This window comes from Coregonus clupeaformis, chromosome 1 (assembly GCF_020615455.1).
Source record: "Coregonus clupeaformis isolate EN_2021a chromosome 1, ASM2061545v1, whole genome shotgun sequence".
In the NCBI taxonomy this organism is placed as follows: Eukaryota; Metazoa; Chordata; class Actinopteri; order Salmoniformes; family Salmonidae; genus Coregonus; species Coregonus clupeaformis.
In genome coordinates this window covers 52,945,271-53,017,359 of record NC_059192.1, presented here as the reverse complement: position 1 = coordinate 53,017,359, position 72,089 = coordinate 52,945,271, and the positions used below count along the sequence as shown (strand labels likewise).

General features: G+C 43.7%; 1 protein-coding gene across 1 annotated transcript; it reads right to left on the bottom strand.

The window, feature by feature from the left end:
- Positions 1–14,926: 14,926 nt before the first annotated feature.
- Positions 14,927–33,263, bottom strand: LOC121586672 (serine/threonine-protein kinase VRK1-like). The gene is made up of 10 exons (XM_041903978.1): positions 33,129–33,263; positions 32,889–32,898; positions 32,458–32,513; positions 32,020–32,093; positions 29,296–29,376; positions 29,045–29,153; positions 28,850–28,942; positions 28,544–28,676; positions 20,074–20,160; positions 14,927–14,943 (listed from the first exon to the last, which is right to left on the bottom strand). Exons 1-10 carry the CDS (start codon positions 33,261–33,263, stop codon positions 14,927–14,929), a joined length of 795 nt encoding a protein of 264 aa, XP_041759912.1.
- Between the last annotated feature and the right edge of the window lie 38,826 nt (positions 33,264–72,089).

The following is a 72,089-nucleotide window of genomic DNA, read 5'->3' as shown; positions in this document are numbered from 1 at the left end:
ACATGAGACACCCAATGATGCTGCCAGCTCGGAGCAGACCATAGTAGATATAATACTGGATACTTAGTGTGTGTTTATTAGTTTTCTTTAAATGTTGTACAACTTATTTCTGACTTATAGTTATTATTAGTCTTTACAACACTACTCCTCTTACACCGTTTAAACTAGAAATGCCATTCAAACTTTAAAACGTGCACACTTGTCTGGAATAGTGTGCTTGTAAAAAACCTTTTGATACTATTTATACTTTTTAAACTATTACAATTTTATTACACATATTAAATGTCGTCCACTTTCATGTGATTTCTTTAACATTCTAAAGCTTCCTTTGTGACATCAAGGCATCCAAAATTCCATTCACTGTGAATGCAACAATGCGACTTTTGACATAAATCTGCTAATTCGACCACTTTCCCAGCACTTTAGACAACAACTTAGAAGGGTCTGACATATTGGTCTACTTCTCTGCTATTCAAATCTGGAATCAGAACCAAATGATCTGCTACCAATCAAAAGTTCAGCTGTTTGTCGGAGTTTAGAGTGACGAAAAGAAGCTAGCTAACGCCAGCTAACAGCTTTTTTGCCATTCAATGCATTTGAATGGCAAAAAAAGAAGAGCCGGTTGACCGATAGAGTCGGCCGATATTAGCCTTTCACAGAAATATTTATATCGGTCTTTATTCCACAGATAAAGCGCCAATATTATATACTTAAGCAATAAGGCCCGAGTGTGTGTTGTACAGTGCCTTGCAAAAGTATTCATCCCCCTTGGCATTTTTTCCTATTTTGTTGCATTACAACCTGTAATTTAAATTGATTTTTATTTGGATTTCATGTAATGGACATACACAAAATAGTCCAAATTGGTGAAGTGAAATGAAAAAAATTACTTTTTTCAAAATATTCTAAAAAATAAATAACGGAAAAGTGGTGCGTGCATATGTATTCACCCCCTTTGCTATGAAGCCCCTAAATAAGATCTGGTGCAACCAATTACCTTCAGAAGTCACATAATTAGTTAAATAAAGTCCACCTGTGTGCAATCTAAGTGTCACATGATCTGTCACATGATCTCAGTATATATACACCTGAAATAGCCCAGAATCTGCAACACCACTAGGCAAGGGGCACCACCATGCAAGCGACACCACTTCCTCCGAAGCTGCCTCCGCTCCTTGTTCGGGCAGGCTTCTGCGTTCGTCGTCACCGGCCTTCTAGCCACTGCCGCTGATCATCTCATCACTCCATTTGTTTTGTCTTGTTTATTACACACACCTGGTTCATATCCCCTCATCAGTACATGTATAAGTATTCCCTCTGCTCCCCTTCTCTTTGTGTGTGATTGTTACTTTGTGTAGGTATCGCTAGCTCGGTTGAGCATTTTGTTATTTTTATCGCCGGGAATATTTACCTGTGTATGTTTGGTTTCCCAGTACGCATTTAAGTCGCACTGGGATCGTGTTTACACATTGCTGCGGACTACCTTATTGAACTGAATAAAGCATATTCCTTCTTCACACTCCTGCGCCTGACTACGTCCATCCCCTTGCCCCACAGAATCACACACCCAGCAGCATGGAGTCAGCAGAAAACGGGAATATGCCTGGAGTCGTGGAGCGGGTCCGGGAGCATTCCAACATGCTAGCCAGCTTGGCGAAGCGATGGATCGGGTTCTCCAGGTCGTCCAACGCCTGGAGAGGAGAGGACCCAACCCTTCGGGACCAGCTGAGCGACCGGATCCAGCCACCAACACCCCAGCACCCAGAGGGATTCACCTATCCTGACCGAGGGAGTACGACGGGACAGCGGCCCACTGCCAGGGATTCCTCCTGCAGCTGGACCTCTATTTTTCCACCATCAGCCCGGCTCCCTCAGAGCGGGAGAAGGTGTCCGCCCTCGTCTCCTGCCTCAAGGGGAAGGCCCTGGAGTGGGCCAACGCGGTCTGGAGTGAAGGAGGAGACACGTTGGACAACTACGGGGCATTCGCTCGCCTCTTCCGGGCAGTCTTTGCCCTGGAGTTTAGAACTCTAGCGGAGTGGTCCGGGTGGAACGAGCGGGCCCTCATTGACCACTTCCGGTGCAGCCTGTGAGAGGACGTCCAAAGGGAGCTAGCCTGCCGGGATACCACGTTGACTTTCAACCAGCTGGTGGACATGGCCATCCAGTTGGACAACCTGCTGGCTTCCAGAGGACGTCCTGGTAGGGGCCTGCCCGTTTCACCCCCCTGCAACCCGGATTACGTGCCGATGGAGCTGGGTGGTGCAGAAATCCGGGAGAACGGAGGACGACAGATCTAGTCACTCTTGTGACAAGAGAGGACATTCTGCTGCACGCTGTCGTCAGCGTTCTTCTGGGTCTGGAGGCAGCAGGCAGGGCACTCTCGCGTCACCCCAGGTAGCGCAAACCCACACTCGTTCAGAGCCCTCTGCTGTGCACTTCACTATACACATCCACTTCCCTGAGCACACGGTAGTTCCCCAGTGTAAGGCGCTGGTCAATTCAGGCGCAGCTGGGAACTTTATGCAGCTAATAGGTTATGTATCACATTGGTTTCCCCTACCCATTCCATTTCCCATCAAGGCACTTGACAGTCAACCATTAGGGTCAGGTTTTGTTAGGGAGGTTACAGCACCAGTCACGATGATTATGCAGGAGACCCATATGGAGCAAATCACTTTTTATATTAGCCCCCTGATTTCCCTGTTGTGTTGGGTCTTCCCTGGCTCGCACTACATGACCCCACCTTTTCAGGGCCGCAGAGGGTTCTCACGGGGTGGTCGCGAGAGTTTCAGGGTAGGTGTCTAGCTGTTTCCGTTGGTGCAACCACGGTGGAAAGTCCAGACACTACCTCAACCGTGTGCATTCCCCCCGAATACCTCAACTTGGTGCACACGTTTTCCAAAACGCAGGCGACCAAATTGCCACCTCATTGGGCGGGGGATTGCGAGATAAACCTCTGGTTAGACGCTGTGCCTCCCAGGAGTCATGTCTATCCCCTGTCGCAGGCTGAAACGGAGGCTATGGAGACATACATCTCTGAGTCCCTGCGCCAGGGGTTTATAAGTCCCTCCACTTCGCCCGCCTCCTCAAGTTTCTTTTTCATGAAGAAGAAGGACGGAGGTCTGCACCCTTGCATTGATTACCGGGCACTTAATAAAACTACCATTCGCTATAGTGTTCCCTCTACCCCTCATCTCCTCTGTTATAGAATCAATGCATGGGGCGCGCTTCTTCACAATATTAGATCTCCGGAGTGCGTACAACCTGGTGCGTGTGGACGAGTGGAAAACAGCATTCAGCACAACCACGGGGCATTAAGAAATACCTGGTGATGCCGTACGGCAGGGTTCTTCAATTCCGGTCCTGGAGGGCCAAAACACCTCTGTTTTTCATCCTCTCCTTCTAATCAGGGGCTAATTCAGACCTGGGACACCAGGTGAGTGCAATTAACTACCAGGTAGAAATAAAAAACAGAAGTTTTTCGGCCCTCCAGGACCGGAATTGAAGAACCCTGCCGTACGGGTTGATGAATGCTCCATCCGTCTTCCAGTCCTTTGTGAACGAGGTGTTTTTGGACATGCTTGGTCGCGGTGTGGTGGTCTACATCAATGACATTCTGGTGTATTCCGCTATGCGCACCGAGCATGTGTCCCTGGTCCGCAGAGTGCTGGGCCGACTGTTGGAACTTGACCTTTATGCCAAGGCAGAAAAGTGTCTGTCTTACAGTAGTCCGTCTTCTTCCTCGGGTTACCACATCACCACCTCAGGTGTGGAGATGGAGGAAGACTGCCGAATTGGCCGACCCCAACCACGGTGAAGGAGGTGCAGCGCTTCATTGGCTTTGCCAATTACTATCGGAGGTTTATCAGGGGTTTGGCAAGGTCGCAGCTCCCATCACCTCTCTGATGAAGGGTGGGCCATCCCGGCTCCGCTGGTCTGCTGAGGCTGACAGGGTTTTTAGTAACCTGAGGGCTCTGTTCACCTCAGTCCCGGTACTGGCCCATCCCGATCCATCATTGCCGTTTATAGTGGAAGTGGATGCGTCCAAGGTAAGGGTAGGCGCAGTCCTATCCCAATGCTCGGGCATGCCACTCAAGCTCCACCCCTGTGCCTTCTTCTCGAAGAAGCTCAGCCCGCCGGAGCAGAACTACGACGTTGGTGATTGGGAGCTGTTGGCTGTTGTCAGAGCCCTGACCGCGTGGAGGCACTGGCTCGAGGGGGCGAAACACCCTTTCCTCATCTGGACTGACCAGCGTAACCTGGAGTACATCCGGGCAGCGAGAAGGCTGAACCCTCTCCAGGCCAGGTGGGCCATGTTCTTCACCCGGTTTGATTTCACGTTGTCATACATACCAGGTACTAAGAACGTGAAGGCAGATGCACTGTCACAGCTGTACGACACAGAGGAGAGGCCCATAGACAACACCCCCATACTCCCGGCCTCCTGCATTGTGGCGCCGGTAGTGTGGGCGGTGGACGCGGACAGAGACATCTCCACCTCAGTGCCCAGCTGGGCTGCGGTACGTGCTGTCTCTTGTCCGTGATCGTCTGATCTGTTGGGCACACACATCCCCCTCCTATGGTCACCCAGGTATTGGCCGTACAGTGCGCTTCCTGACCGGGAAGTACTGGTGGCCTACTTTGGCTAAAGACGTGAGGGTGTATGTCCTCCTGCACCTAGGCACCTCCCAGCGGGTAAGTTACATCCCTTACCAGTTCCACAATGGCCATGGTCCCACTTGTCAATTACTTTTCTCACTGATCTTCCCCTCTCTCAGGGAAACACCACCATCCTGGTCGTTGTGCACCGCTTTTCTAAAGTCTGCCGCCTCCTTCCTCTGCCCGGTCTCCCCACGGCCCTGCAAACGGTGGAAATCCTGTTTACTCACTATGTCTTCTGGCACTACGGGGTGCCAGAGGACATTGTGTCTGACCGGGGTCCCCAGTTTACATCCAGGGTCTGGAAGGCGTTCATGGAATGTCTGGGGGTCTCAGTCAGCCTGACCTCTGGGTTTCACCCCGAGTCTAATGGGCAGGTGGAAAGGGTAAATCAGGATATGGGTAGGTTCCTGCAGTCCTACTGCCAGGACCGGCCGGGCGACACACGGCGCACTGGAGGTTACACGGATTGTGGGGCCGTTCAAAGTCCTGAGGAGAATAAATGAGGTTACACATAGGTTACCCTCCTGATTACTGTATTAACCCCCTTATTAACTACCTTATTGAGCTGAATAAAGCATATTCCTTCTTCACACTCCTGTGCCTGACTCCCTCCATCCCCTCACCCCACAGGAGCTCTCCAAACAGATCAGGGTTGGGTTATAAAAAAATATCAGAAAATTTGAACATCCCACGGAGCACCATTAAATCCATTATAAAAAAATTGAAAGATAAATGGCACCACAACAAACCTGCCAAGAGAGGGCCGCCAACCAAAACTCACGGACCAGGCAAGGAGGGCATTAATCAGAGCGGCAACAAAGAGACCAAAGATAACCCTGAAGGAGCTGCAAAGCTCCACAGCGGAGGTTGGAGTATCTGTCCATAGGACCACTTTAAGCCGTACACTCCACAGAGCTGGGCTTTATGGAAGAGTGGCCAGAAAAAAGCCATTGCTTAAAGAAAAAAATAAGCAAACACGTTTGGTGTTCGCCAAAAGGCATGTGGGAGACTCCGCAAACATGTGGAAGAAGGTACTCTGGTTAGATGAGACTAAAATTGAGCTTTTTTGCCATCAAGGAAAACGCTATGTCTGGCGCAAACCCAGCACCTCTCATCACCCCGAGAACACCATCCACACAGTGAAGCATGGTGGTGGCAGCATCATGCTGTGGGGATATTTTTCATCAGCAGGGACTGGGAAACTGGTCAGAATTGAAGGAATGATGGATGGCGCTAAATATAGGGAAATTCTTGAGGGAAACTTTTCTCAGTCTTCCAGAGATTTGAGACTGGGACGGAGGTTCACCTTTCAGCAGGACAATGACCCTAAGCATACTGCTAAAGCAACAATGGAGTGGTTTAAGGGGAAACATTTAAATGTCTTGTTATAGCCTAGTCAAAGCCCAGACCTCAATCCAATTGAGAATCTGTGGTATGACTTAAAGATTGCTGTTCACTAGCGGAACCCATCCAACTTGAAGGAGCTGGAGCAGTTATGCCTTGAAGAATGGGCAAAAATCCCAGTGGCTAGATGTGCCAAGCTTATAGAGACATACCCCAAGAGACTTGCAGCTGTAATTGCTGCAAAAGGTGGCTCTACAAAGTATTGACTTTGGGGGGGATGAATAGTTATGCACGCTCAAGTTTTTTTGTCTTATTTCTTGTTTGTTTCACAAATACAAATATTTTACATCTTCAAAGTAGTAGGCATGTTGTGTAAATCAAATTATACAAACCCCCCAAAAATCTATTTTAATTCCAGGTTGTAAGGCAACAAAATAGGAAAAATGCCAAGGGGGTGTATACTTTTGCAAGCCACTGTATGTGGCCAACATACCACGGCTAAGGGCTGTTCTTATGCACGACGCGACGCGGAGTGTCTGGATACAGCCCTTAGCCGTGGTATATTGGCCATATACCACAAACCCACGACATACCTTATTGCTATTATAAACTGGTTACAAACGTAATTAAGAGCAGTAAAAATAAATGTTTTGTCATACCCGTGGTATATGATGGAACCCTCTGTATTGTCATTTCTTGTGGTGGCAGTATCATGTTCTGGGTATGCTTGTCACTGGCAGGGACTGGGGAGTTTGTCAGGATCAAAACAAGTATGAAAGGAGTCTTCTGAATACCTAACGTTGGGATAGAGTTGTATTTCTTACCGGAACAAATACACACATTTTAAAGCCAAATACAGAACAGAATGGCTTTTCAAGAGGTGTTGAGAGTTCCTGAGTGGCCCAGTCCTGACTTAAATCTGCCTGAAAATCAGAGACAAGGTTTAAATATTTCTGTCCATCAATGGCTGCCAACCAAATTTACTGTACAAAACATTAGGAACACCTTCCGAATATTGAGTTGAACCCCCTTTTGCCCTCAGAACAGCCTCAGTTCATTGGGGCATGGACTCAACAAGCTGTCGAAAGTATTCCACAGAGATTCTTGCCCATGTTGACTCCAATGCTGCCCACAGTTGTGTCACGTTGGCTGGTAGTGAATCTCTACTCCGAATAGCTCGTTCCATCTCATCCCACAGATGCTCAATTGGATTGAGATCTGGTCACTCGGCAGGCCACTGCAGTAAGTTGAATTCACTGTCATGTTTGTGGAACCATTCCTGGGCAATCCAAGCTTTGTGGCATTATCCTGCTGAAAAAATCAATTCGCAGATGGATACACTGCTGCCATGAAGGGATTCACCTGATTGGCAATGATGTTCAGCTCACAGGAGGCTGTTGAGGGGAGAACGGCTCATAATAATGGCCGGAACAGAGCAAATGGAATGGCATCAAACACTTGGAAACCATTTGTTTCATGTATTTGTTACCATACCACTAATTGTGCTCCAGTCATTACCACGAGCCCGTTCTCCCCAATTAAGGTGCCACCAAACTCCTGTGGTTCAGATATCCTGTGGCATTCAAACGTTGCTCCACTTTTATCAAGGGGCCAATGTGTGCCATGAAAGCACACCCCACACCATCACACAGCCACCACCAGCCTGTAATGTTGGCACGCGGCATGATGGATCCAAGTACTCATGTGGTTTTCTCCATACCCTAGTCCTCCCATCAGTGTGAAACAGCAGGAATCAGGATTCATCAGACCAGGCAGTTTTTCAAATTCTCCAGTGTTTTCATTCCTTGGCCCACTGCAACCGAAATTTCTTGTTTTCTGCTGAAAGAAGTAGAACTCTAAGGTCGTCGGATGCCATACCCCATTCATGTCAAGGTAAGACGAGTTGTGCATTATTTTATGGGTCTTTGGGCACCAATGTTGTACTGGAATGTCAGTTGAATAACTGTAGCCCGTCTGTTGCTCTGAACAATGTGGAATGTGTACCCTGTATTGAATGACAGCACACTTGCCGTGCTTCAATATCTTTTAAAGGCATCCTCCTTCCCACATTCAGTCTATTAACTGATCTGACTCAATTTGATAAGCAAACACAGAGTATTGAGGAAACTTGGCTTCCACCTACCATATTCTGTCATATCTGTGATCACAGACAAAGGAAATATGTACAGTGCCTTCAGAAAGTATTCACACCCCTTGACCTTTTCCACATTTTGTCGTGTTACAGCCTGAATTTAAACATTAAATGTAGATGTTTTTGTCACTGGCATACACACAATACCCAATTAACATCAAACTGGAATTATGTTTTTCGCATTTTGCACAAATTAATTAAAAATGAAAAGCTGAAATGTCTTGATTCAATAAGTATTCAACCCTTTTCTTATGGCAAGCCTAAAAAAGTTCAGGAGTAGAAATGTGCTTAACAAGTCACATAATAAGTTGCATGGACTCAATCTGTGTGCAATAATAGTGTTTAACATGATTTTTGAATGACTACCTCCTCTCTTTACCCCACATATACAATTAGCTATAAGGTCCCTCAGTCGAGCAGTGAATTTCAAACACAGATTAAAATACAAAGACCAGGGAGGTTTTCCAATGCCTCACAAAGAGGGGCACCTATTGGTAGATGGGCAACAAAAAAAAGCAGACATTTAATATCCCTTTGAGAATGGTGAAGTTATAAATTACACTTTGGATGGCGTATCAATACACCCAGGCACTACAAAGATACAGGCATCCTTCCTAACTCCTTTACCGGAGAGGAAGGAAACCACTCTGGGATTTCACCATGAGGCCAATGGTGACTTTAAAACTGTTACAGAGGTTCAAGGCTGTGATAGGAGAGAACCGATGATGGATCAACAACATTGTAGTTACTCCATAATACTAACCTAATAGTGCCTGTACAGAATACAAATATTCCAAAACATACATTCTGTTTGCAATAAGGCACTAAAGTCAAACTGCAAAAAATTTTGCAAAGAAATTAACTTTGTCCTGAATAAAAAGTGTTACGTTTGGGGCAAATCCAACACAACATCCCTGAGTACCACTCTTCATATTTAAGCATGGCGGTGGCTGCGTCATGTTATGGGTATGCTTGTCATCAGCAAGGGAGTTTATGATAAAAAATAAACTGAATAGAGCTAAGCACATGCAAAATCCCAGAGGAAAACCTGGTTCAGTTTGCTTTCCAACATACAGTGGGGGACATTCACCTTTCAACAGGACAATAACCTAAAACACAAGGCCAAATATACACTGGAGTTGCTTACCAAGACGACATTGATGTTCCTGAGTGGCCTAGTTACAGTTTTGACTTAAATCGACTTGAAAATCTATGGCAAGACTTGAAAATGGATGTCTAGCAATGATCAACAACCAACTTGACCGAGCTTGAAGAATTTAATAAAGAATAATGTGCAAATATTGTACAATCCAGGTGTCCAAAGCTCTTAGAGACTTACCCAGAATACAAATGTTTGAATTTCTCTCCTACTTTGACATGAGTATTTTCTGTAGACTTTAGGAAAGGAAAGATGGATTATTTTTTGGGGAACATTATTTGTCCTTTTGAATGTGGACTACCCAACATAAACATTTTACAACATATTGATTTGGTAAGTTTGCGAGGACCAACCAACGTTGAGTTTGTTTTATTTAAGTCCCAACAATTGTTGCCAATTGTTTCTTTAAATCCAAGGTCATGCTTGGCCAACTGTGCCACATAAAACTCATTGTTGGTTTGCCTAGCAATGCTACTCAAATATATTAAAACACACACTCTCATGTCGCCAAGACTGAAGCAGGCAGTGACCCTCAAATAGAAAGGGTCACGCAGAAATATTGCTTTTTGCATTTAAGAATAGCAAATGATGGCTGTACACAAAGACAAGGCTGATGGGGTGGAACAGACAAGAGCAGAGCGGTTGTCGAAGTTATTCAAATATTTCCTCTTTGCCTGACTCTCTGTTGTCAAATATGAATAGCTGTTTGAAAGAGCCTGTGTGTTGCATCCAGGAAAACCCTTGACATCACTAGAAACAAATTAGATTTGGGGTGATGTTTTCTAAAATGCAAAAAAAAGGACTGTATTACACAACACTAGCAGGGGGATTTATCTCTAAACCTATCTTTTTACAATGCCCATTTGGAATTCACCAATTAATTGTGTGGATTATTTTCCCTTGCAGTTGTAACACCTTTGAGGAACAATCTCAATGCCAACATGCATTTAAGGTAAGTTAGGTAGTCAAACATGTATTTATTGGTATTATCTTATGTTACATGTTCCATACAATGGTATTTCCTGATTTATAGTGTTGGAAACATTCCACATGAACCAAGTCTCCTTATAATCGTGATGTCCTTGGTCTTCAACATTTCCGAGCAGGGAGAGAAATATAGGACATATTGGTCATAATTGTAAACTCATGTTCCCCCTGTCTCTCCCTCATTTGCATGTCTTTAATTAGTGTGTGAAGGAGCTGTTTCTTGTGTCTTTCAGGAGCCCGGACTGCATCATCTTGCAGAACCTCCGTGATGTTTTGGGGATAGAATTCCCGTCACCTGCCACCCATGAAAAATCTGAACTGAGAACCAAGTCTGAACATGAGCCAAGTCTCCTATGCCATATAATCGTGATAGTCTTGGTATTCAACATTTCCGAGCAGGGTTGAGAAATATAGGACATATTGGTCAAAATTGTAAACTCCTCTTCCCCCTGTCTCTCCCTCATTTGCATGTATTTAATTAGTGTGTGAAGGAGCTGTTTCTCGTGTCTTTCAGGAGCCCGGACTGCAGCGTCTTGCAGAACCTTCGTGATGTTTTGGAGATAGAATTCCCGTCACCTGCCACCCACGAAAAATCTGTATGTTGTATTTCCCTGTTTCAAACACCAAGCCCTCACAATTACCTCTACCGAGCAATCGTGTGTGTGGTGGACAGATATGTATTTTTCTGTCTGTTATTCTTTTTTATGTTTGCTGGAGGTGGGTGTGCATCCCCTTTAATTGGGTTGTTTACAGATAAAATCATTTGAATAACAAAGATGGCAGAATCCTTGCCACTATCAAGATTGCTTTAATCACACATTTATCCATTTATTTTTTTATTTTTTATTTTTTACTTGCCAGCGGATGGGTTGAAAGGGTGCCGTGTTTATCCGCTGTCACCACGGTGATTAATGCCTCAGCATCATTAACATTCCAAAGAGTGAAAAGTTTACTTGACTAGATGTTGACATTTTACCTGCCATCCTCTTTTTAATGGATCGCTTAGAGTATAAAAAAGGGTTTCTCATTACACGAAAAGCAATATGCAAAAAGAGAGAGAGTGTAGGGGAGGTGGAAAGACTGGTAGAAAGAGAAAGGGTGGTGTAGTGGGATAGAGGAAGCGAAGAGGGGTGATAGAGAGAGAGAGAAAAGGAGAGACAGGAGAGAGTGGGCAAGTACTGTGGATTTTGGGTCTTCATCAGTGACTCTGTTGTGTATATTGTAGAGTTTCAGTGTGGAGTGTGGGATCTGTTACTCCTACCGTCTGGTGTCGGCCATTACTGATCAGGTGTGCAACGACCATCACTGCGGCCAACCGTTCCACCAGGCATGTCTGTACGAGGTTAGGGACACACACCCACGACTCTCCAACCCGATCAGTAGGCCTGTCTATATGACAAAACGATCACTACACACACAATATCCCAAATGAGACATATTACATTTTAAATAAATTCATACAAAAGTCAAAGGATGCAAAAGTCAAATAGTGTAAATATAAAGTCATTTCAAGTGTTTCCTCTTTGCATTGCTCAAATCTTGCCACTACAGGCACAAGGTAAATGGGCAACTTCAGTTTCAAACCAGTGTTAAGTTTGACTAGTTCTTGTTCGGTCTCCCTAAATATTTGCCAATAACAATATAGTCCATGTTAAAAACGACACTATTTGTTATTTTTATTGTTTGCAGCACATCACAGTGAAGATGTCCACCCAGAAACCCTGAGAGCTGACTGGAGCCAGGCCCTGGACATAGAGCTCTATGGTTTCACATGAGCCTCAGCAAAACGACTCACTCCATCAAATGTACTGTCTCACTCATGTCATGACACTAGAGCAAACTGTAAAAAAATATATATATATATATTTTGTCACATACACCGGATACAGTGGGGGAAAAAAGTATTTAGTCAGACACCAATTGTGCAAGTTCTCCCACTTAAAAAGATGAGAGAGGCCTGTAATTTTCATCATAGGTACACGTCAACTATGACAGACAAAATGAGAAAAAAAAATCCAGAAAATCACATGTAGGATTTTTTATGAATTTATTTGCAAATTATGGTGGAAAATAAGTATTTGGTCAATAACAAAAGTTTCTCAATACTTTGTTATATACCCTTTGTTGGCAATGACACAGGTCAAACGTTTTCTGTATGTCTTCACAAGGTTTTCACACACTGTTGCTGGTATTTTGGCCCATTCCTCCATGCAGATCTCCTCTAGAGCAGTGATGTTTTGGGGCTGTCGCTGGGCAACATGGACTTTTAACTCACTCCAAAGATTTTCAATGGGGTTGAGATCTGGAGACTGGCTAGGTTACTCCAGGACCTTGAAATGCTTCTTACGAAGCCACTCCTTCGTTGCCCGGGCGGTGTGTTTGGGATCATTGTCATGCTGAAAGACCCAGCCACGTTTCATCTTCAATGCCCTTACTGATGGAAGGAGGATTTCACTCAAAATCTCACGATACATGGCCCCATTCATTCTTTCCTTTACACGGATCAGTCGTCCTGGTCCCTTTGCAGAAAAACAGCCCCAAAGCATGATGTTTCCACCCCCATGCTTCACAGTAGGTATGGTGTTCTTTGGATGCAACTCAGCATTCTTTGTCCTCCAAACACGACGAGTTGAGTTTTTACCAAAAAGTTATATTTTGGTTTCTTCTGACCATATGACATTCTCCCAATCCTCTTCTGGATCATCCAAATGCACTCTAGCAAACTTCAGACGGGCCTGGACATGTACTGGCTTAAGCAGGGGGACACGTCTCGCACTGCAGGATTTGAGTCCCTGGCGGCATAGTATGTTACTGATGGGAGGCTTTGTTACTTTGGTCCCAGCTCTCTGCAGGTCATTCACTAGGTCCCCCCGTGTGGTTCTGGGATTTTTGCTCACCGTTCTTGTGATCATTTTGACCCCACAGGGTGAGATCTTGCGTGGAGCCCCAGATCGAGGGAGATTATCAGTGGTCTTGTATGTCTTCCATTTCCTAATAATTGCTCCTACAGTTGATTTCTTCAAACCAAGCTGCTTACCTATTGCAGATTCAGTCTTCCCAGCCTGGTGCAGGTCTACAACTTTGTTTCTGGTGTCCTTTGACAGCTCTTTGGTCTTGGCCATAGTGGAGTTTGGAGTGTGACTGTTTAAGGTTGTGGACAGGTGTCTTTTATACTGATAACAAGTTCAAACAGGTGCCATTAATACAGGTAACGAGTGGAGGACAGAGGAGCCTCTTAAAGAAGAAGTTACATGTCTGTGAAAGCCAGAAATCTTGCTTGTTTGTAGGTGACCAAATACTTATTTTCCACCATAATTTGCAAATAAATTCATTAAAAATCCTACAATGTGATTTTCTGGATATTTTTTTCTCAATTTGTCTGTCATAGTTGACGTGTACCTATGATGAAAATTACAGGCCTCTCTCATCTTTTTAAGTGGGAGAACTTGCACAGTTGGTGGCTGACTAAATACTTTTTTTCCCCACTTTGTATGTGCAATGAAATGTGTTGTTTAATGGTACTGCGCCCCTGCAGCAAATTATGACAAGTCCCTTGCTCAAGGGCACATCAACAGATTTTTCACCTTGTCTGCTCGGGTATTCGAACCAGCGACCTTTAGGTTATTACTGTAACCTCTAGGCTACCTGCTGCCTACCTACTTGCCAAAATAGGCATGATGGGTAAGAAACGTAAAGAAAAAGTGTCAGAGAGTACCAGGGAAACGGAGCACCAAGTCATCAATTAGGACCGCCAGTCAGTGAATAGAAAGGCCAGGGACAGGAATAGGAAGAGAACTAAGGCACTGCAGTAGTGTGACATCCCAGCCATCCTTCTGTTTAGAATAAGGCTCTGCTCTTTGGTCGTGGTCTTTGTGGCCGTATTCCTCCCACTCACCACGGTCATATATGTGGTTGGGATTTCCCAGTGGTCAGATTCTGGGGGACCGTGCTTCTGACTCTTACCCCAACACTGGTCATTACGGTCGTGGTTGAAGTTCTCCAAACCATCAACCTCATTGTACAGATGTTTTTCCCAGTGTGTCCGACTGTGGACCTCCCAATGGTCATTATGTGTTTGACCCAGTTTGGTTTTTGTACGGGTTCTACTTTCTCTCGGGTAGGACGGTCTATGATTGACTTGTGGTCTTGTTGAGGTCACAGCAACGCCATCGTCAACAACCATTTTCCTCATGCGCCGTTTGGTTTGTGTTGATGTTTTCTGTTAGGGGATAATTCAAACATTTGCTCCAGTTTCTGCCATTGACCTGAACTCTTGTAGCAGTGGTTGAAATATGTTTTTTATATGGCAATAGAAATATATTATTGTGATATTTCTTTGCAGTTTGACTTTTCTTTGAACTTGACATTTCTTTGATACAACTCCAATATTCATTACCACTTGGGAGTCACAGTAAATTTGCTGGTCATTTTGTCCATTCTCGTAAAACCAGTTTGTAACAGCATTATAGTAAAATGTAGTGAATCCTGTCAATATTACAATACAAGCAGGATTTAGTGCCTTGACCTCATCACAAGTCCTGGCTGGGGCTTGGAAATGGGTGGTCCTCTGATGTATTGAGACGGCATTGGTCTGGGTCTCTCCTCCTCATCCTCCACAGCCTCTAGCTCAGCCCGCTTTCTGTAGGGAAAAGATACGGGAAGACCATGTTGAGACATTACATGTGAAACTAGCATGCACTAGTGTATGACAATAAGGTAATCCTTGCTCTATAGCTGCTTTTATACCAGGAGTAGGCTGAATCTGGATCGGAGAAAGCCACCTACTATGTTGAACACTAGCAATGTTCACTGAATTATTAATTTCAGTCTTTGAATGATGAAGAGAAATGATGATACAGAGGAGTGGGACTGATACACTGAAGGAAGACTTTCCATGAACACTATTACTTCGACTGACATTTACGCTCTCTTTTTCCAAACCTCCAAAAATGTACACTTCTGTTTGACTACGGATCAAACTGCCAGGCAGTTCAGTGTGGAGAGGAGAGAGAAATAGAGAGGGGTAAAAAGGAGTATAATTGTGGCTGCTGATACTCTGCCCCTGTAAAGTGTGTGTCATCAATCGCCTCAAATTGGGCGTCTGTGGGTCAAGTTAGCTGCCATTGTGATTCCGGTAAATTCCAGAAAATCACAACCCTCTCCACTCCAGTCCCTCTTGAGGGGGACGAGGTGTCCCGCCGTTGGGGTCAGGGACAACTTTACCTCCTTTACTGCGGTCAAGATTCCCCGCCAGGCATTTGGAGAAGAAAATGTGATTCTCCTCTCTACACCGCTATGCAAAAGGCCAGAGCAAGAGAGATTTGACAGATTTGGTACAGGTAAATGTCCAATTGAAATGCAACTATTTCACTAGAAATACTTTTTACAGTGTGTGTGTGTAACTGTGTATGCATGCATATTGTAAATAAAGACTTGTAATTGGATAGGGTCTGTGGCTGAGGCTGTCATCAGTGTGTAAATCTCCCACACTGCACTGCGGCTCATGACAGACACACACACAGAAGCCTCACTCCTCTCCCAGACAGATGCAAATCAGAGTATACACAATGAACACTTCCATTGAAGTTAGTCAGGCCATCTGGTCTCCATTACACTCCCCTGAGCAGCATTCTACCCTCTACAGAAATATTAGATACACTTCAGTATATATATATATATATATATATATATATATATATATATATATATATATATATATATATATATATATATATATATATATATATACACAGTGAGGGAATAAAGTATTTAATGCCCTGTTGATTTTGTGTGTTTGCCCACTGACAAAGAAATGATCAGTCTATAATTTTAATGGTAGGTTTATTTGAACAGTGAGAGACAGAATAACAACAACAAAATCCAGAAAAACGCATGTCAAAAATGTTATAAATTGATTTGCATTTTAATGAGGGAAATAAGTATTTGACCCCCTCTCAATCAGAAAGATTTCTGGCTCCCAGGTGTGTTTTATACAGGTAACAAGCTGAGATTACGAGCACACTCTTAAAGGGAGTGCTCCTAATATAAGCTTGTTATCTGCATAAAAGACACCTGTCCACAGAAGCAATCAATCAGATTCCAAACTCTCCACCATGGCCAAGACCGAAGAGCTCTCCAAGGATGTCAGGGACAAGATTGTAGACCTACACAAGGCTGGAATGGGCTACAAGACCATCGCCAAGCAGCTTGGTGAGAAGGTGACAACAGTTGGTGCGATTATTCGCAAATGGAAGAAACACAAAAGACCTGTCAATCTCCCTCGGCCTGGGGCTCCATACAAGATCTCACCTCATGGAGTTGCAATGATCATGAGAACGGTGAGGAATCAGCACAGAACTACACGGGAGGATCTTGTCAATGATCTCAAGGCAGCTGGGACCATAGTCACCAAGAAAACAATTGGTAACAAACTACGCCGTGAAGGACTGAAATCCTGCAGCGCACGCAAGGTCCCCCTGCTCACGAAAGCACATATACAGGGCCGTCTGAAGTTTGCCAATGAACATCTGAATGATTCAGAGGAGAACTGGGTGAAAGTGTTGTGGTCAGATGAGACCAAAATCGTCAGGAAGTCCAGGACCCAGTTGCACAGGGCGGGGTTCAGACCCAGGGCCTCGAGCTTAATGATGAGCTTGGAGGGTACTATGGTGTTGAATGCTGAGCTATAGTCAATGAACAGAATTCTTACATAGGTATTCCTCTTGTCCAGATGGGATAGGGCAGTGTGCAGTGTGATGGCGATTGCATCGTCTGTGGATCTATTGGGGCGGTAAGCAAATTTAAGTGGGTCTAGGGTGACAGGTAAGGTAGAGGTGATATTATCCTTGACTAGTCTCTCAAAGCACTTCATGATGACAGAGGTAAGTGCTACAGGGCGATAGTCATTTAGTTCAGTTACCTTTGCTTTCTTGGGTACAGGAACAATGGTAGCCATCTTGAAGCATGTGGGAACAGCAGACTGGGAAAAGGAGAGATTGAATATGTCCATAAACACACCAGCCAGCTGGTCTGCGCATGCTCTGAGGACTCGGATAGGGATGCCGTCTGGGCCGGCAGCCTTGCGGGGGTTAACATGCTTAAATGTCTTAATCACGTCGGCCACGGGGAAGGAGAGGCCACAGTCCTTGGTAGAGGGCCTCGTCAGTGGCACTGTGTTATCCTCAAAGCAGGCAAAGAAGGTGTTTAGCTTGTCTGGAAGCGAGACGTCGGTGTCGGTGACGTGGCTGGTTTTCCTTTTGTAGTCCGTGATTGTCTGTACACCCTGCCACATACGTCTTGTGTCTGAGCCGTTGAATTGCGACTCCACTTTCTCTCTATACTGATGTTTTGCCAGTTTTATTGCCTTGTGGAGTGAGTAGCTACACTGTTTGTATTCTGCCATATTCCCAGTCACCTTGCCATGGTTGAATGCGGTGGTTCGCGCTTTCAGATTTGCGCGAATGCTGCCATCTATCCACGGTTTCTGGTTAGGGTAGGTTTTAATAGTCACAGTGGGCACAACATCACCTATACACTTCCTGATAAACTCAGTCACCGTTTCAGTGTATTCGTCTAAATTATTTTCGGAAGCTACCCGGGAACATATCCCAGTCCGCGTGATCAAAACAATCTTGAAGCGTGGATTCCGATTGGTCAGACCAGCGTTGAATAGTCCTTAGCACGGGTATTTCCTGTTTAAGTTTCTGCCTATAGGAAGGGATGAGCAAAATGGAGTCGTGGTCAGATTTACCGAAAGGAGGGCGGGGGAGGGCCTTATAACCATCCCGGAAGTTCGAATAGCAATGGTCGAGGATTTTGGCAGAGCGAGTACAACAGTCGATATGTTGATAGAACTTCGGCAGCCTAGTCATCAAATTTGCTTTGTTAAAATCCCCGGCTACAATAAATGCAGCCTCAGGATATTATGTTTCCTGTTTGCATAAAGTCCAGTGAAGTTCTTTGAGGGCCGTCGTGGTATCAGCTTGAGGGGGGATATACACGGCCATGACTATAACCGAAGAAAATTCTCTTGGGAGATAATACGGTCGGCATTTGATTGTGAGATATTCTAGGTCGGGTGAACAAAAGGACTCGAGTTCCTGTATGTTACTACAATTACACCATGAGTCGTTAATCATGAAACACACACCTCTGCCCTTCTGCTTCCCGGAGAGATATTTATTCCTGTCTGCGCGATGAACTGAGAACCCCTCTGGCTGGACCGATTTCGACAGAATATCCCAAGAGAGCCATGTTTCCGTGAAACAAAGTATGTTACAGGCCTTGATGTCTCTCTGGAAATAAATCCTTGCCCGGAGTTCGTCGACCTTGTTAACCAGAGACTGAACATCAGCGAGTAGTATACTTGGAAGCGGTGGGTGATGTGCGCGCATCCAAAGTCGAACCAGCAGGCCGCTCCGATTGCCTCTCCTCCGCCGGCGATGTTTTGGGTCAGCCGCTGGAATCAGTTCAGTTGCCCTGGGGAGAGCAAACAAAGGATCGGCTTCGGGAAAGTCGTATTCCTGGTCGTAATGCTAGTGAGTTACCGCCGTTCTGATATTCAATTGTTTTCCCCGGCTGTATGTAATGATACAAAACACTTTCTGAGCTAATAATGTAAAAAATAATACATAAAAAAACAAAATACTGTCAAGTTTCCTAAGAGCTAGTCGCGAGGCCGCCATCTTCATTGGCGCCTTTCTGTGACATCGGGTGCTATAGGTGTCCTGGAGGACAGGTAGTTTGCCTCCTGTGATGCGTTGGGCAGATCGCACCACCCTCTGGAGAACCCTGTGGTTGCGGGCGGTGCAGTTGCCTTACCAGGTGGTGATACAGCCCGACAAGATGCTCTCAATTGTGCATCTGTAAAAGTTTGGGAGGGTTTTAGGGGTCAAGCCACATTTCTTCAGCCTCCTGATGTTGAAGAGGCGCAGTTGCGCCTTCTTCACCACACTGTCTGTGTGGGTGGACCATTTCAAAACGTCAGTGATGTGTACGCCGAGGAACTTGAAGCTTTCCACCTTCTCCACTACGGTCCCGTCGATGTGGATAGGGGCATGCTCTCTCTGCTGTTTCCTGAAGTCCACGATCAGCTCCTTTGTTTTGTTGACGTTGAGTGAGAGGTTATATTCTTGGCACCACTCTCCCAGGGTCCTCACCTCCTCCCTGTAGGCTGTCTCGTCATTGTCCCACTCACTGTCTCTTATCATAGATGTTTATAAACACTGGCTATGACTACCAAACACACAGAGACACCCCAGGTGATGTGTGTTTCAGTACACAGAAACAATTTGACTTTCACCCCTTACTGTAACAAGTCCCGCTACCTAGAGTGTACACAAACACACACACACACACACACATTGGTGAGTGTGTATCACACTATATAATATGGTTGATGCATGTCCTGGGCCTTATCTGTGGCGGCCAGCCGGGCCCTGCCTCTGGAGGAGGTGCAGAGAATCAGCCCAGTCAGACAGTCACCACCATATCTGATCACACAGAGACGTCACCTCACTGAGATGTGACCTCTCTTTACAGGACCAGAGATAACAGACAACACAACACCCAAGTCTCAAAGACATCTCTCTGGGATGGATCCTGGAGTTGTGTGAACGTATTTTTAGGATGAGGTTTTGAAAGGCTGATCAAGTGTTTCACTGACACCTGGGACACTGTGGTGTGACTGGTGTCTGACTCAACCAGAGGTGTATGACTACTGGACTCTGGACACATACTGACTGACTGGTACGGAGGCCCTCTCACTCACCTGTGTAAGCTCCACCCAAGTCTGCCCCACACAGCCAGTGGAGCAGACAGAAGCCCAACACCTCCAGGTCCCCATGTCTAGATGGAGCTACAGAGAGAGGGGGAGAGAGAGAGACAAAAAGAGAAGGGAGATAGGGAGAGTAGAAGATCAGAACCTGGTCTGGGAGGATAAAAACTGCTTAGATTGAAGGGATGTGTTCAGAGGTAAAACACATACCCTCTCTGAAAAAGGGAGGGTATGATGATGACGGAGGGAGTGTAGGCCTATTTTGTTTGCTCAGCTGGTGTTAATCTCAACTTTTTCCTTGATCTATGTCCTGCTCTGCAGACATAGAAAGAGAAATTGGTGTGCTCAGCTCAAATGTTTGTAGCAACAAAAAGTATTTGGTTGCCGTGTTCAAAAGCCATATACTTGAAGAAAGAAAAAACCTGCACTCACTGGAATATTCTTTATGTTTTAATGTATTTTCTTAGCCGCAGAGGTCAGAACAAACAGGCGCGTTTCAGCGGCTGCCTTCATCAGCGTACTCTGCAGACAAACAGGGCTTTCTGAGGGGTGGAGGGCTGACTTTTTTGGTCAGTTTACTCCCGCTCTGGCCCGTTCCAGGAAACTGGATCCTTGTGGCCTCTGACATGATCCAGACGCCCGCTGCATGGCCTAAAAACACACTCACACACTCAATCCCTCTCTCAGGCAGTAAAACACACACACAGAGATGTCTGAGCCAAAATCACTACCACATGTTACAGAAGTCGACAGGGTGCTGTGCACTGGGGAGTCATCTAAATACTGATAGCTAGACTAGACATTAATCTCTGGACTTTGTTGTAAACAATGCCTTCCATCTAGTTTGAATAAAGAAGTGGACAAACCCTGCACTGAGCCAGTGTCTTTATGAAAAACTGTGGTGAGTTCATCAATACGTCTGAAATGAGTCCATGTAAGGGGTCGAGCCCGAGGAGTTTTAGCAGCACAATACTGTAACGGCCTCACGTCTCTGGAGAAATTACCTATCGACTGGCTTCATCAGAGGGAGAAATCTTCAGCCAGATCCATGGCTAGCATTGATCTCAGCCAGTGCTGCAAGAGTTGCCACCAGGCAGCAGTACCCAGCAGGCCAGCACTACTGGCTAGCCTTGAGACAGACATGGCTGGTGCTGGTTGGTTGTTAGTTGGTGGGTTGGCGTTGTTGGCTGTAGTTAGATGTTGTTGGTTGGTTCTTGCCACTGCTGCTGCCTCTGTTGCCTTCATTTCTGTGATTAAACCGCTTGTTTAAATAATTTATTGAATACATTCTCTTAAGAGTGGAAGGTGTAAAGTACTTAAGTGCATAGGTCACCATTACAGTATATTTGTTGCTGCCACATCTAATCAAGTCATTGTTGCAAACAATTATATAAAGCCTCGTTGATACTGAGAGGCAGATAAGAGAGAATAAAGAAGAAAAACACAAGTGACAACAGCACTCAAACTGCTCCAAGTCCCACTGCCACATAATAGATTAACAATTATAACTATGTTAAGCACCAGTGGCCTGCTTTTGTGTGTTCTTTGGACATATTGTCCCTGTTCACAATAGCATTTACTTTGCTGTTTGGTAGTGTATTTCTGCATCTTTCCTAACGAGAGAGGGGGCAGGATACACACAGATCTCTCAACCGCACACACACTCGAAAACACACAATAGATGCACAGACCAGGGTTTCCGTTAGGAAAATGTGGCGCCCGGACAATGTGGCCGGGAAGATTTTAATTTACCGGCCATTTGAGGAATTTACCGGACCCATATGCATTGGGTACATAACCCATTAGGGCGTCCACCCCCGGTGCTCAGAATGACAGAAATCACATTGATTATGGTAGTGCTTTTTAACAGAACACACAACTCATGCAATGAAGCAGCGAATAAAACATCATTTTCAAACATTTGCCAAAATGCAATTCGCGGGAAAACACCATTCTAAACAGCACACCTGATAACGATTATATGTGACAAGATTAGAAAGAGCGGGAATCTAAAGATGCAACAACTAGGATGGGTTGCTAATATGACTAGGATTGTGCCTTTGGCTTCTGGACAACGAAAGAAAGTTGATATGAAAACCAATAGCACAGGAGAGAAATGGTCCTGTCTAAACAGAAATAGATAAAATCATTTAAAATAAATCACCAGAAAGCATGACTTAGCCACAGAGGAATCGAGGATCATTAGCTTCTTAAAAAAAAACGGGATTGTTTCATATCACAAGCTCGTAGGTCTATGCCTATTTGGGAAGCCTGCAATTTGGGCAGCGCACGTGGCAATAGGCCTAGCTGATTATTGAGTTGCGGCTGTTGGTGAAAAGCATCTAAAATATGTGTGAAGACAATGTGTCTTGAGTATAATTTAAAATGTAGAGACAAGAAGGGGAGGGGTGTGGCGAAGATATAGGCGAGTCTCTCCAGAATGGCTCAGCTGTCTCCCGCCAATTATTGCGCACTCATCGTTTAATTGTGTGAATTGTTTTCCCTTTGATTATTATTTATATGAATTCCCCATTACATAATTCACCAAAGTAAATGTACCGTTAATCACCGTCATTTAGTTACAGTAATTTCTGTTAATACATGTATTAATTTGTCATTTACCGTTCTCATTCTCGGAGTGTAAACGTTGTTTGCAGTTCACAACCTGCTACACCTGTGAAAAACAAGTTTTGGTTTATTTCATAACCATCATTTACGAGATTTGTTAATGTTTTCATTGTCTTTTGTTCGGAGTGCTCCATGTGAGCGATGAGCATGTGTCTGGTTTCGCTGTCCTGATAATGTTGAGGGAGCGTCTGCTGCACAGAAATTTTTTTTAACATTCATTGCGAATGATAATATATTAAAACTTTAGTTCCTAGCAGTAAGCTATTTGAAAAATCTTTCCAACAATCTCCCCTCCAATAATCACCAATCCTTGTTGTGAAAGAGCAATGGAAGTTATAGGCCTACTGCTGCATTAGCCTATAGGCTATGAGTTCCATGCGTTCATTTCTTTAGCCACCAATGGATCACGGTGTATCAATGTGTCCATACAGCAGAGGCTGGTGATCTCGCATTAGTTGACTTTTAACGTTTCAATTTTTATTTTATGATTAACCACTGATTTTGAGAAACAAAAACGATATTATTGAAATTAAACTGTTCCGCGAAAATATGCATATGAAAATCAGAACTGGCACGCAGAACGGTAGAAACGGTAGGATAAATTAATTGTAAGCTTCCTCAAACTTGAAACTCAAGTGCCACCTATGAAGTCTTTATAAAATAATTGCCTCAACGTTTCCATGGTGGGATTTTGCCTATAGGCTACTTTGAAGCAAGGTAAGACATGCCTCATAATATGAAATAAAACATTCAGGTTTCAAACAATGAAGTATGTTTTCAAAATGCATACTGCCTCCAGCTCACATTGTAAAGTGGTGGGTAACGCGCTGATAGCCTATTGCCTGCATTTGGATGGTGAATGAGAGGCGCTCTTCAATTATCAGTTGAGAAATAAAAATAGTAGCTTTTTTTAATAGTGCACCAAAACTGTTTTTAACATGTGATGGCATTTACAAATCCCGCTCAAAATACAGTGAGGGAAAAAAGTATTTGATCCCCTGCTGATTTTGTATGTTTGCCCACTGACAAAGACATGATCAGTCTATAATTTTAATGGTATGTTTATTTGAACAGTGAGAGATAGAATAACAACAACAAAATCCTGAAAAACGCATGTCAAAAATGTTATAAATTGATTTGCATTTTAATGAGGGAAATAAGTATTTGACCCCTCTGCAAAACATTACTTAGTACCTGGTGGCAAAACCCTTGTTGGCAATCACAGAGGTCAGACGTTTCGCTTTGCAGATCTTCTCCAAGTCATTAAGGTTTCGAGGCTGACGTTTTAACGTTTCAATTTTTATTTTATGATTAACCACTGATTTTGAGAAACAAAAACGATATTATTGAAATTAAACTGTTCCGCGAAAATATGCATATGAAAATCAGAACTGGCACGCAGAACGGTAGAAACGGTAGGATAAATTAATTGTAAGCTTCCTCAAACTTGAAACTCAAGTGCCACCTATGAAGTCTTTATAAAATAATTGCCTCAACGTTTCCATGGTGGGATTTTGCCTATAGGCTACTTTGAAGCAAGGTAAGACATGCCTCATAATATGAAATAAAACATTCAGGTTTCAAACAATGAAGTATGTTTTCAAAATGCATACTGCCTCCAGCTCACATTGTAAAGTGGTGGGTAACGCTGATAGCCTATTGCCTGCATTTGGATGGTGAATGAGAGGCGCTCTTCAATTATCAGTTGAGAAATAAAAATAGTAGCTTTTTTTAATAGTGCACCAAAACTGTTTTTAACATGTGATGGCATTTACAAATCCCGCTCAAAATACAGTGAGGGAAAAAAGTATTTGATCCCCTGCTGATTTTGTATGTTTGCCCACTGACAAAGACATGATCAGTCTATAATTTTAATGGTATGTTTATTTGAACAGTGAGAGATAGAATAACAACAACAAAATCCTGAAAAACGCATGTCAAAAATGTTATAAATTGATTTGCATTTTAATGAGGGAAATAAGTATTTGACCCCTCTGCAAAGCATTACTTAGTACCTGGTGGCAAAACCCTTGTTGGCAATCACAGAGGTCAGACGTTTCGCTTTGCAGATCTTCTCCAAGTCATTAAGGTTTCGAGGCTGACGTTTAGCAACTCGAACCTTCAGCTCCCTCCACAGATTTTCTATGGGATTAAGGTCTGGAGACTGGCTAGGTCACTCCAGGACCTTAATGTGCTTCTTCTTGAGCCACTCCTTTGTTGCCTTGGCCGTGTGTTTTGGGTCATTGTCATGCTGGAATACCCATCCACAACCCATTTTCAATGCCCTGACTGAGGGAAGGAGGTTCTCACCCAAGATTTGACGGTACATGGCCCTGTCCATCGTCCCTTTGATGCGGTGAAGTTGTCCTGTCACCTTAGCAGAAAAACACCCCCAAAGCATAATGTTTCCACCTCCATGTTTGACGGTGGGGATGGTGTTCTTGGGGTCATAGGCAGCATTCCTCCTCCTCCAAACACGGCGAGTTGAGTTGATGCCAAAGAGCTCCATTTTGGTCTCATCTGACCACAACACTTTCACACAGTACTCCTCTGAATCATTCAGATGTGCATTGGCAAACTTCAGACGGCCCTGTATGTGTGCTTTCTTGAGCAGGGGGACCTTGCGGGCGCTGCAGGATTTCAGTCCTTCACGGCGTAGTGTGTTACCAAATGTTTTCTTGGTGACTATGGTCCCAGCTGCCTTGAGATCATTGACAAGATCCTCCCGTGAAGTTCTGGGCTGATTCCTTACCGTTCTCATGATCATTGCAACTCCACGAGGTGAGATCTTGCATGGAATCCCAGGCCGAGGGAGATTGACAGGTCTTTTGTGTTTCTTCCATTTGTGAATAATCGCACCAACTGTTGTCACCTTCTCGCCAAGCTGCTTGGCGATGGTCTTGTAGGCCATTCCAGCTTTGTGTAGGTCTACAATCTTGTCCCTGACATCCTTGGAGAGCTCTTTGGTCTTGGCCATGGTGGAGAGTTTGGAATCTGATTGATTGATTGCTTCTGTGGACAGGTGTCTTTTATACAGGTAACAAGCTGAGATTAGGAGCACTCCCTTTAAGAGTGTGCTCCTAATCTCAGCTCGTTACCTGTATAAAAGACACCTGGGAGCCAGACATCTTTCTGATTGAGAGGGGATCAAATACTTATTTCCCTTATTAAAATGCAAATCAATTTATAACAATTTTGACATGCGTTTTTCTGGATTTTGTTGTTGTTGTTATTCTGTCTCTCACTGTTCAAATAAACCTACCATTAAAATTATAGACAGATCATTTCTTTGTCAGTGGGCAAACGTAGAAAATCAGCAGGGGATCAAATACTTTTTTCCCTCACTGTAGGCTCTGTATGCTGTGCACGTGTGATAGTTGTGTTGGATAAATAAGATACATGATGACTAACGAAAATACACACAGGCCAATTTTATTCCACTAAATTATGCAAATGAACCTATAGACCGATAAGCATGACGGTCAAATGTATTTACATCGACTGGTATTTCCATCAATGAATAAAAGGCATTATTTTGCAATGGATCTTTTTTTCTCCCGGTCATTTTGGCTGGCAACAGTTTTTTAAAAGTTATTTTTATCAGCTTTTAATGAATTTTTTGGGGGCCAAAAGCCCCCAGACACAATAAATGCACACATGCATGCAAGCTCGCAAACACACACACAGTTTAGAAGGTGAACCTCAGAGCCGTAAACACTCCAGGCTTGTCATAGAGGAGTTAGGTGACAATGTAGTGGCTAGTCATCTCCTACTGTTATTCAGATTTCCTAAAGCGTGGTGTCACACTCTAAACCCTCTCCGTTGGAATTTCTGTGTTCCGAAGCATCCCTCTCCAATAGGTGATAATTAGCTCAGAGTTCAGTGGTGCATCACTCTGTGTTCAATCTCCACCCTCGTCATGGCAACCTTTCAACATCTACACAGTGAGGCTGATGAGAGGTGAGATGGGAGGGCGGGATCTTGAGCAAAAAGTATTTGTGTTCCTCGTCAAAATCTGCAGGCATCTCTATTGCCATTTGACCCAAAGAAACTCAGAAACTGCCTTACAACATGGAGGTCAAGTAAGAGCAGCCATCATATACAATTTATCCGCCTGGAATATAATTTTTTGATTTGTTTATCAACTGTAGTCAAAAAAGGAAACTTTACCAAATGGCCTCTTGATTGACCAATTCCAATAGTGGTGTACTGTAGGTCTAACGAAAGCTTTTATTATATCAAAGGACTTATGAATGTCAATAGTGTTTAGAAGAAGGTCACCGCAAAAGCACATATTTTCATCTTATACTCTATACCTACTTTGGTTTGTAGAAGATTCATGACCCCTGGGCCAAAGAAGCAAAGGAATAATTCACCTGTACAACAGCTTCTACTGTTTAGGCAAGACCAAAGCGTTGGAATGAGGACCATATGCAACGGCCTGTATGTGACATGAGAACAAATTGTGCTAGGTGTGAGTGAGTGTACTTCAATGTAAAAGAACAGACCTGTGTTTGAACCAGTCCTGTGATTTAAATGTCATTCCTATCCAACCTCTTATTAAATCAAAAATACAATGAGAACAGCTATAGATCAACAACTGATAACATGTTGAAGTAAGTTCTGCCTGCAACATATGGGCTTCTATTCAAACGTTGAATTGAAATCAGTGTTTCTTTTCAGCAGAGGTGGCACAGTTGTCGGGGGGGGGTGTTGAGGAGTGGCCTTGGCACGGTTTTAGAGGCCCTCTTGGCCGCAGAGACAAAATGTTGCCACTTTAAAACTAATTTCCTGCAAATCTACACATTTTGCCATGGGGCATAAAGAACATTTTATTGTTTTAAAGATAATTTCCTTCAATTCTACACATTTTGCCATGGCTTATGCATTGTTCTTATGCTATCCAGTATCTTTTCTACATACTTTATACAGTATATTGTTTTAGCCATTTAAGTTTACACTGAAAACGTTTTACCATCCCCATATTTTGTTCTTCCAAAAAAAAAGAGAAATATACATATTTTTGAATCTTTTCTGAATCTTTTTTTTGGTTTGTGGCAGTGTGCCTCTGCCAAATGCATATAGGTGAAGCAATGATTACAATACATGGGCCCAACATCCACCTTTCCAACATCCACCTTTTCATTCAGAGAACATCCAACAGAAAAACATAAGCTCAGCAATTAACCCCCCCCTCCCCCCTTCTCTCTAAAGCATATTAAAATTGACGTTTTTGCCTTTATCAATATCGCTGCATGAACATCTCGTGTGTTTTGGTCCATATCGACAGCATCGATAGAAACAGAGGCACGGCGATTAAGGAGTCTTCGCCACACTCGTTCAGTGTATCGAACCTCAAAGCCTTCCTCTGCTCTGAGCAAGCAGAGAGGTTATCAGTGGCCAGTCCCTCTCTAACCAAACATCAAAGCCTTAATTAATGGGGGATGAATACACAATGCAGGTTATGACTTTAGCTAATTAGGGAATTGTTAAATGGAGTCCGCGTCGGGGAAATATGGGCCAGGGAGAATCATTGTCCAATAAAAAGGACCATGTATGCAATTTGCCAGCTAATGTGTTCCCGATATCTACTGAGGGAGGTTTTAAAGCAAGGGACGAAGAGGGTTTCACTTTACATTATCCAACTGGAAGATACTGTAACGCAGTTAGTATAAAGCAAGATACATCCATGCAAGATCATTGACCATACAGTCAATACAAGAGAACTCTACTGTCCACAAATCTGTGTATGTTTACCCAGAAACCTTTCACAACACAATAGCTTTTTTTGGCATCTGAAACTATGAATGTTCATAACAATGAAATCACACTTTACCAACTCCATTGTGAGCATCTATGCTGGTGTACGCTATGGTTCCGTTGTGTCCCTTCTTTGGGTTTTCCTTGTACTCCTTGTGTACTCCATCTGGGCTGTACCTGTAGAACAGGCCGTAGTCAGCCAGGTACACCTGCAGAACAGGGAATAAACAGACAGTATGTGTAGATAACTTACAAGTAGAAGCTTAACACAATGCTCAATGTTAGTATAGTTTGTAACGGTCTTCTACGTATGTTTTGTACACAGTACAAGAAATTCCTTCAATACACATGCCTACTGTATTTAGACAGTGCTAGTGCTAACCTTGTCTGGGTCTGTGTGACCAAGCATTAGGTTGGCAGCCTTTACGTCTGCATGGACATACTTGTTGTCATGGATATACTCAAGCACATCCAGCTGTAGGAGGACAAGGAGACAAAGAGTAGGTGAAATCTTTCCATTCCATCTTGTGATATGCAGCAATGGATGATGAAGAGGATAACAGAGTAAGAGACTCACCAGGACACGTCCTAGCTGTAGCACTGTGTCTATCTTTAGCCTGCTACCATTTCTCTCACACACCTTCTGAAGGTCACTGCACAGACGGTCCATCGCCATGAACCTGTACCTGAACAGGGCAAAGGTCAAGGATAAGGGGTAAAATCATCTCTGACACACTTCTCAACCCCAATGTGAGGGATTATTAACCAAGTATCATCAACATCATCCTCATCATGACCTTAACTACACCATGTAATGGTCAGTAGTACCTGGTTCGGTTGTGTTCTGCCAGTCCTGATCCCCAGTATGCAGGGATCCCCAGGAAGTCCAGCTTCTTGCTCCTCTTCCACCTCAGCACTGAGACAACAGCAGGACAGAATTACAAAAATCAAACAATGTAATGTACTGTATCCTACATATACAGTGGGGAAAAAAGTATTTAGTCAGCCACCAATTGTGAAAGTTCTCCCACTTAAAAAGATGAGAGAGGCCTGTAATTTTCATCATAGGTACACGTCAACTATGACAGACAAAATGAGAAAAGAAAATCCAGAAAATCACATTGTAGGATTTTTTATGAATATATTTGCAAATTATGGTGGAAAATAAGTATTTGGTCAATAACAAAAGTTTCTCAATACTTTGTTATATACCCTTTGTTGGCAATGACACAGCTCAAACGTTTTCTGTAAGTCTTCACAAGGTTTTCACACACTGTTGCTGGTATTTTGGCCTATTCCTCCATGCAGATATCCTCTAGAGCAGTGATGTTTTGGGGCTGTCGCTGGGCAACACGGACTTTCAACTCCCTCCAAAGATTTTCTATTGGGTTGAGATCTGGAGACTGGCTAGGCCACTCCAGGACCTTGAAATGCTTCTTACGAAGCCACTCCTTCGTTGCCCGGGAGGTGTGTTTGGGATCATTGTCATGCTGAAAGACCCAGCCACGTTTCATCTTCAATGCCCTTGCGGATGGAAGGAGGTTTTCACTCAAAATCTCACGATACATGGCCCCATTCATTCTTTCCTTTACACGGATCAGTTGTCCTGGTCCCTTTGCAGAAAAACACCCCCAAAGCATGTTGTTTCCACCCCCCATGCTTCACAGTAGGTATGGTGTTCTTTGGATGCAACTCAGCATTCTTTGTCCTCCAAACACGACGAGTTGAGTTTTTACCAAAAAGTTATATTTTGGTTTCATCTGACCATATGACATTCTCCCAATCCTCTTCTAGATCATCCAAATGCACTCTGGCAAACTTCAGACGGGCCTGGACATGTACTGGCTTAAGCAGGGGGACACATCTGGCAATGCAGGATTTGAGTCCCTGGCGGCGTAGTGTGTTACTGATGGTAGGCTTTGTTACTTTGGTCCCAGCTCTCTGCAGGTCATTCACTAGGTCCCCCTGTGTGGTTCTGGGATTTTTGCTCACCGTTCTTGTGATCATTTTGACCCCACGGGGTGAGATCTTGCGTGGAGCACCAGATCGAGGGAGATTATCAGTGGTCTTGTATGTCTTCCATTTCCTAATAATTGCTCCCACAGTTGATTTCTTCAAACCAAGCTGCTTACCTATTGCAGATTCAGTCTTCCCAGCCTGGTTCAGGTCTACAATTTTGTTTCTGGTGTCCTTTGACAGCTCTTTGGTCTTGGCCATAGTGGAGTTTGGAGTGTGACTGTTTGAGGTTGTGGACAGGTGTCTTTTATACTGATAACAAGTTCAAACAGGTGCCATTAATACAGGTAACGAGTGGAGGACAGAGGAGCCTCTTAGAGAAGAAGTTACAGGTCTGTGAGAGCCAGAAATCTTGCTTGTTTGTAGGTGACCAAATACTTATTTTCCACCATAATTTGCAAATAAATTCATTATAAATCCTACAATGTGATTTTCTGGATTTTCTTTCCTCATTTTGTCTGTCATAGTTGACGTGTACCTATGATGAAAATTACAGGCCTCTCTCATCTTTTTAAGTGGGAGAACTTGCACAATTGGTGGCTGACTAAATACTTTTTTGCCCCACTGTACATACGGCCAGGTCGCAGTTGTAAATGAGAACTTGTTCTCAACTGGCTTACCTGGTTAAATAAAGGTGAAATAAAATTAATAAATAAACAGTATTTACGACATATTTAAATGTATTTTCACCAGTGCAAAGGTTGCACCTATTATTTTTCTACAGGAATACCAGACACAAAAAAAAGTGCAAAAACAGAACACTGTACATATTTGCTCTTTGCCTTATTGTTTCATTCATTACTCGTTGCGTTCATTATTTACCTCTGTTTTATTCCCTCTGAAAGTAACTGATGCTAGTGCTTAGCAAATATGGCCAAGTGCCCAAGATACAATCCTAGGGGACCTGAGCCTTTGGTCTTAAAAGTTATGCAACAAATTGGGAAGTGATGTGAATTGAATTACTGTCGATTTAGGTTGACTCTGTCTGAACTGTTCGCAAAAACACATATGACCAGACAGAGGAAATATGGAAGGACATGTCTAAGCCAGACACACAAGCATGCACTTCAAATTATAGACACAGACACACACTGACAGACAGAGAGAGAAACATACAGACAGGCAGGCACACACACAGTGAACAGTAGGCCTGTCTTGGAGTGGTGACTGGCCTGACTGGCTCTCCACCAGACTGGCAGGTGGTCAGGGGCCCAGTGGAGGAGCAGGCATCATTATGTGTGATTGGGTCCCTCTCTATGAATTAGAACTCAAACAAGCAGGGAAGGGGCTAACTGCCACTGAGGTGCATGTTAGCTTTGGCTTATTAATTACACCAGGCAGCAGTCTTCATGTCTATGGCCATTTCATTAGCCAAGTTCACTCCTGCTGCACTGGGCCTGGCTGCTCATATAAGAGGTAGCCTAAAACAGGTTTTGCTGTAACCAAACAGTATGTAGCCTTTGTGGGATAAAGGCTATGCATTCTTGACCATATGTCTGCTGCATGATGATGTTGAATGATTGAAGTTGTTGATACTCATTGTTCTCAGGTTTAGTTGACCTCTGATAGAACTTGAGCTCAGAAAACAGAGGCCCATTCTCATGGTACCCCTGCAGACACAATGAAATAAGAGGGTCAAATAAGAAGAAATGTGGAAATAGCCTAGGCCCACACTATTTCATAAATAGACATGCTGAAAGCTGTTGCATGTTCTGCCTTAAAATTATAGGCAGTTCTATAAGCATATAAAGCCAGGAGTTCCTCATTGTCACTTTCCATATCCAAGAAAACCCAATGAGGAGAGCAAGCAAGAGAGGAATACAAAGTGAGAGAGAAATGGAGCCTAACAGTAAATGATTGTGGTTAAGTCAAACTGTCAATCATCTCTAGTTTATCTCTGAAGAAATGACAATGCCTACACATAGGTGTTAATGCCTTGACTCACACAACACAATCAGCCATTCCTATACTTACCACTTTAATCACAAAGTTAGAGTTCTCCCCAACAGGCGTGTCCACGTCGTGCGAAGCTGAAGGGAGACAGAGAAAAAGTAAGAGATGGGGAAAAGGAGGGAGAGAGATAGGGTGTAAGAGAGAAGGGGGGAGCAAAAGAGAGCTGGGAGAGAGAGAGACAAAGAAAAACAGAGGGACACATAAACCGTGATAATCATGACAGGAAGCAATCAGATGTACCCCAGTTTTTGTGGTCTGTTGGTGATGTGTTTACACCCAAAAAACTAATCTGTGATTGCTGGTCATGTGTTTTGCTCCATAAATTGGGGTCTCACCACTCTTGTCACTCCAAGAGGGATGTGTGTGTGAGTCTGTGTTGAGGGAGGGAGGGAGGAGGGGGTTTGAGAATCAGTGATAACTTGATGGATTGACATACTAGTCTGGTTACCTACCTAGGTAGATCTACCTCGGGCTCCCGAGTGGCGCAGCGGTCTAAGGCACTGCATCTCAGTGCTTGAGGCGTCACTACAGACCCCCTGGTTTGATTCCAGGCTGTATCACAACTGGCTGTGATTGGGTGTCCCATAGGGCGGCGCACAATTGGCCCAGTGTTGTCCGGGTTTGGCCGGTGTAGGCCGTCATTGTAAATAAGAATTTGTTCTTACCTGACTTGCCAGGTTAAATAAAGGTACAATTAAAAAATTAAAAATTCCAAAGCCTCCTTGGCCAATTATTCTGCCCAGTCTCCATCGCTTCTTCTCTTTGTCTGTCAGTGTAAAACCGTCTGGTAGGGGTGCAGGCAATACTCGTTTCCTAGGAGGGTCCATGGAGCTAGCTAGCAATAGCAACCTATTTAGCCGTTAACGTTACAGAGAGTCAAGTTAGTTGGCCAGCAATAGTGGCAATAGTATGGTTGCAGAGTATTGACATGTGGTCAACAGATGCAGCTATAGCCACCTAACTAGCTTGCAAAGTATGAGCTGAGAAGAGAGGCCATGAATACGGAAACAAAACTGAAAGTCAGTGAAATATGGAAATTGGCCAGCAGATTAGCCTATAGCTAGCTAGCTACTACAAGCTCAACTAGCACTCAACTAGTTGAGGAAGAAAGAAAGCTTTTATTCTCTACCATGTATTTATATTATTCTCCCATATGTAACTCTGTGTTGTTGTTTTTATCGCACTGCTTTGCTTTATCTTGGCCAGGTCGCAGTTGTAAATGAGAACTTGTTCTCAACTGGCTTACCTGGTTAAATAAAGGTGAAATAAAAAAATTAAAGAAAAAATTTTGCTAGGTTTAGAGCTACCAGTACTAGATATGATCAATGAACGAATGTTGTGTCCAAAGTTGGCAAGCTAGCTAGGTTGCTCTCCCTACAGAGCTCTCCCATATACCGAAAGAATGTATCTACTCCATCTGGTTCTTCGACAGCTGACAGCTGCTGTCAAAACTGTCCAATTTCCTTCAACTTTGTCCCTCCCGCTGCGTGGTAGGCCAGACATCAACCAATGATATTCAACCGCCAATGACTGCAACAGCAAGTTCCATATGACAGGTTTAGATTGCTTTCAGTCAGCCTCAAACATCTGGCCTGGGGTGCTTTCAGTGGGTGCAACCATATGGGTGCAACGCGACAGAACGTTCTGGCAAAACTATGTAGAACAGAAACTATCTCTCATTTAGATTAGGCCAAGGAATTGTATCAATTTGAGTGATTTGTAAGAAAGAGACCTCCCAGTCAACATGGTGGGTTCAGGCCTATTCTGTCTGAGACTCAGGGGACTATGCATCGACTCGGACTTCATACGGGCCGAGCTCTTCCCGAGTCCGGCAGAATAACATTACTCTTGGTTCCGGCTAATGGTACTCGGGCCGAGTCCACTTCAGCATATCTGGCCCGAATAACTTTTTTTCAGAGGTAGGGCCACATGAGGTTTTTATTCGGCAGGTGATGGAACAATAAAAAAAAACAAATTATTGTAATAATTTCACCTCAAATTTGCTAGGTCATTTGCAAGCAAGAATTCGGCCCATTAGGCTATAAGATGGAGAAGGACCCAACAGAATTTATGCTATAAAAAAAAAAATGTGGGGAACCCTACTCAAACGAATTATATTAATTTCAGTCCTTCGGCCAATCCTGGTTTAATATAATGGCAATAGCGATTTTTAGGCATATGCTGGTGGCCACGTTAATTATAGGACGACTTGAAATACAAGATCCACGACAGACAGCACATCTCAGTGTCCAGTGGAAGCTCCTCGGAGGAGGAGGATGGCGAGGACCGTCCTCCTCAGTGAATTTCATACAAATAAAAATAGTGAAACATTTAATAGGTTATCATTTTTAGATACAACTATATTAAATATATTCACATGTCACCAAATAATTGATTAAAACACACTGTTTTGCAATGAAGGTCTACAGTAGCCTCAACAGCACTCTGTAGGCAGTGGAGATTTTAGCATGTACAGTGCATTTGGAAAGTATTCAAACCCCTTGACTTTACAGCCTTATTCTAAAATTTATTAAATTGTTTTTTTTCCCTCATCAATCTACACACAATACCCCATAATGACAAAGCAAAAACAGGTTTATAGAAATGTTTGCAAATGTATTGAAAATAAAAAACTGAAATATGACATTTACTTAATTATTCAGACCCTTTACTCAGTACTTTGTTGAAGCACTTTTGGCAGCGATTACAGCCTCAACTCTTCTTGGGTATGACGCTACAACCTTGGCACACCTGTATTTGGGGAGTTTCTCCCATTCTTCTCTGCAGATCCTCTCAAGCTCTGTCAGGTTGGATGGGGAGCGTCGCTGTACAGCTATTTTCAGGTCTCTCCAGAGATGTTTGATCAGGTTCAAGTCCGGGCTCTGGCTGGGCCACTCAAGGACATTCAGAGACTTGTCCCAAAGCCACTCATGCATTGTCTTGGCTGTGTGCTTAGGGTTGTTATGTTGTTGGAAGGTGAACCTTCACCCCAGTCTGAGGTCCTGAGCACTCTGGAGCATGTTTTCATCAAGGATCTCTCTGTACTTTTCTCCGTTCATCTTTCCCTCGATCTCGACTAGTTGCCCAGTCCCTGCCGCTGAAAAACATCCCCACAGCATGATGCTTCCACCACCATGCTTTACCGTAGGGATGGTACCAGTTTTCCACCAGACGTGATGCTTGGCATTCAGGCCAGAGTTCAATCTTGGTTTCATCAGACCAGAGAATCTTGTTTCTCATGGTCTGAGCGTCCTTTATGTGCCTTTTGGCAAACTCCAAGCTAGCTGTCATGTGCCCTTCACTGAGGAGTGGCTTCCGTCTGGCCACTCTACCATAAAGGCCTGAATGGTGGAGTGCTGCAGAGATGGTTGTCCTTCTGGAAAGTTCTTCTATCTCCAGAGAGGAACTCTGGAGCTCTTTCAGAGTGACCATCGGGTTCTTGGTCACCTCCCTGACCAAGGCCCTTCTCCCGGCCAGCTGTAGGAAGAGTCTTGGTGGTTCCAAACTTCATCCATTTAAGAATGATGGAGGCTACTGTGTTCTTGGGGACCTTCAATGCTGCAGAAATGTGCCTGGACATAATCCTGTCTCGGAGCTGTACGGACAATTCCTTCGACCTTATGGCTTGGTTTTTGCTCTGACATGCACTGTCAACTGTGGGACCTTATATAGACAGGTGTGTGCCTTTCCAAATCATGTCCAATCAATTGAATTTACCACAGGTGGACTCCAATCAAGTTGTAGAAACTTCTCAAGGACGATCAATGGAAACAGGATGCACCTGAGCTCAATTTCGAGTCTTATTGCAACGGGTCTGAATACTTATGTAAAATAGGTATTTCTAGTTTAGGATTTTTTTATACATTTGCAAAAATTTTGAAAAACATGTTTTTGCTTAGTCATTATGGGGCATTGTGTGTAGATTGATGAGGGACATTTTTTTATTTAATCCATTTTAGGATAAGGCTGTAACGTAAGAAAATGTGGAAAAAGTGAAGTGGTCTGAATACTTTCCGAATGCACTGTAAATCTTGGTGGGGCAAAAAAAAAAAAAAAAACAGCAAAACCACTACACAACACAGCACTAAACAATACATTAATTGCACTATAACGGTGACAAACGGTGCCTACAAACTGTTAGGGCCTACATGAAGCTGTTCCAACAGCAGAGCTTTCTTTTCAGCACCATGGAGTGAATTCTTACCACCGCTACACCTGGCTATCAGCGGCACCTTGTCTGGCAGCGAAACAGTTCATTCAGCCTCATTTACAGCTTTTTTGAAACATAGCTGATATGGCTGACTTGCTTAAACAAATGTGGTTTCTACTGACAATTGAGATGTAGACACTATGGAATAAAGGAACGACGAGCGGATAAGAGGAAATTAATTTCGATTAAGACATTAATGAGCGAGCTAGGACAGACGTAGTCAATATAACTACATGTTCAGCATTTTTTAAATGTACAGCGACAAATTGGGGGCTAGCTATATTAAAAAAAGACTTTCACTTTCATTTACTTAGGTAGCAAATGTAGCTAGCTAGTTTAGCCTACTCAAACACCCTGCTCAAACAGAGAGCTATGTTAGCTAGCTGGCTATGACAATCCAACACTGGAATTCTTCCAAGTCAAGGTAAGCTTTTGGTTTTACTAATTTCTTGCCACCGGGACCTGCCGGTGTAACTGCTAAACTGCTTATTGACTGTACTGCATGATTGTAGCGGGTTTAAATCAAATCAAATCAAATTTGTCACATGCGCCAAAAAGAACAGGTGTAGACCTTACCGTGAAATGCTTACTTACAAGCCCTTAACCAACAATGCAGTTTTAAGAAAATAGAGTTAAGAAAATATTTACTAAATAAACAAAAGTTTAAAAAAAAAAGATGTTAAAAAAGTAACACAATAAAATAACAATAATAGGCTGTATACAGGGGGTACCGGTACCGGGGGTCAATGGAAATGTTTTCATTCCAAAGAATCAGTTGAAAAACGTTTCTTAAATGGAAGCAAACGGAACGAAACGGGGATAAACATACCTGAATTTGTCCAATAGAAACTCTTGTTTGCAACTGTTGGACTAATGATTACACCCTAGATCAGCTAGATGCAGTCAATATTGTACACGCCGGTATTTAATGTGTCATTTTCTCTCAACCTGTGCACCTACGTTGTAAACTTTCATTCATAGGCTAGGTTGGAGCAACCTCATGATGGGTATAGGGAAAATTCGAGTATCATGTAGTAACCTAAACCTATCGATGTAACATGGAACTGGGTGAATGGAATATGAATTACACTAATCAAATATACTGTAATAGAAATAAGGCCATGCTCATAAAAAATTAATAATCGTCCTCCCTCATCTTAAATGGCACCGACTGCCACTGTCAGTGTAATAGGCTATAGCCTATTTTTCTATGGTAGGCCTATCTATAAACGCCGATACATCCTGACAAAATACACCATATGGGTGGCCTAATGTAACTTCTGGAGCTTGTAAACTGTTGAGAATAAACCCATAACTAATCCAAATGGTTGTATAATCAGGGCTTTATTTCATCATGAAACACAAAAGGACGTTTGAGCAGTTATTCAAATTAGCCTACATCACTGCAGTTTACAGCCTAGACAATGAATGTGTAGTAAAGATAATACATTCCTCATTGCACTTTGTTGTTGTAGCCTAGAAGGTAGAATAATTGTATTTTCTAAAAACGTACTAATTATATCAATAGTGGAGAATGCCTGGCGACCGCAGAGCTACCTAAGCTGAACGAGTGATGCAGCCTACCATGCATGTTGAATTATTGCAATAGCCTATTAAACTGTTAGAAATGTATTCAATAACATATTAAAATAGTCAAATAAATAACGACCATGACAGTCAATGGGAAAAAATCAAGGCGCGCGAAACGTCATGATTGTGTGTTCGATTCCCGGGGTCACGAACGGAAAATGAATGCATGCATACTGTCGCTTTGGATAAAAGCGTGTCCTTACTGTCATATTTATTATTTTTGCACACCTCATATTAGCTATGGGGTGCCTGCACATTCTGAGAAGATGGAAGAAAAGAAAACAGCTATCTAAACCGGGTAAGTTATGAATTGTATCACCAACTGTGTAACTTTGTCATAGTGTTTCTTTGTCATAACCCAAGGTTGCATGCCAAATGTTTGCTGAACCTGAACAGAGACAAAGTTTAATTCAAGATTGAGACCTCACATCACCAAGTCAACAATAGGCTATTTCCTGCCTGTTTTACAAATCTGTGCTTGGAATTTTCAACATAGCAAATAGCAGCATACATGTATCATCAATTGCCAACATCAATGTTTGCTGAAGTACTGTTGTCCTTAATAGGGAGCTATCATGACCTCTAAAGGAACCAAAAACACGCAATCCAGCAGTGGTGGCCTCTGCTGCTCGAGCAGTCTGCATTGTGAGAGCGGTCGTTGTGAGAGTCATTCAGTTGGTTAACAGTCAAGGCCAGCCGGAGATACCAGAAAGCTCAAAATAGGTAATTGTAGCTATTGTATTTGTAGTAGTATATTTCATTGCTGTCGCTAATTAGTTTGTGACATTGTAGCTAGCTTCATTTCTGGCCTGATCATGGTTGTTGTCAAAGTTTCTTCGTTAACGTCAGCTAACGTCAATGTTAGCTATCTTAGTTAACTGTTAGAGCAGAGGTAGCTAGCTAGCTAAATCAACACGTTTAGCTGACGTTAACGAAGAGCTAGCTAGTGTCTTTGCTTGTAAAACATTGGTAGTCTAGCAAGAAAGCACACGGTTGACATTGCTAGCTAGCTAACAGTTGCAGTTAGCTACGCTAGCTAGCTATGTCCAGTGAGTCACAAAGGACTCGCGCGACCCCAACTGGTCTCGAGCGGAGATGGCAAAGAGCGCTCCAAGATTAAATTATGATTATGATAATGGTTTATTTCATTTCATGTGTACAATGGCAACTAAACAGTTACACACACAATATATGTTATAATATGGTCCCAGTGGTTCTGTGTAATGTTAGTTATCTGAATTATTTGGATCTAGCGTAGAATCCCGTATTATCGGCATATTCAACAGCGTTTAAGAAATATATTACCTTCAACAGTGTTATCTTGTGATCAAGCCTTCAATGTTTTGTGATTATTGGTGTCGTAAAAATGTTAGCTAACGGTTTAGCAATTAGCAAGTTTGACATTTCATTTGAAAATATTACTGTTATCTGCTTTTGATAAGCGGTTTAGCAAAAAAATACGTCCCGTATTATCTGTATACGGCCCCCAGTTATTGGGCACCTTACTATTGGGCACCTTACTACCCCGCTCCTCCGCACACTCCACTGGCTTCCAGTTGAAGCTCGCATCTGTTACAAGACCATGGTGCTTGCCTATGGAGCTGTGAGGGGATCGGCACCTCTGTACCTTCAGGCTCTGATCAGTCCCTACACCCAAACGAGGGCATTGCGTTCATCCACCTCTGGCCTGCTGGCTCCCCTTCCTCTGCGGAAGCATAGTTCCCGCTCAGCCCAGTCAAAACTGTTCGCTGCTCTGGCACCCCAATGGCGTCCCTCACGACGCCAGGACAGCGGAGTCACTCACCACCTTCCGGAGACATTTGAAACCCCACCTCTTTAAGGAATACCTGGGATAGGATAAAGTAATCCTTCTACCCCCCCAGCCCCCCCCCCCCAAAAAAAAAATAAAAAATATTGTAAAGTGGTTATCCCACTGGCTATAGGGTGAATGCACCAATTTGTAAGTCGCTCTGGATAAGAGCGTCTGCTAAATGACGTAAATGTAAATGTAAATGTAAGATATATCCGTTTAATTTTGTTGAAAAAAGAGACACCAACCACGTACCCGAAGTGTTTACTAGATAGTTGACTAGTTGGCTAGTCTTCAGGTAAAAAATAATGATTTGCCTGTCAACTTTTCATTGCATAGCCCTCTTGTGGACTCTTAAAAAATGGTTCTTCACCAACATATTCAGTGTTGTAACCAAATGAAATATGAGTATTAATAATTTACATCAAATACACTTTAATTTCAGTTATGCGCATTAACATAAAACAATGAAAACACTGTTGGAGTTTGTGTTGCAGAGGTGCACTTGGAAAGTAAAGGAAGAAATACACAAGATGGGTTAAAAAAATATATATATTATATTTTAGACATTTATTTTTTTGAACAAATAAATAATTTCATATGAACACAAACAAAACAAACAATTAAATCTTGACCTCCATCCCTATATTGTCACAAAAATCACAATAAAAATCCAGCTCCACCGCTACCTCTTGATCCCACTGCACACACCTGCAGTGGAACCAGTGCTGGCAAAAGTCACAGCACACCCCATGGCACCTCGGATCTACACTCCTGAGAGGAGCTTGCAGGCGGATCACGCTCCCCGCAGCGAGCACAGCAGGTGGTGTCTTCTTTTATAAAAAATTAAATAATAATACAAATTGATTAATATGGTTTTGCAAAATGTAGAAGTTCTTCAACAACAATAGTAATTGATACAACTGAGAGAGCGAGAAAAACAGATTATGAAGTACCTGAGAGTGGTGCCATGGGTGGTGTGACAGATGTGACCGGTGTAGCTTTTCTCTTCCTTTTCTGTGCTGCAGTTTGAGAAAAAGTAGTGTTAGACAGAGCATGTTGCATGAAAACCCTTTTCAACTTTTTTACATCAAAAGAGGTTTTGGAGGAGGCGGAGATGACTTGAGGGCTGGTGCTATTTACTGTAGATATATAAAGATATATATATATTTTACATTGCTGTTTTATAAAACAGATAACAAACAGTCATTTTTTCGTAATTTAACATGTGTTTACCTGTGGAGGTGGTGGTATTCAAATTGCAGGGGGCAGGGACACCAGACGAGGCTGCTATGGTGGTGTGACCAGGGGAGACGGAGGAGGCAGTTGGTCCAGAGGAGGCCGTGTTGGTGGTGACAGACATGGGGGGTGGTGTGCATTGGGGTGGTGGTGGACAAAACCGCCGACGATGGCTTGGAGGAGCTGGTGTTTGTAATGGTGGGGTTGAGGGGCCGACGATGGTGTGGCCGGGAGAGTAGGCATGTGGCCTTCTTCTGCAGCTGGGGACTCTGGCGTTTCCTACAGGTGTTGCACACTGGGAGGCACTGGCAGTGGTGATGCAGCTGTCAGGAGTGGTTCCAGCAGGGGGTCCAGCAGAGGCGATGGCGTCAATGGTCTCATCCATGGCAGCCCTCTCCTGTGCCCTCTGTGTTCTGAGGGCTGACCGACGCTCTTTCTCCTCTGCCCCGGCCCTCTCCTTCTCACCCCTCTCCTGCCACTGGCGCGTGTATTCCTCCCCGGTGAGGCATGTGGCGACCACAGGGAGTCTTCTGTATCGGTCCAGCCGATACTTCAGGACAGTAAGGATGTGCCCCAGGTCCTTCGCTATCAGCCCCCCCTCTATTAGGGGGTGCTCTTCTAGAGCTAGGGATAGGACTGGAGCAGCGGCTGGGACTGGAGCAGGGGCTGAGGGTCCTCCTGTGGTCGCTGGGGAGGAGGTGCTGATGGATGGCACATTGCTGCTGGTTCCAGTAGAGGCGGTGTTGGGACCCGGTAGGGTCCGAGACGGCATTAAACGGGACCCTTCAATGGCTGAAGGGTCAAAAGGGAAGAGGCCACACTTCTTAAACCCTTCCACCACATAGCGCATGTCCTTGCATCGCTGGTACGGGTAGCGGAATACTCTGGCAAATTCTGATTTGTTTACCATGTAGGAGTGGTCAAAATGGCTAAGGTCTCCAGCTACCTTGGAAACTCAGCCTTGAGGGCCAAGGTATGCCACGTCCAGCAGCTGCAGGACATGGGTGCAGTGTGGTGGAAGACAAAGAAGTATAACCCCTTCCCTTAGTGCCACCGCGAGCACTTCCGGGTCCATGTGGCTCTTGTGCCCATCAAAGAGGAGAAGGAGAGGGCGCTCTTTCACTGCATACTTAATAAAGTGCTGAAACCACTTCCTGAACAGGTCCCTGTCAATGTAGCCACTGCTTGACCGTCCATACAAGGCTTGGGGGGGGCCTCCCAGTGTGTAGTGGCCACCGGGGAAACACTTGGGGTAGATGATAAACGGGGGGATGTCCTCCCCAGTTGCGTTGAAGCAGGCCAGCACTGTGATGTGCTCCTTGGTCCCCGGAGCCTGCTGGTACACGTGTTTTGCGCCCCGGGGAGCCAGCACTTTGTGCCTGCTCTGGTCGCTACGAAATCCAGACTCATCGCAGTTATAGATTTGTCTGGGTTTCTCCCTCAACCCACTCTCCTCCAAGTGCTTCTCATAAGAAGTGAAGAAGGTGTCCATCGTCGGACGTGTGGCACACTCAGCTCTCCCCCTATCCAGGGTGTCCGGCCTCCTCATGCTTAGGTTATTGTGCCTCCTCCTGAACATTTCCCACCACCTCTTCCCCAGTGGTGGGATTGTTTCCCCTGGGTGCCGAAACCTACAATAGAATAGAATATATAATTGTCCATCCAGGATGAAAATGTTTGTTTTGGCATCACCATACACATCCACCTTTACATCACACACATTGATAACAGTCAGTCCAGCATTCTACATACATAAACACATAGAACACCAAATACCTGCGTATTTTGTCGGGCGTATTTCATCAGCCTCTGTCTGGTGAAGGGGGAACCCCATGGCTGGCGCAGTAGATACAGTACTGCACCAGAGACTTTTCATCCTCTGGTGCAAGCAATGTGGGTGGTCCACTGCGACAACCATGGGTCACCCGGCCGCTCAGCCTGTCCGCCAGGGTCTGCCGAGGTACACCATGCACCTTGGTAGATAAGAAAAGAAAACTGTTACTAGCAGATAAAATTCACATACACATGGTAATATCCTAAAAACAAAAGATGCCTAACCTTGGCAGCCTGGCGGATAGCCATCCCTGCCCCGCAGTCCTCCATGGCATGGAACATGTCCACCTCACTCCACTTCTTCCTCTTGACTTTCTCCATGCTGCAGTGGTAAATACATGTAGCTAAATAACTTGGCATACTATACACATTTTAGAAAGATAACTCAATCTGAATATGTATAAACATTTACATTTCAAAGCTAAGGCATTGAAAGGTGATGAAAGTTTTCACAATAACTGAAAGTGTACCCACATTTTTTGTTTGATGTTATCTGTAATGAAAATTAGTGTCCCAATTAGTGTAATATTGATGCATACATTGTACCATTTAACTAAATACTGCCTCTATGTAGCTGTTGTAAGATGAAACATAGCCAACAGTGATAGGTGTCAAAAAGTTCATGGTTCAATGTTCCAAATACATTTTTGCAGATTGTGCAAAACGCCTCCGTCAGAGGACTCCAATTTTGATACGGTAAAGCTTGACAACATGCAGCTGTTTTCGTGATATTTATTATCTAACACTTACAATTTCTTTCCTTTTTGCTTACTTAGCAGTTCTATCAACATTTAGCAACTAAGATAGCAACATTAGAACATCCGTTAGCTATATTTCAGAGGTAAAAAGTTGGATATTAAATTAGGTGTGGTCTGTCGCGCAGTCGAATTTTACAATATGCAGCGTGTTCCACAAAATGTGTACATATAACTTTTTTGAAAACTCTCAAAACCTAACTTAACTTACAGAAATTGCACTGAAAATCGGTGGTCAGCTAGCTAAAAGGGTGTCGTTAGTCACAAAACTTACCGTTATTTTTCAGTCCATTTAAATGTTGAGCTCGAGGTGATTCAGTCCTCCAACCGCTAGAGAGTGTCCGAGGTCAGGGGGTGTCTGATGTTTGGGGAAAATTAGCTAACTACTGCTAGCGGTTGACCACAACAACAAAAAATAGTTTTGCGAAACTATTCATGGTTGACCCTATACAGTCAATTGGTCAATCAGCTGCTGTCTTCTTTCATGGAAAAGCAAATATATTAAAAAATAAACTATAAGTATAATGTAAAACAACATTCTATAGGTTGAATGATTAGTGCTTCCAGCTGATCCCATTCCACACTTGAACCCCATGTAAAGCGATGTGCTCGACAATACATGTCTTCTTGTTTGTTTCCCTACCAGCAGACTCTGTCTCTCCACCCGTAGCCTCTGATGGACTGTCTCCACCTTCCACCACCTTGCGCCAAATACTCAAAATGTGAATCTGAAGACTGCCAGCCTGAGCTGGTGTGGCTGGACAGTAATGGAGTCAATCTCAAATGTGAAAACTGTTCAAGGGTGTGTAGACTTTCACTAGGCACTGTATACCCATTGATTCTTGAAGAAAATAAGTAATAAATGCTTGTTGAGCTTAGTTGAACTGTTCTTCCCCATCAGAACCAAACATAGGCCTGTTTAACTGAAGACAAACACTGTATAGCCTCAAAACATGATTAAAACTATAGTTGTTATATAATGGATGGCCAGTCCTTGCATCCATAGCTCCTATATGTGTATGGTCAGTGCTATCTGGGCTCCTTGGGACGTCCTACCCCAAACCATAACCCTAACCTTAACCCTTACCTTAACCTTACACATAACCAAATCCCTTACCTAACCTTAACCATTTTAAATGTCAACTTCAATGGGGTTAGGGACATCCAAAGGATTCTGAATAGCACGGATCATATGTTTATCATCTGAGAGCTGTAACCATGAATACTGGGCAGGGGACACAAGATAAGAGAGATTGGTGTGAGAGATAGACAGTGGCCTGACCATACAATTAGGAATATCAATACTATTATGACATAGCCTGACAATAAATCAAAGAAAATAGTTATTTTCAGAGGGAAATTGATCCAAGGCCTTTGCGGCCCGTGGGCTGCCAGTTGCCCATCCCTGACCTAGAGTCCTGAAATTCTGTACCTAGGTCCTTCTTCTCACGAGGAACAAATTTGCCTCAAGGACTCACAAGGTCTGTCATGATGGATTTCCCACCATTTTTAATTGTTGAAAAACACTTAAATTAAATCTCCGGAACCACAGGGCCGATCTGGATGAAACTTGATATGGCATCAATGGACCAAGGTCTTTCAACGCTATTTTTTTCTCCAAACTAGTATGTCAAACAACTGACCAATAAACATTCATGTGTGTGTGGTCTGGTACATAAATGCATATAAATCAGACACAGATATTTGTATTGTAATCAAACTTGGTACACATGTTCCAAACAATGTCAAGATTCAACATATGCAAGCACGTTCAGGTTGACCACACGGTGGTGCTACAACAGGCACATACAGCGGGGAAAAAAAGTATTTAGTCAGCCAACAATTGTGCAAGTTCTGCCACTTAAAAAGATGAGAGAGGCCTGTAATTTTCATCATAGGTACACGTCAACAATGACAGACAAATTGAGATTTTTTTTCTCCAGAAAATCACATTGTAGGATTTTTTATGAATTTATTTGCAAATTATGGTGGAAAATAAGTATTTGGTCACCTACAAACAAGCAAGATTTCTGGCTCTCACAGACCTGTAACTTCTTCTTTAAGAGGCTCCCCTGTCCTCCACTCGTTACCTGTATTAATGGCACCTGTTTGAACTTGTTATCAGTATAAAAGACACCTGTCCACAACCTCAAACAGTCACACTCCAAACTCCACTATGGCCAAGACCAAAGAGCTGTCAAAGGAACCAGAAACAAAATTGTAGACCTGCACCAGGCTGGGAAGACTGAATCTGCAATAGGTAAGCAGCTTGGTTTGAAGAAATCAACTGTGGGAGCAATTATTATGAAATGGAAGACATACAAGACCACTGATAATCTCCCTCGATCTGGGGCTCCACGCAAGATTTCAACCCGTGGGGTCAAAATGATCACAAGAACGGTGAGCAAAAATCCCAGAACCACACAGGGGGACCTAGTGAATGACCTGCAGAGAGCTGGGACCAAAGTAACAAAGCCTACCGTCAGTAACACACTACGCTGCCAGGGACTCAAATCCTGCAGTGCCAGACGTGTCCCCCTGCTTAAGCCAGTACATGTCCAGGCCCGTCTGAAGTTTGCTAGAGTGCATTTGGATGATCCAGAAGAGGATTGGGAGAATGTCATATGGTCAGATGAAACCAAAATAGAACTTTTTGGTAAAAACTCAACTTGTCGTGTTTGGAGGACAAAGAATGCTGAGTTGCATCCAAAGAACACCATACCTACTGTGAAGCATGGGGGTGGAAACATCATGCTTTGGGGCTGTTTTTTCTGCAAAGGGACCAGGACGACTGATCCGTGTAAAGGAAAGAATGAATGGGGCCATGTATCGTGAGATTTTGAGTGAAAACCTCCTTCCATCAGCAAGGGCATTGAAGATGAAACGTGGCTGGGTCTTTCAGCATGACAATGATCCCAAACACACCGCCCGGGCAACGAAGGAGTGGCTTCGTAAGAAGCATTTTAAGGTCCTGGAGTGGCCTAGCCAGTCTCCAGATCTCAACCCCATAGAAAATCTTTGGAGGGAGTTGAAAGTCTGTGTTGCCCAGCGACAGCCCCAAAACATCACTGCTCTAGAGGAGATCTGCATGGAGGAATGGGCCAAAATACCAGCAACAGTGTGTGAAAACCTTGTGAAGACTTACAGAAAACGTTTGACCTGTGTCATTGCCAACAAAGGGTATATAACAAAGTATTGAGAAACTTTTGTTATTGACCAAATACTTATTTTCCACCATATATTGCAAATAAATTCATAAAAAATCCTACAATGTGATTTTCTGGATTTTCTTTCCTCATTTTGTCTGTCATAGTTGACGTGTACCTATGATGGAAATTACAGGCCTCTCTCATCTTTTTAAGTGGGAGAACTTGCACAATTGGTGGCTGACTAAATACTTTTTTCCCCCACTGTATTTATACAGAGCTTGCAAAAGTATTCACCCCTATTGGCATTTTTCCTATTTTGTTGCCTTACAACCTGGAATTAAAATTGAATTTTGGGGGGTTTGTATCATTTGATTTACACAACATGCCTACCACTTTGAAGATGCAAAATATTTTGGGGGGTGAAACAAACAACAAATTTAGAAAAGAAAAAAGAAAAAAAAACTTGAGCGTGCATAACTGTTCACCCCCCCAAAGTCAATACTTTGTAGAGCTAGCTTTTGCAGCAATTACAGCTGTAAGTCTCTTGGGGTATGTCTCTATAAGCTTGGCACATCTAGCCACTGGGATTTCTGCCCATTCTTCAACGCAAAACTGCTCCAGCTCCTTCAAGTTGGATGGGTTCCGCTGGTGTACAGCAATCTTTAAGTCATACCACAGATTCTCAATTGGATTGAGGTCTGGGCTTTGACTAGGCCATTCCAAGACATTTAAAAGTTTCCCCTTAAGCCACTCGAGTGTTGCTTTAGCAGTATGTTTAGGGTCATTGTCCTGCTGGAAGGTGAACCTGGAAGACTTAAACAGGTTTCCCTCAAGAATTTCCCTGTATTTAGCGCCATCCATCATTCCTTCAATTCTGACCAGTTTCCCAGTCCCTGCCGATGAAAAACATCCTCACAGCATGATGCTGCCACCACCATGCTTCACTGTGGGGATGGTGTTCTCGGGGGGATGAGAGGTATTGGGTTTGCACCAGACATAACGGTTTCCTTGATGACCAGAGTACCTTCTTCCATATGTTTGGGGAGTCTCCCACATGCCTCCCACGTGTTAGCTTATTTTTTTCTTTAAGCAATGGCTTTTTTCTGGCCACTCTTCCGTAAAGCCCAGCTCTGTGGAGTGTACGGCTTAAAGTGGTCCTATGGACAGATAATCCAATCTCCGATGTAGAGTTTTGCAACTCCTTCAGGGTTCTCTTTGGTCTCTTTGTTGCCTCTGATTAATGCCCTCCTTGCCTGGTCCGTAGGTTTTGGTGGGCGGCCCTCTCTTGGCAGGTTTGTTGTGGTGCCATATTCTATTTAAAGGTGCTCTGTGGGATGTTCAAAGTTTCTGATATTTCTTTATAACCCAACCCTGATCTGTACTTCTCCACAACTTTGTCCCTGACCTATTTGGAGAGCTCCTTGATCTTCATGGTGCCCCTTGCTTAGTGGTGTTGCAGACTCTGTGGCCTTTCAGAACAGGTGTATATATACTGAGATCATGTGACTCTTAGATTGCACACAGGTGGACTTTATTTAACTAATTATGTGTCTTCTGAAGGTAATTGGTTGCACCAGATCTTATTTAGGAGCTTCATAGCAAAGGGGGTGAATACATATGCACACACCACTTTTTCGTTATTTTTTTTTTTGAATTGTTTGAAATAAGTTATTTATTTCATTTCACTTCACCAATTTGAACTATTTTGTATATGTCCATTACATGAAATCCAAATAAATATCAATTTAAATTACTGGTTGTAATGCAACAAAATAGGAAAAACACCAAGGAGGATGAGTACTTTTGCAAGGCACTGTATATCTTGATCTGTTTGACTCAGTGTTGAAATTGAAAACCTCTGTGATTATTGTGTTGATTTGCTTCCCATTTTAAGGTCAGGATTGTGATTCCTAGGATTTTTGTGTGGTGTCAAATTCTGACTAATTGTTGTAACTACTGCTTTTGCTATTTTATTCTGTTATTCAAAGGTGCTGTAAGGAGAAACACTTTCACATCCAAGGCTACAGATGGAGAGACGGAGAAGTTCGTCATAAGGTGGCTGCAGCTTGCACCAGACAGAGACTGTGGCAGAAAGGAGAGGACCGAACACAGCAAGGAAGGGCGGATAGACCCAGAGAGACATAGATACATTTACATACACATAAGGGATAAACACTGACGATTTGTACATTATCTGGAAATAATGGACGGCTTGGTACTGCCCGAGTTTATTAGTTCCAGATAATGTACAGAGCAGAGGCATTTATCCTGCTTATACCACAGTTGCCAAAGAAACAACCACACATTTACTGGTAAAAATGACATGTTTTCATTGAGATTTTAATTTTGATAAGAAAATTCATACTATTTCATCCTTCCACTAAACCTGGTTGTTAGTTCTATCGGTTAAGTTGCTAGAGAAGTGGACTTGTTCATTCTGTTTGTTTGATTGCTATGCAGGCTGGCCATGTTTTTATTGCTTGCTTGCTAGCTAGCCAACTATGGCTAACAGAGTCGTGTCAACTCTGCAGATAGAATAACATCAAAGTAGCGGCATTTGTTTAAGCTGTTTTCTAGTGACATTTATTTGGATACATCCATGCTACTGTACATACGTAGTGCCTGTTGTGGGATGACACCCACACAGTCAATTTAATCTATTGAAATAAAAGTTTTAATATACACTGCTCAAAAAAATAAAGGGAACACTTAAACAACACAATGTAACTCCAAGTCAATCAATCAATCAATTTTATTTTATATAGCCCTTCGTACATCAGCTAATATCTCGAAGTGCTGTACAGAAACCCAGCCTAAAACCCCAAACAGCTAGTAATGCAGGTGTAGAAGCACTTCTGTGAAATCAAACTGTCCACTTAGGAAGCAACACTGATTGACAATACATTTCACATGCTGTTGTGCAAATGGAATAGACAACAGGTGGAAATTATAGGCAATTAGCAAGACACCCCCCAATAAAGGACTGGTTTTGCAGGTGGTGACCACAGACCACTTCTCAGTTCCTATGCTTCCTGGCTGATGTTTTGATCACTTTTGAATGCTGGCGGTGCTTTCAATCTAGTGGTAGCATGAGACGGAGTCTACAACCCACGCAAGTGGCTCAGGTAGTGCAGCTCATCCAGGATGGCACATCAATGCGAGCTGTGGCAAGAAGGTTTGCTGTGTCTGTCAGCGTAGTGTCCAGAGCATGGAGGCGCTACCAGGAGACAGGCCAGTACATCAGGAGACGTGGAGGAGGCCGTAGGAGGGCAACAACCCAGCAGCAGGACTGCTACCTCCACCTTTGTGCAAGGAGGAGCAGGAGGAGCACTGCCAGAGCCCTGCAAAATGACCTCCAGCAGGCCACAAATGTGCATGTGTCTGCTCAAACGGTCAGAAACAGACTCCATGAGGGTGGTATGAGGGCCCGACGTCCACAGGTGGGGGTTGTGCTTACAGCCCAACACCGTGCAGGACGTTTGGCATTTGCCAGAGAACACCAAGATTGGCAAATTCGCCACTGGCGCCCTGTGCTCTTCACAGATGAAAGCAGGTTCACACTGAGCACATGTGACAGACGTGACAGAGTCTGGAGACGCCGTGGAGAACGTTCTGCTGCCTGCAACATCCTCCAGCATGACCGGTTTGGCGGTGGGTCAGTCATGGTGTGGGCCCTCCATGTGCTCGCCAGAGGTAGCCTGACTGCCATTAGGTACCGAGATGAGATCCTCAGACCCCTTGTGAGACCATATGCTGGTGCGGTTGGCCCTGGGTTCCTCCTAATGCAAGACAATGCTAGACCTCATGTGGCTGGAGTGTGTCAGCAGTTCTTGCAAAAGGCATTGATGCTATGGACTGGCCCGCCCGTTCCCCAGACCTGAATCCAATTGAGCACATCTGGGACATCATGTCTCGCTCCATCCACCAACGCCACGTTGCACCACAGACTGTTCATGAGTTGGCGGATGCTTTAGTCCAGGTCTGGGAGGAGATCCCTCAGGAGACCATCCGCCACCTCATCAGGAGCATTCCCAGGCGTTGTAGGGAGGTCATACGGGCACGTGGAGGCCACACACACTACTGAGCCTCATTTTGACTTGTTTTAAGGACATTACATCAAAGTTGGATCAGCCTGAAGTGTGGTTTTCCACTTTAATTTTGAGGGTGACTCCAAATCCAGACCTCCATGGGTTGATACATTTTATTTCCATTGATAATTTTTGTGTGATTTTGTTGTCAGCACATTCAACTATGTAAAGAAAAAAGTATTTAATAAGATTATTTCATTCATTCATATCTAGGATGTGTTATTTTAGTGTTCCCTTAATTTTTTTGAGCAGTGTAATATATTTGTTTATGTTTATGTTGTTCATAGGTCGGTTGATAGCTACAATATTACTAACTACATTTAATATAATATTACTACCTACATTTAATTTAAATATTTTGTAGTGGGGGAGGGTAGAATCGAGTGGATTTGGGCTATTAATGGGCCGATTCTGGCCCTAAAATGGCAGCTTTGGCTCAGTTCAGGCTGCCAGATCTGGGCCGAATGACTCGGGCCTAGTCTGTACCGTCATTCATTTCGGACTCGGGCCGGATCCGGCTGCCCGACCTGGGCCAGCAGTTTTAGATCAGCCATGCTGGAATCAGGCCAGATGTCTCAAAGAGCAGAAGGCTAAAATGTTGCAGAAGCTTTGTACAGAAATAGTGTGAGCCAGCTTTCAACAGGCCAGAAGGTTGAGGGTTTAAACACCACCTCGAACAAGCTCACTCTCCCTACCTTTTTCATTAAAATAGTTAAAAACAAAATGTTGATGCATCAAAACCAATGCTAAGTTGACTGCTGCTTTAAATAATTATTACAATTAACCCTGCAAAACCTTGGGTAGGCTACAAAAAGCCCAGACTACCTCACCTGAGATTGAGCCTTACACCTGTGGGTTAGACAGCCTCACTGCCCCAGTCTGAATCTGATTCTGAAGTCACATGATTAGATATCTTGGACATTTCAACAGTGTCTGCATTTTAAATTCTCTGTTCCACTTTAAATATACATTTAAGATAAGATCATGCAAAGCATAAAAGTTTTATCACTGGCAAAATCAATAATTGGCCTACACTAAAAATATACCAACAGAGTTGGGAAGATGTTGCATCTGGAACTTGAATTGGATGGTGGTGGAAAAATGGATGAATGTAATTTTGTCAAAAATAATGGGAAAAGGAGCAACATTGCTGTGGAAAATATATATATAGTTCTGATCATACCCCGTCGTATCTACAGTGGGGAGAACAAGTATTTGATACACTGCCGATTTTGCAGGTTTTCCTACTTTCAAAGCATGTAGAGGTCTGTAATTTTTATCATAGGTACACTTCAACTGTGAGAGACGGAATCTAAAACAAAAATCCAGAAAATCACATTGTATGATTTTTAAGTAATTAATTTGCACTTTATTGCATGACATAAGTATTTGATCACCTACCAACCAGTAAGAATTCCGGCTCTCACAGACCTGTTAGTTTTTCTTTAAGAAGCCCTCCTGTTCTCCACTCATTACCTGTATTAACTGCACCTGTTTGAACTCGTTACCTGTATAAAAGATACCTGTCCACACACTCAATCAAACAGACTCCAACCTCTCCACAATGGCCAAGACCAGAGAGCTGTGTAAGGACATCAGGGATAAAATTGTAGACCTGCACAAGGCTGGGATGGGCTACAGGACAATAGGCAAGCAGCTTGGTGAGAAGGCAACAACTGTTGGCGCAATTATTAGAAAATGGAAGAAGTTCAAGATTGACGGTCAATCACCCTCGGTCTGGGGCTCCATGCAAGATCTCACCTCGTGGGGCATCAATGATCATGAGGAAGGTGAGGGATCAGCCCAGATCTACACAGCAGGACCTGGTCAATAATATAATATAATATAATATGCCATTTAGCAGACGCTTTTATCCAAAGCGACTTACAATGACCTGAAGAGAGCTGGGACCACAGTCTCAAAGAAAACCATTAGTAACACACTACGCCGTCATGGATTAAAATCCTGCAGCGCATGCAAGTCCCCCTGCTCAAGCCAGCGCAAGTCCAGGCCTGTCTGAAGTTTGCCAATGACCATCTGGATGATCCAGAGGAGGAATGGGAGAAGGTCATGTGGTCTGATGAGACAAAAATATAGCTTTTTGGTCTAAACTCCTCTCGCCGTGTTTGGAGGAAGAAGACGGATGAGTACAACCCCAAGAACACCATCCCAACCGTGAAGCATGGAGGTGGAAACATCATTCTTTGGGGATGCTTTTCTGCAAAGGGGACAGGACGACTGCACCGTATTGAGGGGAGGATGGATGGGGCCATGTATCGCGAGAACTTGGCCAACATCCTCCTTCCCTCAGTAAGAGCATTGAAGATGGGATTCAGCATGACAACGACCCGAAACACACAGCCAGGGCAACTAAGGAGTGGTTCCGTAAGAAGCATCTCAAGGTCCTGGAGTGGCCTAGCCAGTCTCCAGACCTGAACCCAATAGAAAATCTTTGAAGGGAGCTGAAAGTCCGTATTGCCCAGCGACAGCCCCGAAACCTGAAGGATCTGGAGAAGGTCTGTATGGAGGAGTGGGCCAAAATCCCTGCTGCAGTGTGTGCAAACCTGGTCAAGACCTACAGGAAACGTATGATCTCTGTAATTGCAAACAAAGGTTTCTGTACCAAATATTAAGTTCTGCTTTTCTGATGTATCAAATACTTATGTCATGCAATAAAATGCAAATTAATTACTTAAAAATCATACAATGTGATTTACTGGATTTTTGATAAAAGTTACAGACCTCTACATGCTTTGTAAGTAGGAGGACCTGCAAAATCGGCAGTGTATCAAATACTTGTTCTCCCCACTGTATGTCATGCAATAAAATGCAAATTAATTACTGGCATCTCGGAAAAAGTCGACATTGCTCTACAAAAGAATGTTCCATGAGTGTTCGATGCACGAAGGATGAAGTGTGTGGTAAATGGCATGAAGGAGAAGAGTTTGTCTGTTCTTGTGTTTTTTGACATGGAGTCTCTCCCTACCTGAGTGCAGCTAGGATATGTATACTGTTCTGTCAGAGCTTTGAAATGTAACCTGTCAATTGTTTGGACATGTAGCAAGTGTCTGCATATGGGAGAAGCCAAGATGTGGGATATGTGGGACAGATCCCTATGATGGAGACTGTTTAGCAGAATAGAATGGAGAAGGAGAAAAGTGTTTTAAATGTGTCGGAGAACATGAAGCGAAATCCTTGAAATAAGGGTAAAAGAGATTGAGTTTGCCAAGGTATGGGCAGTTCAGAGAGTCTCTTATGCGGAGGCTGTCAAAAAGTTTGAAAGGACAAATGGCTCTGAAGGTCCCATGGTTGTGGATAGGCCTACACCACAGACTGCAGAGTGCCTATCACCAGCGGGACACAGAAATTATTATGAAGAAGGTTGGTTTTTTGACTTTTATAGCAATGGTGGCTGCTCAAGTTGAAAAAAAGTCAATTGTTTCTGCAGTTTAGAAGTTTCTTAGATTAAAAGATTTCACGTCTGAGGAGTTACATGAAGAACTGTCTAGAGTGGCCCCACCCTCTCAGGTCCCAGAGCCTGAGTAGAGAGTTATGGAGTTTTTTTGAATGACTGAAGGAGTGGGAAGATGTTTTGTAAAAAAAAAAATATTAGTGTGTATTAATGACATTCCCCCCTTATCCATAATGGGTTTTTTTTTCTTACTCTTGGCCAGTTGGTGGTGGCAACACAATATTAGGTTTGGTACACCATAAAATCTTGATGAACAAGAAAATATAACTACCAAAGATGGTAGATACAGTACCAGTCAAAAGTTTGGACAACTACTCATTCAAGGGTTTTTCTTTATTTTTACTATTTTCTACATTGTAGAATAATAGTGAAGACATCAAAGCTTTGAAATAGCACATATGGAATCATGTAGTAACCAAACAAGTGTTAAATCAAAATATATTTTATATTTGAGATTCTTCAAAGTAGCCACCCTTTGCCTTGATGACAGCTTTGTACACTCTTGGCATTCTCTCAACCAGCTTCATGAGGTAGTCACCTGGAATGCATTTCAATTAACAGGTGTGCCTTGTTAAAAGTTGATTTGTGGAATTTATTTCCTTCTTAATGCGTTTGAGCCAATCTGTCGTGTTGTGACAAGGTAGGGGTGGTATACAGAAGATAGCCCTATTTGGTAAAAGGCAAAGTCCATATTATGGTAAGAACAGCTCAAATAAGCAAAGAGAAACGACAGTCCGTCATTACTTTAAGACCTGAAGGTCAGTCAGTCCGGAAAATGTCAAGAACCTTGAAAGTTTCTTCAAGTGCAGTCGCAAAAACCATCAAGCACTATGATGAAACTGGCCCTCATGAGGACCGCCACAGGAAAGGAAGACCCAGAGTTACCTCTGCTGCACAGGATAAGTTCATTAGAGTTACCAGCCTCAGAAATTGCAACCCAAATAAATGCTTCACAGAGTTCAAGTAACAGACACATCTCAACATCAACTGTTCAGAGGGGACTATGTGAATCAGGCCTTCATGGTTGAATTGCTGCAAAGAAACCACTACTAAAGGACACCAATGAGAAGAAGAGACTTGCTTGGGCCAAGAAACTTGAACAATGTACATTAGACCGGTGTAAATCTGTCGATTGGTCTGATGAGTCCAAATTTGAGATTTTTGGTTCCAACCGCCGTGTCTTTGTGAGACGCAGAGTAGGTGAACGGATGATCTCCGCATGTGTAGTTCGCACCGTGAAGAATGGAGAAGGTGTGATGGTGCTTTGCTGGTGACACTGTCAGATGATTTATTTAGAATGCAAGGCACACTTAACTAGCATGGCTACCACAGCATTCTGCAGCGATACACCATCCCATCTAGTTTGCGCTTAGTGGGACTATAATATGTTTTTCAACAGGACAATGACCCAACACACCTCCAGGCTGTGTAGGGGCTATTTGACCAATAAGAAGAGTGATGGAGTGCTGCATCAGATGACCTGGTCTCCACAATCACCCAACCTCAAACCAATTGAGATGGTTTGGGATGAGTTGGACCACAGAGTGAAGGAAAAGCAGCCAAAAAGTGCTGATCATATGTGGGAACTCCTTCAAAACTGTTGGTAAAACATTCCTTATAAAGCTGGTTGAGAGAATGCGAAAAGAAAAACCCTTGAATGAGTAGGTGTGTCCAAACTTTTGACAGGTACTGTATACAGTGGGGAAAAAATGTCTTTAGTCAGCCACCAATTGTGCAAGTTCTCCCACTTAAAAAGATGAGAGAGGCCTGTAATTTTCATCATAGGTACACGTCAACTATGACAGACAAAATGAGAAAAAGAAATCCAGAAAATCACATTGTAGGATTTTTTATGAATTTATTTGCAAATTATGGTGGAAAATAAGTATTTGGTCAATAACAAAAGTTTCTCAATACTTTGTTATATACCCTTTTTTGGCAATGACACAGGTCAAACGTTTTCTGTAAGTCTTCACAAGGTTTTCACACACTGTTGCTGGTATTTTGGCCCATTCCTCCATGCAGATCTCCTCTAGAGCAGTGATGTTTTGGGGCTGTCGCTGGGCAACACGGACTTTCAACTCCCTCCAAAGATTTTCTATGGGGTTGAGATCTGGAGACTGGCTAGGCCACTCCAGGACCTTGAAATGCTTCTTACGAAGCCACTCCTTCATTGCCCGGGTGGTGTGTTTGGGATCATTGTCCACCTTCAATGCCCTTGCTGATGGAAGGAGGTTTTCACACAAAATCTCACGATACATGGCCCCATTCATTCTTTCCTTCACACGGATCAGTCGTCCTGGTCCCTTTGCAGAAAAACAGCCCCAAAGCATGATGTTTCCACCCCCATGCTTCACAGTAGGTATGGTGTTCTTTGGATGCAACTCAGCATTCTTTGTCCTCCAAACACGACGAGTTGAGTTTTTACCAAAAAGTTATATTTTGGTTTCATCTGACCATATGACATTCTCCCAATCCTCTTCTGGATCATCCAAATGCACTCTAGCAAACTTCAGACGGGCCTGGACATGTACTGGCTTAAGCAGGGGGTCACGTCTGACACTGCAGGATTTGAGTCCCTGGCGGCGTAGTGTGTTACTGATGGTAGGCTTTGTTACTTTGGTCCCAGCTCTCTGCAGGTCATTCACTAGGTCCCCCCGTGTGGTTCTGGGATTTTTGCTCACTGTTCTTGTGATCATTTTGACCCCACGGGGTGAGATCTTGCGTGGAGCCCCAGATCGAGGGAGATGATCAGTGGTCTTGTATGTCTTCCATTTCCTAATAATTGCTCCCACAGTTGATTTCTTCAAACCAACCTGCTTACCTATTGCAGATTCAGTCTTCCCAGCCTGGTGCAGGTCTACAATTTTGTTTCTGGTGTCCTTTGACAGCTCTTTGGTCTTGGCCATAGTGGAGTTTGGAGTGTGACTGTTTGAGGTTGTGGACAGGTGTCTTTTATACTGATAACAAGTTCAAACAGGTGCCATTAATACAGGTAACGAGTGGAGGACAGAGGAGCCTCTTAAAGAAGAAGTTACAGGTCTGTGAGAGCCAGATATCTTGCTTGTTTGTAGGTGACCAAATACTTATTTTCCACCATAATTTGCAAATAAATTCATTAAAAATCCTACAATGTGATTTTCTCAATTTTTTTCCCTCAATTTGTCTGGCATAGTTGACGTGTACCTATGATGAAAATTACAGGCCTCTCTCATCTTTTTAAGTGGGAGAACTTGCACAATTGGTGGCTGACTAAATACTTTTTTTCCCCACTGTACATGTTTTTGTTACAGTTCCGGTCTGGGGTGGCTCTCCGAGACAAGTCCCATAGGCAACAATGCAATAGCAGCTGGGTCTGGTCTGCTTAGTTCATTGACTTATTTTTAAAATGGGTTCTGAAAGGCATCCATGGGGGGCTTACTGAGTGCTGGCCAAGTAACTCCAGTTGGGTCTTAATAGATCCCCACCATGGACACCCTGTTATCAGACAAACTAAAGGAAAAAAAGACGCACCAAATTAGAGAGTGAAAAAAAAGTGGAGCAAACCCAAACAGGGGAAACCACAAAGGTAAAGGTTCTGTTCAACAACCTGAAGCTCTAAACAGAGGTGTAGCTTCTACTTCTTTTTCTGTGGATTTTATATGGCAGTTGGCAACCAACTTTAAGGTGCATTACCGAGAGGTGTGGCTCTTCCAACATCAATTTTTTCTAACCCAAACACAGGGCCAGCAGCAGCTCTTAAATGTCAGCTGTGACAGCACAGGTGAAACACCTTCTGACTAAAGAGGACAACATTTGCAACACATCCTGAACAATGAAGATCGAGGGAAAAACCAAAGCCTGTAACAATATGGACCAGAAAAAGGGAGTGAGTGAAATGTCTCTTCTTCTTCAAGGTTTTATAGCAGACTATGCCTATTTGGTGTATTGCCGTTACCTACTGTATGGTTTATTGAAACAAAAAATATTCCATTGCAGGAAGGGGGAGGCCCAACATCATACAAACTACAAAAAATGAATTAAAAAAACATCCCACTCCTTCAATCACGGTTTAAATCCCATCCCTAAACAGGCTCAGGTGCCTGTGAGCACGGAGCATTCATCGACAGGATTCCTTGCAATGCATCTGCTGTAAAATCCCTGAGTCCCAAAAAACGCTCAGCCTCACAATGATGCCTATTTTCTCAGAGTTCGTCTTTCTTTGCACTGTGCAGTTGATAACCAATGCTACAAAGTCCACCTTCTTAACATGCAACATGTCAGGATCCCTCTGACAAGTAATATTATCTGGTGTCTCTACTACTACTACCATTATTTCTTCAACTTCACTCCTTTCTTCCACTCTTATCACCTCCTCCGCATAGGAGCCCTTATTCTTACCACCTCCTTCACCCTAACAGGACACTTCAGGAATTCGGGTGCAAGTTCACCCCCACATTTGCAGCATTTAGGCTCTGCTGGCATACAATACTCCTCCTGTCTACATACACTTGACACATTACCAAATATTTAGCATTTATCACACTACATGGTTTCGGGCGCAAAGGCTCTCACAGGTTATCTCCTAAAACCCAAATACACGTGAGAAGGGAGAGACTCTTCACAAAAACCAATAGAATGGATGGAGTGAGCTTCCTCCCTCCATCCACCATGCGGGAAGTCGGTGTACACCAACCACTTGATCCAATTCTTCACATATATTCTTTGCTTTTAGTTCTAGCGCCACCCCAGAGATAACACCCTTGATAGGTGCCCTCCTTCAAAGATCCACACACGACACATTCCAAACTGATATCTTCTTGAGGTGCAGCGTATGCTCCTTCTCTTCCAAAGATACACAAAAAAATTATAATAAGCCCACTTCTCGTTACTCTCATCAACACCACCTCATCCAACGCATTCAAAACATTTTGAGACTTCAATCAGATCTCCCAGGTAACAACATCGATCCAAAACTAGATTCCACTGCCACTTTACTTCTCTTCTTTTCTTTTGCATTCGCCATTGTAATACAATTATTCTCACTCATCTCCACTCGACACTCCATTTGATTCAAACATAATATCCGCTGACATGACCCTGCCATTTTCTCCAATTTACAGCTCTCTCTACCCTCGCATCCCACCCCTCTCCAGGACAGGGTCATGTCGTCTTCTTCTTCTTCTTCTTCTTTGGGATATGGTTGGTGGATCGCATCCAACTTTTAGGTGCTTACACCGCCACCTACTGTACTGGCGTGTGAGGCCATTCACGACCTACCTACATTAAATTATCTTCATTAGTCCTGTTCCTCTAAGTAAGTGAAATATAGCCCTAGACACCACTACCTACACTCATTCAAAACCCACTACCCCACTACTTTGACCCTATCTGCCCCTGCACAATGCCAATGGCCTGGGAGGACAGGACACCACCCCTCAACACACCCTGTAACTCTTCTGAAGTCAAATCTCATATACCCAAATTCTTCTCTGCAGCTGCCACCACAACATATATTCTCTGTGATTTACATTCCATTTCAGCGGTACAGTTAATAACCATTGCTATGAACGCTAGGAATCAAACCTTACTGAAGCATAACTCTCTCGTTGCCCTATCCCTCTGTGCTGGCACAAATATACTACTCACTGGGATACTCTCAGGATCCATTTACATTACATTTACATTTTAGTCATTTAGCAGACGCTCTTATCCAGAGCGACTTACAGGAGCAATTAGGGTTAAGTGCCTTGCTCAAGGGCACATTTACGTCATTTAGCAGACACTCTTATCCAGAGCGACTACAAATTGGTGCATTCACCCTATAGCCAGTGGGATAACCACTTTACAATTATACTTTGGGGGGGTGGGGGTAGAAGGATTACTTTATCCTATCCCAGGTGTTCCTTAAAGAGGTGGGGTTTCAAATGTCTCCGGAAGGTGGTGAGTGACTCCGCTGTCCTGGCGTCGTGAGGGAGCTTGTTCCACCACTGGGGTGCCAGAGCAGCGAACAGCTTTGACTGGGCTGAGCGGGAACTATGCTTCCGCAGAGGAAGGGGAGCCAGCAGGCCAGAGGTGGATGAACGCAATGCCCTCGCCTGGGTGTAGGGACTGATCAGAGCCTGAAGGTACGGAGGTGCCGTTCCCCTCACTGCTCCATAGGCAAGCACCATGGTCTTGTAACGGATGCGAGCTTCAACTGGAAGCCAGTGGAGTGTGCGGAGGAGGGGGGTGACGTGATCCCTCACCCTTGACCCATCCTCCTCCACTTTCTTCACTGCCTCATCGTACGACACCTTCTGCACTACTCTGACTCTGGCCACTTCAACCTGCCTCTCTCGCACCGGACACTTACGATCCCCAGCAACATGAGCACCCCTACAGTTGACACACACAACTTTATCTACCGAAACTATACAATCCTCTGTCCCATGCCCTCCTGCACACTTCCCACATCTTGCAATCTCCCTCCTACATACTGATGCAACATGATCATAAACGTTACACCTGAAACAGTGCAGTGGATTCTGCACAAAAGCTCTAACAGGATAACTGATATATCCTGACATGACTTTGTCTGGTAGAGACTCTGACTCAAACCTCAAAAGAACTGATGGTGACTCCTCTGTTTCACTATGCTCCCCATCGGTTCTACGTCACACCAAACGGCGGGCAACACAAACACCAAGAATTTTCAACTTCAATTGCTCCACCTCTACACTTAACGCTACCCCAGAAATCACTCCTTTCAATGGTGCCCAGTTTCTAAGAGCAAAGCAAGAAACAGATCTTGACCCAAGTTACGTGACACAGAGCGCATGCTCTCTCTGGTCAGAAGAAACAAACAAATATCAGAAGTCCACTACAGGTTACCTAAACTGATTCAACTGCCCCCAACTCCTTTCTCACCCACCCTGAAACCACAAATGGATTGGCCAAAAGGTAAGGGTCCACTTGCTCCAAAAATGTCACTCCTACTGGTCCAGATTCTTCTTTATTATGTCTGATGCCATTCTTCCTCAACATATATCTTCCCACTACACTCGGCTCTTCTCCTTCTTCCTCGCTGTCTATAATCACATCTATCCGTTCACCACGCTCTTGCTGTGCCTTGATCCACGGCATTGCTTGTAAAGCACACACTGATGGGGTTTCTCCAAAACCCAACTTCTGTTCCTTAGCCCATTTTACAAGTCTGGCTATCTCTGACCTCTCCATGCTTCCACCTTGCAAACATTTCCCACACCTAGCCGAATCAACTTCTTCAGTCGCGTTGTCAGATACAAAAAGATGCCAAACTTTCGCTGCAAAATTGGCAGACACCACCCTTCTTCTTCTTCTTCTTTGGTATTATGGCGGTCTGCAAACAAATGTGCATGCCGCAACCTACTGTATTGGCTGTGTATCAGCCTACTATTCTGCACCAGGCCAGCAGCCTGGGAGGATGGGACACTATCGTTCAAAACACCTTGTAACTCTTCTACAGTAAAATCTTGTACACCCAAGTACTTCTCTGAAGCTGCCACCACAACATCTAACCTCTATGATTTACGTTCCATTCCTGTGGTACAGTTGACAACCAAAGACATGAATGGCAAAAAAACAACCTTACTGAAGCACATGTTATTCCTATCACTCTCTATTGACCTCAGCCTACTTACAGGGATCCTCTTAGGATCCCTCACCCTGGACCCAACTTCCTCTTCACTGCCTCAGCATACAACTCAGTCTTCTCTGTTTTACCACGCTCTCCACCGGGTCTGCGTCGCACCAAACAGTGGGCGTCACAGACACCGGGAATCTTCAACTTCAGTTGACCCACCTCAACACTTAACGCCACTCCAGTTATCACTCCTTTCAACGTCGCCCTGCTCCGGAGAGGAAAGTCATTCACAGCTCTTGTCCCCAGTCGCATGGTGCGGAGCGCACGCTCGCTCTGGATGGCAGAAATGCAAAAAATCTACACAATTCCGCTTCGAGTCACTTTCATCAACCCAACATTCCCCAACCTCTTCTCCACCCAACCTGACACCACATATGGATCAGCCAGAGGGCAAGGATCCATTCTCTCCAAAAATCTCACTCCCACTACCGACCCCGTGTAGCTCAGTTGGTAGAGCATGGTGCTTGCAACGTCAGGGTTGTGGGTTCGATTCCCACGGGGGCCAGTATGAAAAATGTATGCACTCACTAACTGTAAGTCGCTCTGGATAAGAGCGTCTGCTAAATGACTAAAGTGTAAATGTAATGGGTTCCTCTGACTCCATCTCCAAGCCCGACAACCATTCGGGCGAACCCACCATCTTGTGACTCATCTGCTTCCCTTTGAAGCATGCCTAAATGGGGTACAGCTTTTGTCAAAAGTTGATTTTGTTGTGCATTTTAGCTAACCTTAACCCTTTTCCTGATCTTAACCTAATTCTCCTAACCTACTACATTAATTTTCCTAACCTGCTGCGTAAGTTCTCCTAAAGCTGCTACGAAAAGTCAATTTTGACAAAAGCTGTATCCATTCTAGACAAAACCCCAGGACAGAGTAGGTCTACAGAGTAGGTCTAGAAAAGTTGCTCCATCATGCGCACACATTCTTTCTTGAGCGCCCAACCTGCTGTTCGCTTCCCACACGTATACCACTCTGTCCCAGAGAGAAAAACTAAAATAACAAAGACTAGGTGCAAGTTAATGGTAATGTTAGAAGTGTGTAGATTCATTGGAATTAGCGCTATTCCCCACAATACCAAATAACTTTTGCCTGAAGAATAGGCTATACGAAGCAGGCTATTTGGATGTTTTGGGAAGGGCCACAAAGCTGCAAGAACACTTAGCCTAATGTAGGCTACATCAAGTAGGGCTAACCACAAACTCTTCCTGAATTTTAGGTGAGTACAACATATTGACACATCTGGTGGCACAGACTGAGCGGGAGCAATAAGAATATAACAATGTCTCACTGTAGTCTCAGGTTTCAGAAGTAGGCCTGTAGAAGTAGTTTTAGAAGTACAGTAGGCCTAAAACTATTGCCAAGACCTCTTCGACTCATGGGATGAGGCCTGTAGGACTACGTACAAAGACTGTTAATACAAGCTCTTTGTCAAAAGTTAAACTTTTGGCACTTAATAGATGCACAAAGATGTGTAAAACGTAGTGCCGCCAGGTGTCTCTGTCCTAATCAAAATGACCCAATGGAAGAACAATAAGCTCAATCGGTTTTTGTCAGCTACAACCTTTTTGCTTGTCAGGCTCTAACCTTGCTCCAAACCTGTTGGCTCCCATAATGCCCCAGGCTGTATCTTAGAGACCCTGATGTTGTTCCAGCATGGTTTGTATAACAGCCAGCACAGACAATAATCATTATAGTAGGGCTTTATTCAGTAAATATTTGCTTTCAATCTATTTATAAAGAAATTGAATAAACCCTCCAGTTTGTTTAGTTTACACACAGATCAATAGGCAGTTGTTTTTTGGACGACAGCCTGGCGGTCTCTGAGATGTAGCACAGCTTGAACCCAGTTTTGGTTTACAGCATGTCTTGGTCAATATTATGCTTCCGTAATGTACTCGGAGTGGTTTAACGTACAGAGCACTTGAGGGCGAAGGCGGCTCCAGCCTTTACCGCTCTCAGCCTGGTTTGTTTTATTTAGAGCAGAGCAAAACTGCAGTTTCTTCCCGTCGGCACACACCTGCAGCAAGGCTATCGATCGGTGGGCACCCGTAGGGCCTAATTTAAGACTCAAGGACTCTGCTAAAGAACATCAAGGGTTCAGCACTGAGAGGGGAGAGGAAAAAGGAGGACAAATATTACTTTAGAAGAAAAAGGCAACTCTAACCAATGCATGTGCTGCTGCATATGAAAGATCAATGGATAAAATAGTTTGTATCCAATTAGAATTCGGCCTATTTCCTTGAGTGTAGGCCTACTGTATATGAATGACCTGCTAATGATTAGGTTCTATATAACTGGCACATAGCCCTTGGTGTTGCATAACCTCACCCATCTTCAATTCCAAGCAAGTCGGGTTCTCTGTTGTGCTATTCCAAAGCAAGTTTATTTTTTACTACATTCTCTAATATGAAACTACAGAAAACATCCACAGCCTACTCATCTCCACTCTCATCTATAATGGCCTGTTGTTTCTCTGATGTTAGTTTATCTAGGTCGCCTTACTCATTCAGACCAGTGCGGTTCACAGCAACATCACTTTAGTTTTTACTTTCTAGAGGAGGAAAAGGATATTAATCTCTAAAAGTCACCATCATTAACGCAGAGATTCCCTAATCTCTGGCTAGCCTGGTTTAGCTGTCTCCCTCCTCTGCCCTCTCTCCGTTTCCTCTCCCCTCACCCAGGGTAATTGCTCTGTGAGCTCCGAGGTGCCAGCCGAGTGCCACCGGGCACCTCTCCCCAACTCTCATAGTGTGGGCACGGTGACACCAATCTCCAGAAGGCCGTGACACCATTTTGTGTAACTGGCCCTCGTGATGGAGATGGCATAGTTGTTATAATTAGGCGGAGCAGACCAGGATAGTACGGTGGTGACCCACCCCAGCCCAAGTCCATATGGTGGGAAAGAGATAATGAGCCTGTTAATGTGCTGTGTCCATCAGGAAGACATTTTCAATATGGACGCCCGGCCATCAGGCTGGCTGGAGAGTTTTCTGTTTCTTTTCTCTGTCTGTCGTGATATGAGTTTGTACTGTGGAATGAGCATAGCCTCCGCAATGTGGCAGGAATGTTTTCATTGTAGTCATGTACAGTGCCTTGCAAAAGTATTCAACCCCCTTGGCATTTTTCCTATTTTGTTGCATTACAACCTGTCATTTAAATGTATATTTATTTGGATTTCATGAAATGGACAAACACAAAATAGTTCAAATTGGTGAAGTGAAATGAAAAAAATAACATGTTTCAAAAAATTCTAAAAAATAAATAACAGAAAAGTGGTGCATGCATATGTATTCTCCTCCTTTGCTATGAAGCCCCTAAATAAGATCTGGTGCAACCAATTACCTTCAGAAGACACATCATTTGTTAAATAAAGTCCACCTGTGTGCAATCTAAGTGTCACATGATCTGTCACTTGATCTCAGTATATACAGTGAGGGAAAAAAGTATTTGATCCCCTGCTGATTTTGTACGTTTGCCCACTGACAAAGAAATTATCAGTCTATAATTTTAATGGTAGGTTTATTTGAACAGTGAGAGACAGAATAACAACAACAAAATCCAGAAAAACGCATGACAAAAATGTTATAAATTGATTTAATAATAATAATAACAATAATATGCCATTTAGCAGACGCTTTTATCCAAAGCGACTTACAGTCATGCGTGCATAATTTTTTTTTGGTGTATGGGTGGTCCCGGGGATCGAACACACTACCTTGGCGTTACAAGCGCCGTGCTCTACCAGCTGAGCTACAGAGGACCACATTTGCATTTTAATGAGGGAAATAAGTATTTGACCCCCTCGAATCAGAAAGATTTCTGGCTCCCAGGTGTCTTTTATACAGGTAACGAGCTGAGATTAGGAGCACACTCTTACACACTCCACAGAAGCAATCAATCAATCAGATTCCAAACTCTCCTCCATGGCCAAGACCAAAGAGCTCTCCAAGGATGTCAGGGACAAGATTGTAGACCTACACAAGGCTGGAATGGGCTACAAGACCATCGCCAAGCAGCTTGGTGAGAAGGTGACAACAGTTGGTGCGATTATTCACAAATGGAAGAAACACAAAATGACTGTCAATCTCCCTCGGCCTGGGTCTTCATGCAAGATCACACCTTGTGGAGTTGCAATGATCATGAGAACGGTGAGGAATCAGCCCAGAACTACACGGGAGTATCTTGTCAATGAGCTCAAGGCAGCTGGGACCATAGTCACCAAGAAAGCAATTGGTAACACACTACGCCGAGAAGGACTGAAATCCTGCAGCGCCCACAAGGTCCCCCTGCTCAAGAAAGGACATATACATGCCCGTCTAAAGTTTGCCAATGAACATCTGAATGATTCAGAGGAGAACTGGGTGAAAGTGTTGTGGTCAGATGAGACCAAAATGGAGCTCTTTGGCATCAACTCAACTCGCCGTGTTTGGAGGAGGTCGAATGCTGCCTATGACCCCAAGAACGCCATCCCCACCTTCAAACATGAAGGTGGAAACATTATGCTTTGGGGGTGTTTTTCTGCTAAGGGGACAGGACAACTTCACCGCATCAAAGGGACGATGGACGGGGCAATGTACCGTCAAATCTTGGGTGAGAACCTCCTTCCCTCAGCCAGGGCATTGAAAATGGGTCGTGGATAGGTATTCCAGCATGACAATTACCCAAAACACACGGCCAAGGCAACAAAGGAGTGGCTCAAGAAGAAGCACATTAAGGTCCTGGAGTGGCCTAGCCAGTCTCCAGACCTTAATCTCATAGAAAATCTGTGGAGGGAGCTGAAGTTTCGAGTTGCCAAATGTCAGCCTCGAAACGTTAATGACTTGGAGAAGATCTGCAAAGAGGAGTGGGACAAAATCCCTCCTGAGATGTGTGCAAACCTGGTGGCCAACTACAAGAAACGTCTGACCTCTGTGATTGCCAACAAGGGTTTTGCCACTGTTACGGATACAGGTATCCTGTGTGTGTTTTTGTGTTTTTCCTCTCCTTCTGCCCTAATCACAGGTGTCCTTTATGTTCCTGATTGGTGGTCGTTGGGGTGTCCCACCTGTCCGACATCCGTTTGGCTGCTGATTGCTGAGGTGGACCAATCAGTGGACATTCCTCTGTATTGCACCACCTGTTTCTGGTTTTTCACTTACACCTCCCATTGTTTTAAAAGCCAGTCAGTTGTGTTTGTAGAGAGATACTATTTTCCGTATGTGAGTATGGATACTGTGGTGTCCTGTGTTTTGTGTACTCACTCATTTGCTGGTTACTCTGTTTGGTAACTTTGTTGTGTGTTTCTGAGAAAAGGGGGATTTAAGCAAGTTGCCCTTGGGCATACATTACCCTTAGGAACAAAATTGTCTAAAAACACTAGTTAGACCTGAGTGGACCACCCACTGTAATATTTGTATGATTAGCAGTAGCTTAGCGGTTCTTGAGGCAGGCAAGATCAGTTTAGTTTTTTTTTTTACACTATTGTTTCATTTCTTGGGTCCTGCTCAGCCCTTTTTCCCCAACCTTTACCGTGTGTTCAAAATAAACATTTTATGTTTGACGGTAGCTTATGGTTGTCGGTGTATTTTTTGTTCTAACTGTTTCCATGTCACGATTCTAATTTTCATGAATTATGTTACGGGTCTCTTGTCCATCCACCCTAGACGTTTAAAGCCACGGGGTTTGTAACATAATGTGGGGGCTCGTCTGGGATAATTCTCATTGATACCCATGCTACTCATGCAAATTAGTGTAGTGTCTGGTTCAGTGTTGAGCTTGGCAGCTGTAACTAACTGTTTTTTTGGTTCAGTATTCGTCGGCTCGTGTTGCTAGTTTAGGATGGCTACTTTTGAGTTGGATGCATTTTTGGAAAACCCTACTTGGGAGGTTTTTGAGAATTGCCGTAGAGTGGATCTACAGGCTTTGGCTGACTACTTTTCGGTACCCATATCAAGGGTTTTAGTGAAAGCAGAAGTTAAGAAAGCAGTGTTAGAGATATTATTGAACGAGCGAGTGCTTGAGTTACCGCCGCCTGAGCCTGCTGCTCCTGTAAGGGATGTGGCTGCTGCTCCTGTAAGCCCGTCGGTGTCTGAGGACGAGGCTAAGGCTCCAGCCACAATGCCCCGTTTTGACCCACTCTCCCCACTGTCTGACAGTGATGCCAGGATGGATGTCCGCTCAACACGGCTCCAAATGGAGGCGGAAGAGAGGGCACAAATCAGGCAAGAAAAGTTGGAGACGCGTAAGCTAGAGGCAGAACAAGAGACGCGTAAGATGGAACTGGAGACGCGTAGGCTTGATCAAGAACTGGAGACGCGTAAAATGGAACTGGAGGCAGAAACAGCGAGGTTAGTCTCTGCTCATAGTATGCCTGCTAGTGAGCCGTCCTCACCAGTTGTGTCATCTGCTACTTTTGATATTAGTAGACAGATCACCTTGGTACCTGTGTTTAGGGAGTCAGAGGTTGATTCCTATTTCAGTGTTTTTGAGCGTATAGCAGTAGCATTGAAATGGCCCGAAGAGGTATGGTGCCTATTACTTCAGTGTAAATTAACAGGTAAAGCCCAAGAGGTTCTGTCAGCGCTACCTCTTGAAGACAGCTTGAATTATGACGTGGTCAAAGCTACTGTTCTTCGTGCCTATGAGCTGGTTCCTGAGGCATATCGACAGAGATTTAGGTCTCATAAAAAGTATTCTACTCAGACTTATGTGTAGTTTGCTAGAGACAAAGGAAATCTGTTTGACAAATGGCACACTGCTAGTAAGGTAACTGATTTTAACTCTCTACGGGAGTTAATCTTGTTAGAAGAGTTTAAAAATTGCTTACCCGAACGCATTCTAGTTTATCTGAACGAACAGAAAGTATCCTCACTGTCGGAAGTGTCTGTATTGGCAGACGAGTTTGTGTTGACGCATAAGAGCGTGTTTTCGGCTCGTGCGGAGAGCAGGGCCGCAGAGTTGCTAACTTTTAGTCCTAGTCGACCAGCAGTACATCCAGCACGCCCAAAAGATGTGCGTCACTGTTTCTATTGTCATAAGGTGGGACATATGGTTAATGATTGCTTTCTGTTAAAACGCAAACAGGGGATGCCTCAGCACGCCATGCCGCCAACTGGTGTTGAGCTGATTCGTACGGTTTTAAGGCCGGAATCAAAACAGAGGCCTCATAGTGAATGTGGTTTAAAAGTCCCTGTCCCAGTCCCAGATCACAGTTATGAACCGTTCATTTTTGAGGGGTTTGTTTCCATATCAGATGACGAAGCGTCTCAGCGTTCGGTTAGAATCCTCAGAGATACTGGTGCGGCGCAGTCGTTCATACTATCTGATGGGTTGCCCTTGTTTGATAATACATATTGTGGTTCCAGTGTGTTAGTACAAGGAATTGAAATGGGATTCGTCCCAGTGCCATTGCACTTTGTGAACGTACACTCTGAGTTAGTCAGTGGATTGTTCAGAGTTGGAGTACGTCCTATGTTGCCAGTAAAAGGTGTGACATCTATAATGGGCAACGATATTGCCGGAGGAAAGGTGATACCTGTATTGGAGGTAATGGATAAAAGTGACCAGTCTCTCTCCGAGGAGCTGGCACAGGGTTATCCAGATGTGTTCCCCACTTGTGCTGTCACACGCGCTCAAGCACGACAAGTGGGTGACGTGATAGATTTGTCGAACACCATTCTATTCAGAGAGTGTGACCCAGAGGATAGTTTGGGTGCTACCTCTGGTAAGCTGGTGCAGTCTGACCAACAGCCCAGGGAAAGGAAGAAGTATGTGGAACTTGTTGCTGAGGCAATACAGTTACCAGTCACTCGTGAGCAGCTGATCGCTAACCAGAAGGTTGACATTAGCCTGGCTAAATGTTTTTCTAGTGTTGTCTCAGAGGAGGAGCTAAAGAAGAAAAACCTGGCATACTTTATTGATAGTAATCTCCTCATGCGTAAATGGACATCCCATGTTGACGCTGGCTGAGATTGGAATGCTGTTTACTAAATAGTGATTCCTACAGCCTTTCAACAAAATGTTTTATCCCTCGCTCATGATCACCAGTGGTCCGGACATCTGGGAGTCACCAAGACTTATGATCAAGTTTTGCAACATTTATTTTGGCCTGGTCAAAAGTCTCTAAAAGAAAGATAATGAGGGATGAGGTCGGTTATTTGCTGGAGAATAACCTGGCTATGCCAAGTTCAAGTCCTTGGAGTTCTCCGTGTATTCTGGTTCCTAAACCTGATGGGACATCCAGGTTACGTACGGACTATCGGAAGGTCAATGCTGTCACAGTGCCCAACTCGTTCCCGTTACACAGACTGGATGAGTAAACAAGGCAAGACAGAAGCTGTCCCCCCCTCCGTTTTCTCTAGCAGGAGGTAAGCTTGGCTTCTTATATGTTGTTGAGTTAAGCTTAAACCATGTATTTAGATTGTAGGTAGGTATTGTAGTTAGATATTGTAGGTAGTTTATTTAGGTAGTTATTGTAGGTAATTATAGGTAATTATTGTAGGTAAGTATTGTATTCGAGTTAGCCCGGTGAAGCACGAGGCTAGCTAACCTAGCGGGTAGCTACTGGTAACTTTTAGCAACGGTGGATAGTTGTTTCCAATGTTATTTCACGCTTAAGAGTACCTGTAATTAAGCCAGCTAGCTACCTACCATTCAGCTGTTTTTCTAACCTCATTATCTGAAGCATTAACCGATAGAGCTAGCTAGCTAGCGGGTAGCTACTGGTAACTTTTAGCAACGGTGGATAGTTGTTTCTAATGTTATTTCACGCTTAAGAGTACCTGTAATTAAGCCAGCTAGCTACCTACCATTCAGCTGTTTTTCTAACCTCATTATCTGAAGCATTAACCGATAGAGCTAGCTAGCTAGCGGGTAGCTACTGGTAACTTTTAGCAACGGTAGATAGTTGTTTCCAATGTTATTTCACGCGTAAGAGTACCTGTAATTAAGCCAGCTAGCTACCTACCATTCAGCTGTTTTTCTAACCTCATTATCTGAAGCATTAACGTTAGGTAGTTAGTAGCTAGTGTACTTAATTACAGCTACTGATTGCAGAAAACCACCCAGACAGCTGGCGTCAGGTAAGTTTGGCTTTATGCATAGCTTGGGCTTTGTCGAGTAGGGCTTAAACTATGTATTTGGATTGTAGTTGGGTATTGTAGCTGGGCATCGTGGGTTGTTGTGGGTAGTTGTTGTATGTAGTTATTGTAGGTTACTTTTGTATTCGGCGGTGCCGGGTGTGGCACGAAGCTAGCTGGCTAACTCACCTCCTGACTGGCTGGCGAGTAGCTATTAGCAATGGTAGCAACTAGGTACGGTGTCCTTTTGGCCAGCTACGTTCGTTCGCAGCGACGCCGTTTTTCAAGCAGGGTCAGCACAGCGGCCATTGCTAGCTAGCCAACACTGCCAGCTAGCTGTACTGTAGTAGCTAAATACAATATCTTTGTGCTAGCTAGCCAACGTTTATTTATTGCTGCGTTATGAAAGAACTAGACACGGACACAAATTATCTGTTTAGTGTGTTAACACACTATTGGTAGTTTGTTGTAACCAAGTATTGGTGCTAAACTGTGTGTTATTGGATGCTAGCATGCTAGTTAGCTATGGCGTCATAGTTAGTTAGCTGAATAAAGTAAGTTGAGTCTATTCCTTGAAACATTGAACCGCTGTAGTTTACAACAATTCTAATTTCTAAAGTGGAAGTTGGGAGAGTTTTTTTCGGGTGGTTCAGTGAAACAATTATAGTTTCTGAGGTGGAAGTTGGGAGAGTTATATTTTTTTGGTGAGGGAGGCCCTGCTCTCTCCTTTCCCAGATGTTTAGTTCATTTCATTCCGATCTCCTCTGCATTATCGTAGCCATCTGCTACAGCCTGTCAACTATGCCTCT

Coding starts and splice junctions, on each gene's coding strand:
- LOC121586672 (XM_041903978.1), bottom strand. CDS start 33,263: ATGGACCCTCCTAGGAAACGAGTATTGCCTGCACCCCTACCAGACGGT. Junction 32,094..32,457: donor CTAACTTTGTGATTAAAGTG/GTAAGTATAGGA, acceptor TTGTGTCTGCAG/GGGTACCATGAGAATGGGCC. Junction 29,377..32,019: donor ACTAAACCTGAGAACAATGA/GTATCAACAACT, acceptor CTCAGTGCTGAG/GTGGAAGAGGAGCAAGAAGC.